Source organism: Anabrus simplex, chromosome 1, assembly GCF_040414725.1.
Source record: "Anabrus simplex isolate iqAnaSimp1 chromosome 1, ASM4041472v1, whole genome shotgun sequence".
NCBI classification, from domain to species: Eukaryota; Metazoa; Arthropoda; class Insecta; order Orthoptera; family Tettigoniidae; genus Anabrus; species Anabrus simplex.
Window position 1 is genome coordinate 221,741,876 of NC_090265.1, and position 72,089 is coordinate 221,813,964.

At 39.2% G+C, this 72,089-nt stretch overlaps 1 protein-coding gene across 1 annotated transcript; it reads left to right on the top strand.

Moving 5' to 3' along the window:
* The first annotated feature begins 7,492 nt into the window (after positions 1-7,492).
* Positions 7,493-35,482, top strand: p24-1 (p24-related-1). The gene is made up of 3 exons (XM_067158599.2): positions 7,493-7,893; positions 8,027-8,272; positions 33,311-35,482. The coding sequence occupies exons 1-3, from the start codon at positions 7,738-7,740 to the stop codon at positions 33,548-33,550; spliced, it is 642 nt and encodes a 213-aa protein (XP_067014700.1). The 5' UTR covers positions 7,493-7,737; the 3' UTR covers positions 33,551-35,482.
* Positions 35,483-72,089: the final 36,607 nt, after the last annotated feature.

Consider the following 72,089-nt stretch of genomic DNA (forward strand, 5'->3'; position numbering starts at 1 on the left):
CAGTTTTCGTTATACTTATCTTTCAATTGGAATCCTCAGTGAGTTATGTGTATTAGCACCTGATGAGAAAATAACGTTACCTCCAATTTTTATTAATTATTAGCATTATTACAACATCTTAATTTGTATATTTTATGTGGTAGAACATGTATGGTTTACAAGGAAAGGAGTATTTTGAAAAAATCACTGACCTGGCTGGGAATCGAACCCGGGGCCTCCGGGTAAGAGGCAAGCACGCTACCCCTACACCACGGGGCCGGCAATAATAGTAATAATAATTGAATAATAGTGGCCTCGGTCTCTTCTAATTTTTAAAGACATATTGTAGGGATGGCAAACTTACTTATAAAATTAGAGTAGAAGGATTATCACAGAATATTATTAAATATGTCTCAGGATATTTGGCAAGACAAAGTCACCTCCGTACAGGCCATGAAGGCCCTGGGAGGAGTGGAAGGTAAAGGCTTCCACCATTGTTATCCGCGGCACGTGATGGGGTAGAGTGGTTAGCTCTACGCCCGGCCGCCTTTGCCCCTAGGAATTAACCTGGTACTCATTTTTGGTGTAGGCTGAGTGAACCTCATTGCCATATGCACCTCCGGAAGTGGCAATCTCGTTTCTTAAATTTTACGACTTCCTGACGGGTATTTGTTGTCATAATTTCTTGTGGCGGCATCTGCCATGTGTAGGTAACTGCGTGTTATTGTCGTGGAGGATAGTGTTATGTGCGTTGCAGGGATGCTGGCTACAGCACAATCACTCAGCCCCCGAGCCACTGGAATTAGCCAATGATGGTTAAACTCTCCGACCATCCGAGAATCGAACCCGGGATCTTCTGAACCAAAGGCCAGTACGCTGATCATTCAGCCAACGAGTCGGTGAAGATGTTAGTCACTTCTCTACAATGTGACACTTGTAAGAAAGTAGTTGTACATAAAAGAGGATCCTTATCCATTGATTTCTTTCACGAAGAGAGGTAATCTGGATGTTCCTACGAAATATGTTGACCATGTGTGCAAACGTACTGAAATGTATTTCCGAGAGAATAAATGGTTTAAGCTGAGTCGTGAAAGGGAACATGCTTAATGAAGTCACAGCTGTTGTTCGAAACTTTTTAAGCTCACATACTTTAGATTTAAACCCAAGGACACGCACGTTTATCGCCCTATTAGTGTAATTTCATCACAGTGCTTGATACTGCGTGTGAATCATGCTTGCTGTAAGAGACTTGAATGGAAACTGATTGGATCATAGATTGGTTTGAAACAGGTGGCTATTTTTAAGCATTTATACCAGTGTTTCTCTTTCTTAACTGTAAAATAAAGGACCTAATAGGTCTAATTAATCAGAATTATTGCTGTTTTTCTGATTGCTTTTAATTATTTGAATTATCTCCTGTCCAGTATTCCCGTTTCGGCTCCTATTTTACACCCGTTAACGCCGTGCGTGTCCATATGATCACGGCATGCATTCTTTCATTTATATTGCTCTCAGTGCTTTGTATAGCGCTGGAATTGATTGCTGACTGTGTAGATCAATTAAAGAAGCATGTGGTAACTGTGTGCGAGCATATTATTACGTGATACATATCTACTCATTGTTTCGGCGCACTCTCGTTTCGTGTCATTGTCACAGCAGCTGAATCATGATGGTGCGCTTCAAGTAAGTTTGATATTTCACATATATTTATGTTTAGATTACATAACTCATATGCTTAACAAGTTTGGAAGTGATCTATGTTCACATTATGATGCAGTTAATTTACATTTAACAGTAAATATTACTCCCGTAGGCACTTAAATCATTGCGTGATCGTATGATCACGCTAGGCGCTTGTGTTAGCTATTCACCTTGTGCGTGTATTTGATGGTGGACATTATGCTACCTGTTACGATTACTGTTATACATCAATTTTCATTGAACAACTTTATTCGATTTACGGTCATCTATTCTGCATTTAAATAAATTGCGACTTGTTAACATATATGCAGCTACAAAACCTTGTTTCCCTTTTTACAGGGACATTACGGTCCAAGAAGTGTTAGATATTCTTGAATCGGACGAAACAATTGGAGATGTTAACAGCATTTTTATTGAATCTTCGGAAGCTAATATTCATTCCGACGAAGATTCAGGAGATGAAGATGTTGGTGGTTTGGTTGATAACCTCACAGGTCGCCAGCTTTCAAGTAAGGCAGAAATTGTACTTGCTGGCAACGATCGTATAGGAGGCGCAGACGATGATTCCGTTTCAGCAGGTATTTTAGATCAGTCATCTAGCAAGAAAACTAAACTTCAAAGAATAAATCCTGTGTGAAGTAAGAATGACAACCGAGATTCAGTTGGCATATTCCCGGAAGCCGATTTTTCCACCTTATCCGGCAAAACTCCTACAGAGTGCTTTGAACTAATGTTTGACAACGAAGTGATGGAGTTCATGATTCAAGGATCAAGCAAGTTTGCCTTGTTTAAGAATTGTGACGACCCAAAAATATCTAAGGAGGAATTAAAAGTATTTCTTGCTGTGTTAATTCTTTCCGGTTACAACATTGTGCCTAGCAAAGAATCGTATTGGGAAGCAGCGGATGATGTACTTAATACACTTGTTGTAAATGCTATGAGAAGAGACCGCTTTCTGGAAATTTGTCGCTTCATTAGTTGCGCGGATAATTCTCAGCCTGTTATGAATGATAAAATGTGGAAATTACGACCTCTTATAAACATGCTGAAGAAAAGATTCCTTGCGAATTTCCGGCCTGAAAAGGATTTAGATTTTAACGAATGCATGGTGGAATATTATGGTAGGCACAGCTGCAAGCAATTCATCCGCGGAAAGCCCATCCGCTTTGGTCATAAGGTCTGGTGTTTGAACACTCCCTCCGGCTATCTCATAAATGATGACATATATCAAGGAAAAAATCATCATGGTATTACCGAATATGAGCAACGATTCGGTAAGTGTGCTGCTCCAATGGTACTGATGCTGGAAGAACTACCTGATGATATGTTACACTTACCCTTTCAACTATATTTCGATAATCTTTTTACTGGAATGGCACTTTTGGCTCATCTAAAACATTGCGGATATGGCGCTACAGGAACCATTCGAGAGAATAGAATTCCCAAAGACTGCTCGCTCACACCTTCAAATGAAATGAAGAGACAGGTTCGTGGGACATACGACATGGCAACGAACTCGGAGGGTATAAGTATTGTTCGGTGGGTTGATAACTCCGTGGTTACCATAGCATCAACATGCCATGGTGTTGAACCAGTTTCTAAGGTAACACGATACTCATAGGCAGAGAAATGGAAAAACCGGCCGGCTGTGTTTGGAGCTTACAGCAGTGGAATGGTGGAACAGATGGGATGAACCAGAATGTGTCGTACTACAGAGTAGGCATACGTGGAATGAAGTGGTGGTGGTCGCTATTCACATGGCTTCTGGACGTATCCATTCACAATTCATGGTTACTGCTAAGTAGGTCTGGATGTGATTTGTCACATCTAGAATTTCGTCGCCACATTGTGCAAACGTATCTACATAAGTTCAAAATAACGCCAGTAGGAAGAGGCCGTCCCATCACCTCAAGATACAGTATCCAGCAGAGTAGTGTCACTGACGATGTACGACTTGACGGTATTGGGCACCCCTTAACGCCCTGCAATCGACGACGCTGTGCTGGAAAGGAATGCTCCAGTACTGTTCGCACCGAGTGCATAAAATGTAATGTTGGACTCTGTGTTCCATGCTTTGTCCTATTTCATACAGTGTGAAGCATACAGTTCTTATATTTTTTCCTATTCGGTAATTTCTGTAAATTAGATAACTTGAATGTGATATATTACGAATATTTTGAGACTTTCATTGCTTTATTTATGTATGTACATATTGTAATTACCGGTAATGTATATTCTTCATAAATTATCATCTTTAGTTTATGTTAGTGTATTTTGTTCATAATTTATCAATATCAATACATAGAATCTATAAATACTAAAGAAATGCTATACAGACTGAAATCTAACGCATCCGCCTAGCGTGATCATATGAACACGCCACCTAACGACGAAAACGTGAAAAGTATGAGCTTAATATTGTAGTTATGTTATACTATGGACCTGAAGTGATTTAGACGAATTTCAAAGAACACGGACGAAAAATATAATTTCGGCATTAAAGGGTTTGCATCGGGGATGTGTAGTGACGTAAGATGGCGTCGGCTGCACGCTTGGGACTTCAGAATCCTGCTGCTCATTGCCAGTCTGTGGCCACACTATATATTTAGCACTGCCTGCTCGATCTGCATCCGATGTCTGCTTAAACTGCCTGCTCATTCCATATTCAAAAGTGCAACACGACTTACAAACAATCTGCCGCTAGATGGCAGCACCAGACGTACCCAGTTATCGCGTGAATACAACTAGATAAGCATACCAGCAAAATTTAAAATCTGAAAGTAAGAGAAAAATTAAAGAATTTTACGTATAAAGTGGTGCTGTAGAGAGTTATAGCTTCAGCACTTTTCGAGAAAGATGTTTCGACGAGCAAGAAAACCTGGAAACTTTGTCTGTATGGTACTTCCCTACATTACTAAGTAGAGGTTTCACGAATTTTCACTTTCTGACACAAGTTCCTGGTGCTTATTGTCACTAAAAAACTTCAAAATCTTACATTGGCACAAAGAAGGTAGAACATAGTTTTTTTTATAGTCTGGAGCAGACTTGCAGAGTTCTTGCAGTACGGTAGAGCCGCCTCAACAAATTTCTGTAGCCCCATAATTAACCCTATAAATTGTTGCTTGGGATAGCGCAGGCCTCCTCTATCCGACTGTCTGATTCATTTCATCAATGGGGATGCATTAAATGAGGTGGAAACGTTATTCAAGCGCGTGCTGCATTCTGTTTTTTCTTCGATTACACACACTAAATAACCACACACTAATGCCTGGTAAGCAGTTTCCAAAGTGACACACACTGACTCAGGGGGCTCACGAAAATCTTCCAGTAAATCAAGGACATACTCAGGGAATAATTATAATAGATGACCTATTAGGCGACTTGCATGTCTGTGAAGACGAATGCCCTACCTAGGATGATTTCTAATGCTGAAGACGCCACAAACACCCAACCCCCGAGCCACTGGAATTAACCAATTAACGCTAAAATACCCGACCCGCCCGGGAATCGAACCCGGGACCCTCTGAACCGGAGGCCAGTACGCTGACCACTCAGCCAACGAGTCGGACATACCCAGTGAGCAACACTGGTTCTGTTTCGTCAAGTCCGGGAGATAACGTTAGCACCATCGGTGGAGAGAACCTGACATTACTTTAGTTATAACTGTAAAACCGAAACAACTAAATAGGTCCTACTTGCGTAAATGATAATAGTAATAAAAGAGCAGTACATTGACACGATTTTATACTGCTAGCAAACGACTCGTAATGGAATCTTAATGTGCTTACCCTCAAGGGTTGGCTTTTCCCTCGGACTCAGCGAGGGATCCCACCTCTACCGCCTCAAGGGCAGTGTCCTGAAGCTTCAGAATCTGGGTCGGAGGGATACTACTGGGGAGGATGATCAGTACCTCGCCCAGGCAGCCTCACCTGCTATGCTGAACAGGGGCCTTGTGGGGGATGGGAAGATTGGAAGGGATATACAAGGAAGAGGGAAGGAAGCGGCCGTGGCCTTTAGTTAGGTACCATCCCGGCATTTGCCTGGAGGAGAAGTGGGAAACCACGGAAAACTACTTCCAGGATGGCTGAGGTGGGAATCGAACCCACCTCTACTCAGCTGACCTCCCGAGGCTGAGTGGACCCCGTTCCAGCCCTCGTGCCAATTTTTAAATTTCGTGGCAGAGCCGGGAGTCGAACCCGGGCCTCCGGGTGTGATCACACTAACCACTACACCACAGAGGCGGACAATTGAATCTACGACAGCATATTATTTTGTTCTGTACCTTCACATTAACAGTACAATTGTCCCCAGAATTTTTTTTTTACTTAGTATGTAATACTTCAAGTCCGCCTCTGTGGTGTAGTGGTTAGCGTGATTAGCTGCCACCCCCGGAGGCCCGGGTTCGATTCCCGGCTCTGCCACGAAATTTGAAAAGTGGTACGAGGGATGGAACGGGGTCCACTCAGCCTCGGGAGGTCAACTGAGTAGAGGTGGGTTCGATTCCCACCTCAGCCATCCTGGAAGTGGTTTTCCGTGGTTTCCCACTTCTTCTCCAGGCGAATGCCGGGATGGTACCTAACTTAAGGCCACGGCCGCTTCCTTCCCTCTTCCTTGCCTATCCCTTCCAATCTTCCCATCCCTCCACAAGGCCCCTGTTCAGCATAGCAGCTGAGGCCGCCTGGGCGAGGTACTGGTCATACTCCCCAGTTGTATCCCCGACCAAGAGTCTGAAGCTCCAGGACACTGCCCTTGAGGCGGTAGAGGTGGGATCCCTCGCTAAGTCCGAGGGAAAAACCGAACCTGGAGGGTAAACAGATGATGATGATGATGACGATGATGTAATACTTCAAACCTTATATAACGCTTACCATTTTCTGCAATGATGTTTGAAGAGCTCTTGTTAGACGTCTCTGAGCTTGAATCCCTTCTCTTAATCATCGCTGAAATTGGCGGTTGTTTATAAGCTGGATAATTTTCGCGTTTTGCCGGTCACTTTGAAATCGTCATTTACGAAATGTAGACTGCAAACCACGGAATAAGCAGAAGGAAGCCATTTACTTCCCTTGCTGTTTCCTTCCCTGGATATAATACTTAGCCACTTTCGACGCAATTGTGTACTTGAAGGTATTTCATGGAAAGAAATATCATGGCATTCTGGTCTCCCTTCCTTTGATTTGCAGAAAGGCACGCAGCAGTACACCATTTTCACTGAAAACAAGTATCCTATTCCCCGCTATTTCATTCCGACAGGTCTGGAGCCGGTTGGTGCTGTTACCTGCTGTGGGTATTTGTAAACGGAGTGTTTCATTTAGTGCCATGTTAAAATGTTGTAAACCGGGCGAGTTGGGCGTGCGCGTTGAGGCGCGCGGCTGTGAGCTTGCATCCGGGAGATAGTAGGTTCGAATCCCACAATCGGCAGCCCTGAAGATGGTTTTCCGTGGTTTCCCATTTTCACACCAGGCAAATGCTTGGGCTATACCTTAATTAAGGCCACGGCCGCTTCCTTCCAACTCCTAGGCCTTTCCTCTCCCATCGTCGCCATAAGACCTATCTGTGTCGGAGCACGTGAAGCCCCTAGCAAAAAATAAAAATAAAAAAATAAAATAAATGTTGTAATGAGCAGGCAGTATATGCAGCCATAGGATGCAGATCGAGCAGGCAGTGATATTTAGTCACTGCAAGTGACGTGTGTCGAGGTAATCTCTTGGGGCTCCTGGCGACTGCAGCGGGAACTGCGTTATCGGCCTACCTGATAGTATTCTAGTTACCTTGCATAGGACGAGCTGCGCTTGGTTATCGGGATTTGGTTACGGCTGTCGGAGTTTGTGCATGCTGCCAAAGGAAGTGTCTATAGCAGGCGTTGAAAACGTTGTAATTCGTGGCATTGGTCGGTTGAGTGCAATAGATGGCTGTGTGGTGACAAATAATCTGTTTCCGGCCACGTTAGGGTCGCTGCTGGCGGAGTGAGTTTCAAAAATTACGTATTTTAGCCGACAGTGTAATAATTTTTTGTTTTATAACTTTATAAAATTAAATGTTAGTTTGACAGAGTAAAAAATGTCTCATAGGTCTGTATGGACTCTACTGTCAACAATTACTTTATGTATATATTTGGCGGACGGTGTAGAGTTAACTTTTGAGTTACCCGACAATGCTAAAGAATGCTTTTTTCAAGAGATACAAAAGAATGTTACGTCTACATTGGAGTTCCAAGTGAGTTAATTACATTTGTAGCATTAAACTGTCGTTGTCTGTGTATACTATATGTATGTTTCGTTTTGTGAAAGAGGGAGGGGTCTCTGCTATCTACTTAACCTAAATTTTGTCTTTCCTGCCGTTTCTTTAGGTTGTTACTGGAGGCCAATATGATGTTGATGTGACTTTGGAAGCACCAAATAGAGAAATTATCTACAGACAAGTGAAATCTCAGTTTGACAGCCACACGTTTACTCCACTAATAAGTGGTGTTTATAAAGCTTGTTTTAGCAATGAGTTTTCCACATTTTCCCATAAATTAGTGTATATGGATTTTCAAGTAGGTGATGAGCAGCCTCTCCCGGGTATTGGAGAACACGTGACTGTTATGACACAAGTAAGTATTGTATTGTATTGTATTTCGTCCAACTGATCATACCGTGATATGTGACACGTCAATAATCATATTTACAGTAACAAAGGATAAAACAGTAATATACATGCCATGATAAATAAAGAGATATATACAATGTGGTAAAGAGGCACGGATTAAAAAAAGTCTTATTTATTAATCTATCTGGTTCTACTACAATGCTGTGAATGTGTTTGAGAGAGTTTGACATTTCTGTAGTGCATGGTATAAATGTTATATGAAGCAGGTCATGTTGTAGGCCTATATATTTTCCATTTATTAAATGTATAGATAGAACATCTTCCAAGCAAGGTGCCTCAAGTCAGAATCAGTCCAGTTTTCAGAATTCCTGCTTAAATGGGAGAGAAGAAATAGTTACAAGTGACTGCTTGAAAGTTTAGTTTAAAACTGAATTACATATTTTCATTCATAAGTATTAGGAGTTGATGCTCTTTTAAATATGGTGCTGTATTCAAGACACAGTTTCAGCAGTGATGCACTTAGCAAATTTATAATATTCATATTATTGGCTTTACGTCCCACTAAATACTTTTATGATTTTTGGAAACGCAGAGCTGCGAAAATTAATCCTGCAGGAGTTATTTTACGTGACAGTAAATCTGCCGACATGAGGCTGATGTACTTGAGCACCTTCAAATACCACCGGACTGAGCCAGGATGAAACCTGCCAAGTTGGGGTCAGAAGGCCTACGCCTCAACAGTCTGAACAGCACAGCACAGCACTCCTCATGTTTGTCAAGAAGTTTCCTTTCTGTACCAAGCTGCTGTGAGAATCAACAACTTGTTATGATCTGATGCTGTTTTCCCAGGTTGTATGTTGAATCAAGCACCATTTCTTAAATGCTAAAAAGGGAAGGATACCTTTGTGAATTAGGTACCTGAACTCTTTTATTACATCCCTTCTTATTCAGCATGTCATTGATTATATGTTTAATTTCGTGCTCTGGTTTTTAAAAAGAGAATTGAATGGGTAGTCCCCATTAATTTACATTTTGTCCAGTGTCCAGGCCAATCTGACATGAAACGGGGCCACACTTCCAGATGCTGCCTCTGAAAACTGAAAAAGTAGTTTGTTGGACGTAAAACCAATAACTTTATTACACTTCCGGATCCCTGTACCCTTATCGCCACTCCCTAGTCCACCCCGTTTCCTAGAATGTACCTCCCTATAAATCTTCTGCTTAAACTTTCTAACCTATACGTACCATTGTGGTTCAAATGAAGGCCTTCTGAGTGCAGATCCGAATCTCCTACCCACGCGTTAGAATCTAGAAATTTAATACCCAGTTTCCCATATACCCACTTCATAGTCTTGTTTAAATCCCCGATCACCTAGTCAGTATCCCTTCACAGTATTCCACTGATAAGTCTCAGTTTCCCTTAAACTTTATCCATGCTGCATTTGCCAGATCCCACACATCACCTACTGTGTTGGTGCTTATGCCTATATCTGCTTCCTTATGCTGTTGGTACCAATGTGAAAAACTTCCCTCCTGCTTCTCTTCTACTTTCCTCAACATCTGCCTTAAGCTAATTCCTGAATAACACTTTACCTTGGTTCCCTTTCCTCCACACACACTTTCTCCACATGTCTAACAGTGGAATCCTTCATGACCAGAGCCTCAACCTGACCTACCTCATTTGATCCCTTCTCCTGGTCTCCCCTATCTTTCCTGACGACTGTAGAAACTATGTTCCTTCCTCCTCCCTTTTCTTCCTCCCATGACTCTGTTCCACCTTTTTTTTTCTATCCTCTACTTTATATTTCTCTTTCCTACATTACCCTTTCCTCCTATTTCCACACTCCTCAGCAACCGTTCCCTGTTCCTCATCGTTCTACCTGCAGTGACTCACAGTTTTCTTACCAGGTGTTCTGTATTTCTGTGCTGAGTTATTTTTACACAACTTTTCTTCATTCTACATTAAGTCCGTAAGTCAATTTCACATTCTGTCTTCTATTGGTTCCATATAATACATTAGGTCACATTTTGTACACATGTACTCTCAACTTATAAGCTGTAAATATGAAGTGAAAGGTTCTGTAGACTATCACAAGACAGCAAATGATAGCATCTGAAATAACTGGAATGTGGATCTAAAAAGGTGCATATGTAGCAACCAACTGATTTGTCAATAGTATCACTGCGTGGAAGCACTCATGGTAAACAGTTTTGTCAGTAGTGTCTCAGACAGCTAGATTAGCATCTCAAATACACTCAAACAAAAATAAAAAAGCTCAGCACTACTTATTTCATACAAAATTTAATATTAGTCTATTTGAAACTTTGTATAAATTAAATGTTATGACATTACAATTACTATTATTATTATTATTATTATTATTATTATTATTTCATGTGGCAGAAGGATACAAGTTTGAGTAGCCTAGTATTCATAATAATGTATCCTCTAACAATCAGTCACTATTGATCTGCATTTAGGGCAGTCGCCCAGGTGGCATATTCCCTATCTGTTGTTTTCCTAGCCTTTTCTTAAATGATTGTAAAGAAATTTGAAATTTATTGAACTATTCCCTTGGTAAGTTGTTACAATTTGTAACTCCCCTTCCTATAAACAAATATTTGCCCCTTCAATTCCAACTTTATATTCATATTGTGATCTTCCCTACTTTTAAAGACACCGCTCAAACTTATTCGTCTACTAATGTCATTCCACACCATCTCTCCACTGACAGCTTGGAAATATTTCAGGTTCCCTGTGGGAATCAATATCTATAACATACCACTTAGTCGAGCAGCTTGTCTCCTTTCTCCCAAGTCTTCCCAGCCCAAACTTTGCAACATTTATGTAACGCTAATCTTTTGTCTGAAATCAGCCGGAACAAATTGAGCTGCTTTTCTTTGGATTTTTTCCAGTTGAATCAATTAATCCTGGTGAGGGTCCCATACACTGGAACCATACTCTAGTTGGGGTCTTACCTGAGACTTAGGCCTATATGCCCTCCCCTTTACATCCTTACTACAATGCCTAAATACTCTCATAACCATGTGCAGAGATCTATACCCTTTATTTACAATCATATTTATGTGATTACCCCAATGAAAATCTTTCCTTATATTAATACCTAGGTACTTACAATGATCCCCAAAAGGAACTTCCATCTCCTCAACGCAGTAATTAAAACTGAGAGGACATTTCCTGTGTGTGAAACTCACAACCTGACTTTTAATCCTGTTTATCATACCATTGCCTACTGTCCATCTCACAACATTATCGTGGTCATTTTGCAGTTTCTCTCAATCTTGTAACTTATTTATTACTCTGTACAGAATATCTGCAAAAAGCCTTATCACTGATTCCACTTCTTTACTCATATCATTGATATATAATGATATATATATGATATATATGATACATAAAGGTCCAATGCTACTTCTTTGAGGAATTCCCCTCGTAATTATTACAGGGTGAGATAAAGATTCATTTACTCTAATTCTCTGATTTCTATTTTCTAGAAATATAGCCACCCATTCCCTCCATCTCTAGTCCAATTGCACTAATTTTTGCCAGTAGTCTCCCATGATTTACCCTATCAAATGCAGTAGATAGGTCAAACGCGATACAGTCCTTTTGACCTCCTGAATCCAGGATATCTGCTATATCTTGCTGGAATCCTACAAGTTGTGCTTCAGTGGAATAACCTTTCCTAAACCTGAACTGCCTTCTATCGAACCAGTTATTAATTTTGCAAACATGTCTAATATAATCAGAAAGAGTGCTTTCTCAAAGCTTACATGCAATGCATGTCAAACTGACTGGCCTGTAATTTTCAGCTTTATGTGTATCACCCTTTCCTTTTTACACAGGGGTACTATAGCAACTCTCCATTCATTTGGTATACCTCATTCATGCAAGTAATCATCAAATTAGTACTTCAGATAAGGTTTATATCCCCCCGAAACCTTATCAATTCCAGCTGCTTTTCTAGTTTTCAACTTTTCTATCTTACTGTAAAGGTCATTGTTATCATTGGTAAATTTCAATACTTCTTTAGTATTAGCAAATAGCTTAATATGATAATAGTGGAAACTCTCCTCATTTAACACGCAGAGCAGCGGCGACAGCGCGTAGTGCTGCCATCTAGTGGCTCGCAGGGAACACTAACATAACGCGCTATTCAAACACTACACGTTTCGACTTCCAACCCAACGAAATACAGATTTTAAGACGTTTGCGTTCTTTTAAAAGGGAAAAGGTGGATGTTGATCTGAATGAACCAGAGATAAGAATAAAACAAATGTATTATCTAATTAAAACATTAGATCGTCATGTTATGACTAGGGCCTACAGTCTTCAAGAGCAAATCAATTATGCAGTATCTTTTTCAACTTGGTATTTTTAGTCATTGGTTCTTTTCACATATGCCTTTATAAGGACTTTGAAAAACTTGTCAGTCAGTAATTTTACACAGCTGTTACATATGCCTACACTACATTAATTCAATGACAAAAAACCTGTCAGTTAATTTCCTTTTAATCCCATGTGTGCTTTCTGACAAAAACTATCTCAAATGTTCCTGATATTTTAGCACCTAACTTTTCCCCCACAAATATATGGAAACATCATTTTACAATTGTCATACTTTTTCATTTTTATGTGCAAGTTTCCCATGCTATAATCATTATCATAAGGTGACAATACATCCCTACACCCAGCATGGGGAAATTTGCTACATGCCCAGCCCATGACATAATGGTCTGCATTTTCCTGTATTATATCATGGTCATAATCAGTTACCTGATCACTTAACTCACACTGTTGAGTGACATTAGCCTCAAAATTGCACTTCATCACATCATTATGAGTCAGTAGAAAATCTGCAACATCAGATTCACAATTGCTGTCATCAGAAGCACAGAGCAATTGATTTATCATAACACTCCTTATGGCACTGCAAAATTTTGTTGCATCTGGGGTTACATTGTTACCTCCTCGTGCTCTGATGATGGAAAAAATGTTTTCAATGCAGTCCTGTGTGAGCCTCCTTGTTAGCAAATAATCCCATGTGTGCTTTCTGACAAAAACTATCTCAAATGTTCCTGATATTCTATTTTATTTACTCCGGGTTCCAGTTGAGCATTTTGTAACCGGCTTCTTAATGACCTGGTACTGGGCAAAGAAAAATGCTTTTGCATGAACCTGTATGACTAAGGTGAACAATAATGCAAAACTAAGGCATAATTCAGACCACAATAGTTTCAGTACAGAAATATTGTCTATCTAGTGGTGGGAAAAACTCTCGTTCGAGATACTCGAGACTGACGTCACCACTCTCGCTGCATCTTCGAGGTCTACGTAGGGATTGGCATAACTCTCGTTTGAGATACTCGAGCCTGACGTCATTATCTCGATGCATCTCGAGGCACGCTCCAATTGGGCCTCAGCCAGGACGAATATGGTAGAAACAGAAATGATTAGCAAACATTGAACTCGAGCTGTTAGTATGGCTCAGTTGGCTAAATAGCATCGTTGGGTATTATCCTCCGCTACGTTTTGTGGTGGTTCGAATCTTCTCTTCAAATAATTTTGTTTGTTTTTGTTTTGCAATCGGAGTTTCGGCTACCAAACACACGCCTGTTCGTGCAGAACAGAAGTAATTGTAACGTTACTGAACATAAAAAATAACCAATATATAATAAAATCTCTTCCACTTGAACATTTGCAATATACACCAATCATAATGTAAACAAACTTGATTACCTCGTGGCCATGTCATCAGATCAGTTAGCTTTGTATCTGTATTGCACTGAAAATAGTACTCATAATAATGTTTGTTTTACGTCCGTCCTAAATGCTAGTTCTTGACAGACGCCGGGGTGTGGGAATTATGTCCCGCAGGAGTTCTTTAACGTGCTGGAAACCAACGACATGGAATTTTCACCTTTAAAACAGTACACTGACAGAAAATATTGAACACACTGTGATAAAAGTGTACGTGTTTCTACAGTGGGTTATCGCATTACTGTATTTTGTGTTGTACATTTTGGTTATTACATATTAAGGCTTTGCTACTCTGGGTTTTGTGTTGTACGTTTTGGTTATTGAATATTGCAGGCTCTTTCTCTGTTGTGAAGATATTTCCACAGAAATAAGGTTGTTTGCGGTAATAAAACCGAATAAATCATAATTCAATTACCGGTTCTACTCTATAACGAGCCACCGGAGACCACGGGTACCTTCCACCAATATAAACAGAAGGTTTCCCTCACCAGTTTCCGAAAGTTTGTCGACGGAGTTCGGCTTCATGCTGTGTATGTGCCTTCAGGTCAGATAATATTGTGGCTGGTCTTGAATGATCCTTTTCATGGAAACCATCAATTTGTTACCATACTTATATAAAAGTATCGATGGTCCAGAATGTGACTTAACCCGAGAACGAGTCCCTTTTCAGATACTTGCACACATACACCAGTATCTTTATGCCATTACCGGTATATTTGCCTTTCTGTTCAAATTATTACATAACTCGATGCGTCGTGAAAGAAATGGTTTCAATAAAATGTTAAAAATATGTCACACTCTTCATTACTATTTATTTCACATACCCAGTCCCCGAACCATAGGAACTAATCAATGAAGAATAAAATAATTTAGCTAGCCGAGAATTGAAGCCGGAAGCCCTTGGACCAAACGCCAGCACGATAACCATTTCGCCGTGGCAGCGGACAATGCATAAGTAAAATACAGGAAGTACAGATACGTAAGTTGACTGCGAGTAGATTAAAAAGAAGTGGGCGTATCGTCATTAATTGTTATAATGATGTTATTTGCTTTACGTCCCACTAACTACTTATTAAGATTTTCGGAGACGTCATTAGTTGATCAGCAGGCGTAGTATAGTCGAGGGATAACATGCGCATGATGTCCCGATTTAAACTTCGAGATAGGATTACAGGTACGAGTCATGGACTGCATCACTTGCTCGAAATGCATCGAGAGCTCTCGATACGTTTCCCAGCACTGCCTCGAGACAAAGGACTCATGCGCCTGACGTCACTATACGGCATCGAGATAGCATCATGAGGCACGTACTGCATCGCTTGCTCAGAATGCATCGGGAGCTTTGCATCACGCGACCCATCACTATGTCTATCCAACCCTGAATACAAAGAGGGTTGCCTTTGCAGTTATTCAAAACTTTGAGTTGTTTTAGACAGTCACAAATTTCATCCAGCTTTTTCATATGCATTGAGTCATTGCTTAAAGGTCTCCTGTACTCTTTAGGGCTACTGAGACTTGCAGAATTAAAAATATTAAACAAAGTATCACACATTTCTATAAACTCTGCGGTGTTTGCAGCTCTTGATTGCAAAGAATTGAATGATACATGAACTAGCATTCCAGAAGCTACAGAATGGCTGAGGACCCTGGTGACTAAACATACTCTCATATTTGAAAAGGGGGGAAGTGTGATACATTTCTTTGTTAACTTTGGGGCTAACCTTGGAATCATTTTTGAGCCCTTGTAAAATTCTGTTATGAGAGACCAACTTCATATTTTACCACTAGAAACAGTCATACTTTTTCAGATTGCTTCACACTGACTTGATTAAGTGAGGTGGATCATGAAAAAAATAAATTTTCTCATTTACCTCAATGAATGGCTTCTCTGCAGTCACACCTAACAGTTTCTTCACATTCATATTATTACTCCCTTGATCACACACAACTGCTTTAGGGACTAACCCTATTGCCTGAAGTTGACTGACAATAAATAGCACCAGCTCTTTGATGTAGTGTCCTGTCATAGCATTGTTTGTTAGGAAGTACCCAATTATTTGTTTGTAATTGAGGTACAAACCTTTAATCATGAATACCATAGCCTGGTTACATTGTTGGTGCATAGGAGCTGTGATTGGCTGTACAGAAGTATCAACACGAAAATCTTCATAGCCCTCCAGTTGATCCTTCTGAGGATCATATGACAGTGATGACTTGATGGAAATTTCATCAAGGGTACCAGTGAAATAACCTTTTCCTCCCTTCTCATTTTCTTAGTTTTTAATTCCAGCAAGCTTAGAACAATTTTATTTACTCCGGGTTCCAGTTGAGCATTTTGTAACCGGCTTCTTAATGACCTGGTACTGGGCAAAGAAAAATGCTTTTGCATGAACCTGTATGACTAAGGTGAACAATAATGCAAAGCTAAGGCAAACCTTTTGTCAGTACTCGAATATCTTCGACCCTGAGCTTTACGGTTCTCTTGATTTAGTTGAAAATTTCTAAAGTTCTGAGCAACACTCTTATTAACAACACTTTTCTCACAGTTACACTTTGACTGATTTTTCTGCACTACACATAATTTTCTTCTCAAACTTCATATTATTACTGTTATTGCCACTGCCGTATTATTAAAATCACTAGTGTTATATTTCCTTTTTCTGTGCGATTGTAAATCTGTTTGGGTAATACCAGCAAGTAGAATTGTGGCATGTTCGAATAATGCATTTAATAACAGTCGGTGTGAAATGACAAACTCAGCATTTTATTAATTGCGGTCCTATTTTGTCCAATTCTTACATATAGAATTCGATTTGGATGTTTAGGAAGCAATAAAACTCTGCAAGAAGTCCTCGGAAAAGGAAAGCAACATTACCTCCTCTACAAAGATCAATTCTGTTTATAAGGAAGGAAATTTTGTTATCAACCTAAGGTCACAAGCCCCTCAAACGTCCCCCACATAGCAGCTGCATCACAAAATGAAAGGCTGAAACTTGAAGTTGAACATCAAAGAACTTGCCTGTTTGAAGGACCTCCCTTATTTAGTGTTGAGGTCACTAAACTGAGTAAGGGTCCCAAAAGGTAAAACCAACTGTCAGAAGTGGGGACCGTTGACTGTGGGATCAACATACCGAGTGAATGGCATACCGGTAACATCCAAAATCTGACATGTCTTGTCTTGTCTTCAGAGACTAGGTGAATCCTGCACTATTCAAGATCTGTTTGAAAATAATGATAAAGCCATTGCAGCTGTTGAATTTTGGAAGAATCTCACTTGATCTGGATATGGAATGTAAATGTTGACAGATGACAATTACATTAGATTTAAATAGACCTACCTTGGGAGCCGATTTAGAAATCATATGTAAGTGGCCTAGCAGAGAGGTTGGTAGTTTGCTAACAAACCCCATGGTGCTACAGCCCTGATGGGCCCTGGCCTACCAAACTACTGCTGCTCAGCACAAAACCCTGCAGCTTACAAGGTGATGCGTGGTTGGTGCAACAAATTTCCTTGGCCACTATTCTTGGTTTTCTGTACCGGTGCATCTATCTTACCATTAGATAGCATCTCAATTATTCTCGCATAGGCCAAGTGGATTTAAAACCGGCCCTCAGTTCTAGGTGAAAGTCCCTGACCTGGCTGGGAATTGAGCCTGGGGCCTCCTGGGTAAGAGACAGGCTCAATATCCCCAGAATTTGGAGTCAACTAAATAGCCATTACACTAAATTTAATTTAAATATGTTGTTGAAATAAATATTTTTTCATATAAAACCAGACCTGCTTTCGAAAATATTTGTTCACAGTGAATGTTGCAACTAAACATAACCGTGCCTTCCATAATGTGCATAGTGCTAGGTGTGTAACCTTCATTTCATTCTAAGTGTGAGAATTCACTGTCCTTGGCACTAGACTAGACTAGACTAAGAGAGAATCCTCTTTTATAATACTGCAGTAACTGCTGATTATTGACGCCAAAATCCTCCCTGGGAATATTTTGGTAGATAAGGGAGTGAAGACTGCTTATTTACTTATTGTAAAGTGAAATAAGAATGGCAAGAACAAAACACTGTTAAAATGGTGAAATATAAAGTGTTAATAAGAACATACAGAATGTACATCTTAAAGAAGTACTGTTTTGGGAAATTCCATTTCAGTTTAGGATGTGATTTTAGTTGAGGTATATATATATTCCTGTTTCTAAGATAGGTCTATGGTGACTAAGTGGGAACTGAACTAAGTGAAGGGAACTAAGTTATGACTGTATTTGTATCAGCGAAAGTTGGCTTAACGAAACAGTAGCCGATATTGAAATATTAACAGACAGTTACATTGTATTTTGTAAGGACAGAAATTCAATGCAAACTTCCAAACTGGATGAGGGAGGTGTTCTACTGGCTGTGAAGCCTGACCTTGGACCAGTGTCGAAGCTTGAGCTTGCTGAGAATTGGGAGTGTCAAGTAGTGAAAGTTAACTCTCAACCTGGTTGTGCTGGGTTCATTGTGTGCTGCTACCTGCCTCCGGATGAAGTGAACGATCAGCTTAAAGACCTACGTCAGACATTGGGAAACATTACATCTGTTCTCAACACACGAGACACTTGTCATTGTGTGTGGTGATTTTAACTTGTGCCAATTAGCTTGGAAAACTGATGAGTCGTCAAAAGTCCTACACATTATCAAACGGAGAAGCGAGGAGGTATTCTTATTTCTAGAAATTATTACTGAATTCGATCTGAGATTTGTGATTTCCCTACTAGGAATGATAACTTTCTAGACTTAATTTTAGTCCCAAACGAATTACAGTAAAACCTCGTTAATTCGAAGTCGTTGGGACTCAAAAATCGGACTTCGAATTACGTGATTTCGAATTAACCGCCAATTCGCAATTCAGAAGTACCAACCCTTGCCGCGTTACGAAATATTCTAAGGCCCGTTACTGCATGCAGTTAACCTTGATTCACAGTTTATACCTTTCAAATGCCATGAAAAAAGAATTATTTCCAAAATGTATCCAAGAAGGTGCATTTACAGTATTCAAATAATGCACTCGGATATCTGATTGCTAAACATAACCTCACGCAACGAAAGAAAGGAAAAAAAGCACGATTCGAAGACGAGGAGAAATCTATGCTGTCTCCCATGTGCAGGTGCTTTATTAATTGGATTACTATACTGTATGCATTTAGATGCCTTGTATTTACACAGAAAGTAACCGATGCCCTTAAAATCGAACTTTTCTATGACACTATCCTTGTACGATTTCCCGCCATGGCACTTTTCTCGTACTTCAGAAATGTAAACACTTGCCGCGTCACGAAGTATTGTAAGATCCATTAATACATGCAATCACCTAGATTCACAGTTTAAACCTTCCAAATGCCATGGAAAAAACTATTTCCGAAATATATCCAACAAGGTGCATTTACAATGTTCAAATAATGCACTTGGATAAATCACTGACAAACATAACCTCACGCAACGAAAGAAAAAATATCGCACAATTCAAAGACGAGGATAAATATGCCAGTTCCCCTGTGCAAATGCCTTATTTTTAGGATTTCTGTACTGTTTGCATTTTTATTATAGATGCTTTGTACTGGCATGGAAAGTGCCCGACGCTCTTAAAACATTGTGGCTTATCGAACTTTCCTATGACGAGGGGATAAAGTATCTCGCTTCCATGTGCATTGCAACGCACTACTATGACCCCCATACCTCACACTTGTACGATTTCCCGGCTGGCAATTTCTTCTTTAAAACCATAAGACCGTTTGGGCTCGCATTAAAATAAAGCAATGCAGTTTCACCGGCAATGACAATATTGTTCGGTGCCTACGAATTTATCATATGAGCCACGTTTTTTCGTCAACTGTCGGTATCGCCAGTGTTCGCGGATTCTTTTTTCCCGCACATTGCCTGTTGCGTGATATTACGGCGTTCCTTAAAAGGTTCAATTCCGATTTCATTCAACCATCGCCCTCTACTAGCGCAGTCATAGTAGAGGGCGATGATTCAACTTAGCAATCATGAAGCGCACTGTAGACCCACCGAAGTGAGTGTAAGTGCAGAAAGCTACCCCTCCACGTTCCGGAAAGCGCGTTCTATTATGACGCGGAGCGGATAAATTTCGAGTTGAAATTACTCTGTAAACATACTGTTGTTTTAAAATGTAAAGGCAGTTTCGAATTAAAAGTCTGAATTTCGGTAATGTGGCCGACATTGTATTTCGAATTACGAATTATCCGTATTTCGAATTAAACAATTGAAATAACATGCAAAACTGTATCTCATGTTTCCGGGAACGAGAGCTTCTTCGAATTAGGCGGGATTTTGAATTAACCGATTTCGAATTATCGAGGTTCTACTGTACTTGGGAGAGAAGAGTGTGTCAAAATTGAAAATTTAATTCACTGTGATCACCAAGCCATCGAAATCTTCCTGCCTATGCCAAGGACATGTTGCTTCAAACCGCAAAACAGTCATATTTGCATGGAAGAAAGCTGATTTTTTTTTTTTAAATGAGGGACCTTTTATCCCTGTGCCCCTGGGATATGATTAAAGAATCCCACTCTCTGGATGAAGCTATGAGCACTTTTTATGACTTACTATATGCGGTCATTAAAAGACAGTGTACCATTTCGAAAAATTAACGTCAGAAAATATCCATCTTGGTAGACTCAGAACTAATCCAGAAATTGAAGGAAAAAGAAAGAGGGAGAAGTAAATACAAAAGATCAGGTGCAGTTTTCCACATTACAATGTGAATGTAAAAAAACTGCAGTTTGCTAAGTACAGGGAAAACATTAGTTTGGTTGAAGATGTCATCACACGCCCTAAGTGCTTTTGGAATTTTTTTTAAATAATAAAACTTTCCATCTGCCTCCCACTATGCTAATAAAAGGAATGGAAATCCACAAAAAATATAAATTCTAAACACATTTGCGTAAACTTATGAAAAGTACCATTCTTCTGAGCCCTGCAATGCAACTTTTTCTCTCCCATTTTCAATAGATCCAGTGTCTGTCCAAACTTCTGTCACAGAAGTGACAGGGATCCTGTCATTGGTAGATATCTTGCTGCTTGTTGATGATGCTCGTTGTTTAAAGGGGTAGATATAAACAAATCATGTGGGCCTGACGAGATACCTGGCATCATCCTTCATGGATGTGCTTCCCAACTAGCAATTCCACTATGTGAAGTCTATATATATAGATATAAAATAAGAGTTTTGTCTGTACATTGCTCAGAATTTAAAAAGCATGGTATTTCTGTATCAGTCATGCCCACCAGTAACAAGGAAATGCCCTTTTTACTTTTCCGTAATTTCTATCCGTATGTATGTACACGCATCACGAGAAAACGGCTGAAGAGAATTTAATGAAAATTGGTATACAAAGTCAGGCAATAAGTCGCTGCAATCTAAGCCATAAATAATTTTATTCACGCTGACTGAAATGGTAGTTTAGGGGAAGCCCTATAATTTAATTCTCAAATATTTGTTATTAATGGTCGTATCTTAACGAAAATTGGTAGGGGAAGTCGAGGAATAAGTCGCTACAATCTAGGCCACAAATAACTGTATTCGTGCTGAGGAAAATGGTAGTTTATGGGAAGGCCCACAATGGAATTCTCAAATATTTGTTATTAGTGGTCCTATCTTAATGAAAATCGGTATGCAAAGTCGGGGAATAAGTCTCTGTAATCTAGGCTATTGCCTAGATAATTTGATTCACGCTGAATGAAATGGTAGTTTAGGGATAGGCCTAAAATTTAATTCCCAAATAATTGTTATTAGTGGTCGTATTGATAAATACTACATAACTAAAGTTATATAGTATTTTATTTCCGATCATTTGTCTTATACATTGTTACCATACCGGCTATGATCAGAGATATTAATGAATTTGGATTTTTGTTACCAAGTCCTTATCAGCCCCGCGTCATGAGAAAATGGGTAGACAGGATTTAATGAAAATCGGTATGTAAAGTCGGAGAATAAGGAACTACAGTCTACGCTATAAATAATTTTATAAGACGGCCTAAGATCACAGAGTCGAAAGAAAACTAAATGTGGAGGCCTACAATATAGCTCAGAAAAATTATCAACAATAACATTACATTGACCATTGTTTGTTGTGATGTGCTTTATCTTCTGTTGCCACTAATCTCCGATAGATAGGATTACTGCTGCGTACCGAGTATTTTTTAAAAATTTGCCTTACGTCGCACTGGCACAGTTAGGTCTTACAGCAACGGTGGGATAGGAAAGGGCTATGAGTGTGAAGGAAGCGGTCTTGGCCTTAATTAAGGTATAGTTCCAGCATTTTCCTGGTGTGAAAATGGGAATCCACAGAATAACATCTTCAAGACTGCCCACAGTGGGATTCAAATCCACTATCTTCCGGATGCCAGCTCACAGCTGCGCGCCCCTAACCACACGGCCAACTCGCCCTGTCGTACGAGTGTAACAGTCTGCCTAAATATTGACGGGAATTAGCTGGGGAGTTAGGTAACTTTCTTCTTTAGCATGCCATTCCTCTGTTTCACAAATTTTCCTGTACTACTGGTATGTAACACACTAGTTCATCATAGCATTCGAGCTATTCAATCCCTACTCTGAGGCACTGATTGGAATGAGAAGTGTGCATATTTAACGGAATAATGGCAGAGAAGTGTTCACGGTTGTCTGCGGCCTGGTCATTCCAGCTCTGGAACATTGTACTGTAGATTGACACCGTTGTACTGTTCATTAAAAGTGAGGAAATGTGGGGTTTTTCATTTGATCGAGTATTTTATATGATAACATTGCTTTTAATCGCTACATTTCTACTGACGTTTTTGTAATGACCTATATTGACTTCAGTTAGGAAAACCACAGTCAGTCTTTCTGAGAATCCCATAGCGAAGCACGGGTACATCAGCTAGTTATAAATAAATCATTTAAGTGTGGGTGTTTTCCAGCCGAGTGGAAAGTGTTATGTAATCCCTGTCTTCAAGAAAGATAAGGTGTTATTACAGACCAGTAGTGCTGCTTTCACTTTTAATGAAAGTGGCAGAGAAAATCATACATAATCACTTGTAGGACTCTTTTAGTCAGTACAGACCCATCACAGCATGGATTCTTTGATACCAGCAGGTTTCCTTTTTCTACTCATTTGACCAATTGCCAACATAATGATTGCGGTACTGACAGATAAAGCCAAAACAATAGAGTTGTTGCGTTTTCTGTTCAATGTAATAGCGATCAGAAGAGAACTGTTAGACTTGAACCATGAAACAATTGAATTGTTTGGTGCTGATGGAGAGATGATCACTTTTTTATTGGGCTCAGATGATATGGAACCTCGGTTAATTGAGACTCTGCTGTATGCTCAGACTAATATTACAGTGAAACAGATTTTATGCCATATATGAACAAACCTTGGACCTAGCTGTTTTTGACAAGGCTCAACTGTGAGAATCAAGAAGTGATATTTCCATTCAACAGGACTGACTGCTGCATAGCCAGCTTGGTTGAGGTGCTTTACCCTCTATGCTTAAAATTGCAGAATGAATCCCACACTATCAGTTTGCACCAAGTGCTTAAATGCATATGTAGATGTACTGGCACATAAAAGAGCAGGACAGAATTCTGTATCGTTGATATCCATTAGAATCTACAACAGTTGTAGAGGTGCTATATGCCAGTTTATAACGATTATATGAGATTCAACATGATGGGGCATTATCATTATCGGTGGGACTTATGGAAGAATATAGGCGGCTAAATTAACTAACAGAATGGAACTAGTTGTGCTAGGAATGAGCAATATTCGGGTAATACGAAGAAAAAGAGGTAGAATAGTACAAGGTGTTCTTAACAATTGTGAAAAAGGATAGGACAGAGAGTAAGAGTGAGATTGTATATCAGGGAAACTATAACATACAACTTTGTTTCTGATAGGCACAGAAAATAAAAGAGAAGACGATACATTTGTTGGTTGCAAGAATTCTCTATGTGAAGATGCAAACATGAGGTACCGTAGTGATGTTAAGGTCAACAATGAAGATTAGTATAATGCTAATGTGTGATTTTGATACAAGAGTTGGAAATAGACCTGAAAGGTGTTAGAAAGTGAGGAAGATCTAGAAACTATCAAGAAACTATCAGGAATGTGAAAAGATTACTGAATTCTCATGTTTATGTTGGATTATCTATTGCTTATTTATTCAAGCAGAAAATCTGTATGGCCGGGCTGAGTGGCTCAGATGGTTGAGGCGCTGTCTTTCTGACCCGAACTTGGCAGGTTCGATCCTGGTTCGGTCCGCTGGTATTTGAAGGTGCTCAAATACATCAGCCTTGTGTCAGTAGATTTACTGGCATGTAAAAGAACTCCTGAGGGACAAAATTCCAGTACCTCAGCATCTCTAAAAACTATTAAGTAGTTAGTGGGACGTAAAAACATAATTATTACTATTATTATTAGAAATCTGTAAGGAAAGTAGCCTATTTGTTTTCAGAGAATTTTAACTGATAGGTAGTAAACGATATTTAGGTATAAGAGAATTGTGCCCAGGAAGGTCTGTTTGCAGATGGATAGGGTGAAAAAGCTTGAGATTAAGGAAATTAGATAGTAGAAATTCTCATTGAAAATATCCAAAGAATTTAAAGGGAGAGTGGTGTGCAAGAATGCAATACTGGAAATGGCCAGGACATGTATACAGTCCAGAAGGAAATCACGGGAGAATTTGTAAAGAAACGTGGAAAACAAAACATCACTAAACATGAAAGTATTCTCATGGTTTATAGGAATCATCCCATGTCTCAGAACAATTTGGATGTAAGGAGAACAAGTTGACATTCACCAAACATTTTGATTTTTCAAAGAACAGAAAACAGTGGCAATAAGCATTACTAGCTGGATGGGTTTTCATGTAATTTATGAGTTGGGTATGTCTCATACGTACAAAAGATAGAGCAAGCATAATACTGTAAACTTCTGTAGATCATATTGAATCCTAACGATACATATGGTCTCATTAATCAAATTAGATACTGATATATTTAATCACAGTTCTCAATTAAATCTGTGATTCAGTTTTGTATCATGATTTCCTTTTATATTTATTAGGATTCCAATATATTCACTCCATTTGTCCAGCAGTTCCCCAGGATGTACAATTTCATGAATTTACTGTCTCTTATGTGTTTAGTTTCTTTTTACCTCCCTCATAAAATTCTTAATTCCAATCTAGAAAGGTAAATGACCAAATTATGAAAGGAGGTGTCAAAACTGCCCAATTTCATTCTCCACAATTTTTTGGCACCTCCCTAAGAAATTAGTCATCAATTGTAGTTACAATAATAATTATTAAATTAATGTCAATAATAACTGAGGGGGCTGATGTGGGAAAGCACTTAAGTCCAAAACTGCAATTTTAACAGGAGAAGCAAAAAACTGTTTCAGAGCTCTTGTTTGAGTGATTTATTCAAAAAACTGTTTCAGAGCTCTTGTTTGAATGATTTATTTATTAAAACAATAATACCAAAACCATTGTAAAGTTCAAGAACCCACCAAAACCATTGTAAAGTTCAAAAACATGAAAAAAAGACATCGGATTGCATAAATAATTTGAATTATAAGCAAATGTTGCGGTAAAATTCCTTGTACTTATCTACGTAATCCACCATCGAAAGTAAGTCCTTCTTCTTGGCCTCATTGATTGCTGGAGTACTCTGGATTGGTGGAAGATCTCGAAGATTAGCGGCATTAGTTTTTCTTGAAGATCCTGTATCGCTTCCACTGCTCAATTGAGTTGAAAGTTTGTCGAGTTAGGATGATAGGGAATTCATTTTCCGTAATTTTCACCCACGACAGTGTGCTTATTTTATCTTGGTAGTATCCAGAAGTTGGTCACTTACCAAAGACAAGTCACGAAAATCTTCAAGTGCCATCTCAACTACATTGAAAGGGTTGTCGAATTTGCAGTCTCAGACCACGTTTCGCAACTCGCTTGGAACCATTGCTCCGCAGATTCGTTTCCGCTTTTCACTGATTCCGAAGTCCTGGTCACAAGGCACGTAAGAATGACCCGAAACTAAATTTGAGTTCAGTAGTTTCAAAATAGTCTTTCACAACCAAATTAGAGCCATCAGGACCATGCGATTTTTGTTCTGGCCTGCGCAGTTATCGCACCAGATAATTGTGTGTCTCTTATGGGTGAACTGTGATTTCAGTACTTTCACGATGCATGATGCTACTTCATTTCTCCCCCTTCCAGCAATGCCTTTGTACCACATGCACATGTAACTGTTGCTTGTATCTCCAACATGAATACACAAGTTATAGTTGGAAAGCTGTCTACAATAGAACATGCTTGAGTGAGTGAGTATATGAGCATTACTTGCTGCATATCTACACTCACTGTTCAAGCAGCACTTGCAGGTTATTGGGACTGGGAGCAATCACTATTGAGTAGTTGTTTTGCCTTCTCAGCTTTGCGCTGATGTACTTCATGCTTTGCTGTTAAACCAAATTTTTCAGGCCCTTCAGTAGATTTTATTTTATGCTTCAAAATATCACAAGTTGCACACGTATCTGTGCGAGGACGACGAAATTTGAACTTCGGAAATTCTTTCTTGAAAACCCTGCTAATAAATCTGTAACTCATTTGACGTTCAGGATGCTTTATTTTATAAGGCCTATAGATCCTGTGGACATTAAGGTCTGGGCTCAAGTAAAGCCGAGACGACTGACGCCTAGAATAATGTCTCTCCTCCACTGGAAAAGACTGCACATGGGCTTTGATGAGATCCCTATCTTCATCAGTATATTTGAATTTATGGGTATGTGAGCATGGATTTTGCCCTCTTGTGTCCTTCCACTACCTGCCCTTCTTTGTTCTTACTTATTAGACGACCCAGGCGATTGTCTGATATCCCCAAGACACCACAGAATACCTTCCTGCAAACTTTAACGTGGCCTGCATAAGTTGGTAATCTATAAGCCACAGTTACCTGACGATTGCGAGTAGTTGGTGAGTCATCCCCTTGTTCAGTTGTTGAAACCCTCTTTCTACTTCTCTGAGTAGGGATTAAACTCATCAGTCCCATGAGAAAGTTAGAGCATGCTGCGTAATCCTCTTTCCAGAAATCGTTGTGCAGTGTCTTGGCTCCTTGAAGCAGGTCCTCATTCGTTGTACACTTGTTGCCACACCTTTTGCAATTAGGCTGAAAACACTGCTATAGCCTATCACACCAGTTGAAACGATAAAACAAGTAAACATAACCTTCAAAGCTCATAGAGTACTTTTGAAATGAACGAGGCTGATCACGACGGAAGTCGAGGGGATGATTTGGTTGCAATTTAAGTTAGGTATTTATCACAAGAAACCCTCCACTGTTACAATACAAATTCGTCACTGTTGGCTAATAAACAACTCTGCAACTCCACACATTATCATAACACGAAGCAATGAGAACCACTCCCGCCTAACACAGACAAGGTTCAACGGACATACGTGCTTCTCTATGCCAAGGCGTCTGGACTTACAACTGATGCCATCTAGCGACCTTCAGAGGAACTGAACTAAACGAGGGACAGACTTACGGATTTATCCACTCCATCGGCATTGCTTCTTACTTGCATATCCGCGAGAAAAAAGTGAAGACCACGAAAATACTGGATAGAGACTGTAAGATCAGATGTGGAGGAGAGAGGACACAAATGGGATGATGTACTGGAACAGAAGATGTAGGAAGAGGGAAGGAGATGGTGAGCGCTTGTACACCACACCTGGGAAACTGGAGTGGGGAAATGATGATTACCGCTTTGTCCAGCACAAATCTCACATGGAATTACCAAGATTTGAACCACGGAACCCAGCGGTGAGAGGCCGGCATGCTGCCGCCTGAGTCTTTTAGTGGCTCAGGCGGTTGTGGTGCTGGCCTTCTGGTCCAAACTTGGCAGGTTCGATCCTGGCTCAGTCTGGTGGTATTTGAAGGTGCTCAAGTACGTCACCCTCGTGTCGGTAGATTTACTGGTATGTAGAAGAACTCCAGCTGGACAACATTCTGACACATTGGTGTCTCCGAAAACCGTCAAAAGTAGTCGGTGGGGTGTTAAAACAAACATTATTAAATATTATTGATATTATTATTGGTTTATGCAGTAAGACAGGTCAGTTTGGCAGCAATGAAAATATGAAAATGAAAATCCACAGCCTGTTTCCAGTCATTCGACCGGGTCAGTAATGGAATGAATGACGCCCTCATCTAGCAGCGAGGATAAGAATTGTACCGGCTGCCGAAGCCTGTCGCACTCCTGGGGCAATGATTAATGAATGACGAATGAAATGATATTGGAGAGTGTTGCTGGAATGAAATATGACAGGGAAAACCGGATTACCCGGAGTAAAACCTGTCCCGCCTCCGCTTTGTCCAGCACAAATCTCATATGGAATTACCGAGATTTGAACCACGGAACCCAGCGGCGAGAGGCCGGCATGCTGCCGCCTGAGTCTTTTAGTTTGGCAGCAATATTATATAATATGTCCTTCTGGTTCAGATTCCATTTGAATAGGAGCTTCCATGGCCTTGATCATGCTATCAATGGTTGCATAAAACTACAAGATTAGTTTTATACTGATTTTGTTATTCTTTTTTTTCAATAGTAAATTACTTTATCTGCTGTGATTAATTTTATGATTATCATTACTACATGTTGGAAGCCAAAATTCAAGACTTCATTACAATTTTTGATAACACGAGAAATATGACTATCCACTACACGTGGATTTTTGAAATGGTCTCATCCCTGTGGTTTGGATTCCACATAACTAGAGGCCCCATGGCTATCATCATGTTATCAACAGACCAGTAAACCTATGCTTATATATTATTATTTATTATTTTATGCCCACATTGGAGCACTTTAATCAATCCATGTACAGGGTCTTTATTTATGCTTGGCAAGGACTTTCTTGCTTGACCTTGACCGCCGATGACAGGCCGCTGGCGTGCGCGGTTTCCGGCACTTCCTGCAGTTGCCGAGAGCTGAGCTCCGAGATAGTAGGGTGTTTAATGAAGCTACTACGTACTTTGTCATATTGTATAGTGTTTTATTGTGATTGTGTATAGTGCTGTAATGTACATGAACGTGTATATCTACACAGTACTTACATTAAGTGCAAAAAATCGTGCGCTATCACAAGACAAAAGTTTCGAGCGAAATTTCCAGGTAGACCCATTCCTATCAATCGGTCAATAAAACAACTGGCCAAGAGATTCAAACGTACAGGTTCAGTAAACAATAAAAATAGACGTAAAGGTCGTTATCTCCTTATTGAAGCGTGTTTGGTACGAGGATCATAAGTAAAAAATCTGTGGCCCCCTCGTAGCCCAGATTTAATGGCATGTGATTTTTATTTGTGGGGAATGTTAAAAAATGTATTTTATGGGAACAATCCCAACTTAAACACAATATAAGAGCTGCAATTGCATCCATCAGTGCTGAAGAACTTGGTAGAGTAACCGAAAACTTCATTAGGAGATGCCGATTATGTTTGGCAGCGCATGGGGAACATTTTCAGCATAAACTGTAAAAATTGTGAGTAAAATGCATGATAGTGATTTTGAGCATAAACTGTAAACATGTTGAGTAAAATGCATGATAATGATTTTTAGCACCGTATTCTGCCGTACATACGCACGCGTGGTAGCCGGCAACTGAACCGTCACTGGTGGCCAAGGTCGAGCGAGAAAGTCCTTGCAAAGCATAAGTAAAGACCCTGTACATTTAAGTCTTAAGAGTATTAGCTACAAATTTGGCTTATGTATCTTTTTCTGCTCCCAGACCTTCATTCTTTCCGACCTGGCTGCCCTTTCTTCATCAGTTATGGTGTACTGTTTGCGGTTAAATCAACTATTCTTGGTTTTACTTTTCCAAAAGTAGTTGAAAAAATGTTGCCGTACGCTGGTTTCTGGTAGTCTTGATACATGGCAGAAAAATGCAATCCTCCTTTTCCGCATTGTGTCTATTATTGAATCAGTTTCCTGTTATATAACTTCATTAGGTAATAATCGCCATTGTCCATCTAGTTGGTGTTTTTTTTGTTTATGATTGTTATAAGGATTCTTCTTTCTGTCTTCTGTAATTTATCTGTTGTTGATTTGGTGTTCAAATTGAATAGTGTTTCACTAGCATAGGTTGCTTCAGGTTTAATAACGGAGTTGTAGTGTTTGAATTTTGCATTTATCAAGAGATTTCTTCTTGTAGGTTGGCCAAGTGATACGTTGTACTTGTTTTAATTTAGTTCTATTTTCTACTGATACTTTCTTGTTTAAGTTCCAAGTAATAATCTCCCAAAGATACTTAATTTATTTACAATCTTAATTTTTTTGTTATTATTCAGTGTGATAGTTGGTGTTTCAACCTTGAAGGATGGCATCATTTCCATCTTTTCAAATGAGATTTGTAGTCCCTCTTTTGCTGTTATTTTTTCAAGTTCTTCGATTTGGTGTTTAGCCTTTTCCACACTATTTTTTGAGCAATTGAGTTTGATATTTTTGCCAATCTTAGTGTTTGGTTGGCATTTCTTAGTCCACTCTCGCATGATTTTCTCCAGTGTGCAGTTAAATAGTAATGGTGAGAGACCGTCATCCAGTCAAAGTCCAGTCCGGATTTCAAATGATTCAGCCAACTCCCCTCTGAATTTAACTTTTGATTTAGTGTTCTTAATGGTAATTCCAATAGGGTTAAGTTTCTGGTGTAATCCAAATTCCTTAAGGATTTTAAGTTATGACTCACGATGGATACTGTCTTATGTTCTTTTGAAGTCAACAAAAGTGATAACTTTTTGTTTCTCACTCTTTAGATGTTTCATGATCCACTTAAGACTGATGATTTCATCTGGACAACTTCTTCCAGGTCGAAATCCTGCCTGATATTCTCCAACTTCTTGGTCGAGTTGTTCCTGAATTCTTGTTAGGATAATTCTGGACAGGATCTTATGTGATATCAAGTAAAGAAATCCCCTGGTAATTATTTGGATCCAATCCATTGTTTATTTGCATCCTTCCACAGCTCTGCAACCAGTTGATTCTCTCTTGCTGCCTTGTAGTTCTTGAGCCAACCAATCGCTTTGATTACTTCATTGAACTCTGGTGGTATAACCTTTTCTAGGCGTGTTTTATTTTTTGGATAAGGCTCAAATTCTAAGTATTCTTTTGGTTCCTCAGCATTCAGTAATTCCTTGAAGTAATCGGCTAGAATTTTGGCATTCTCTTGATTATTGTGTGCTAGTTTCCCTTGTTTATTTTTCATCATGTGTGTGTGGAGTATACTTTGATATTGTCTAAATGTCCTGTAATAGTCCCTTGTCTTATGTTGTTTGAATGACTCATCTATGATGCTTAGGTTTTACTTTTGATGGTCTCCTTTGATTTTTCTAATTTCTTCGATCGCTTGTCTTCTAGCAATGGTTAGTTCTTCTCGAGATTTTTCTTTTGTTGGTCATTTATCCAAGCTTTGTGCCTTTTCTGTATTACGATATCGCATTCCTCATTCCACCAGGCGTTTCCTTCTCCTTCTAATAGGAGCAATTTCTTCGCCACTGTTTTTCAGTTTATCAATAATCGTTTCCAGTTTGTCGCTTAGATTTGTTTTGGATCTCTCTGAATACAATGCATTATTTATTAAGTAGCTGGGGTCACATTTCCTCCTCCTAGTGGATTTCGGTGGTTTGTATTTCTTTCTTGGGGTTCACTTGATTTTTATCTTTGAAATATGGTGGTCTGAATCGATGTCCACCCCATGAAGGACTTTGTCATTATAGGTTTCTTTGTGGTACTTGTTATCCATTTGTACAGGGTCTATTTGAAACTCACCCATTTTAACATTAGGGCATTTCCAGGTCATTAACTTGTGCGGTTTTCTCTTATAATTCTTATAATAATTGAATAATATGACATGTTATATTGCTTTCCCTCTGGATACAGTGCTGAAGATCCTTGAAGTGAGTCTCTGGCTGTCCATTCTGACTATGTGACCATAGAACAGTAGTCTTAGTTCGGAAAGACCTACAATGCATAAACATTGATCACTGTGACATTTACAACTGAGATAAGTTCAGAAAGTTAATCTAGACATCTGACTCTCCAGTCACTAACAGTTAAATCAGTGTGTCCAGGAGTTGGAGTGAAATGGACTCAAGAAGGAAAATACATCCATAGTGCTAGAATGAAGGAATACTGGGCTAAGAAGAAGAAAACTCACCAGAGTTAAGAACCACCTGGTCCATTGCAGAAGAAGAATAACATGTTATGTATGGTACCTAATTGCTTTTTTGGATGATTAGAAAAAACTAGGAAGTTGTTAAGTACATTTCTATAATGCTATACTGCAAGCGTGTGTCTGTATGTTAGAATGACTAGTAATAATCATTCATTGGGTTTTCTGGGTTAATTTTTTCCCCATATGGAGACATTGTAAGGAATTCAAGCTCAGTTATTTGTTGGTTCTTTCCTTTTGTCCTTATTCAGCATATTATCAAATGTCAGGAATGCAGATAAGTTGTGCAACTGCTCAAATTCCTGATGCACTTGCATCATATCCATTGTACACAGTACTGTATTGACTGACAACAGCTGACATTAATCTAAGGGTAGGTGAGTAGTACTATCTTGACAGTAGAATTGTATTAATAACAATAACAGTATAACTTCTCCCATGAGGAGGCTGCCACAAGGACAAAGTATGTCGATTATACAATATTTTGTTTTAAGTTATTGATGAGTTTGCTATTGTGCTAGACAGAAATAACCATCACAGGACTCACGAATAAATTTGGAATGTGGCAGGATGTACAGCTCGTTAAATGCTATATAGATGATTGCAGAGTATGGTTATTGAACCTCGTATTGCGGCGATGGTGATATCGTGAAGTAGTGTCCAAAGTAAAGTTCTGTATAATACAAGAATTTCACCTTATTTTCTTGACATGGCACAAGCCCAAAAAGCCTATATCATGACTATTGATGGATATTAATTGTAATCTCTGTTTAACATTTGATGATTTAATTTCGATGAATATTAACATAAAGGTAATTTGCAATAAATTTGGTATTATTGTATTTCACACCTGCTTGTGGGATACAGAGGTTCAGTTTACTCAGTGTCAGATGTTCACTGGAAGATCACTCACTGTGATATCAATAGCAATATGTTATTATCTGAGGTTTTATTCCTCCTGCTTTAAGATGCCCATTTTATTATTTTTCAGATTGAATCATCAACTCAGGAGATTCACAAGAGCCTTAACAGCATCATTGATTACCAAACTCACCACCGTCTACAAGAAGCTCAGGGACGGAAGCGTGCTGAAGATCTCAATGAGCGTGTTATGTGGTGGTCAATAATGGAAACTCTGGCTATTCTTATGATAGCAGTGGGACAAGTATTTGTATTGAAAAATTTTTTTGCTGAGAAAAAACCCTCACAAATGATGATGAATTCAAAATAGACAACGTTCTATGTTTATTTTTCTAAACATCCCTGTTTATATCCTCTGTGTCATGTTGGAAGCAGCTCAGAAAAGGCTGGTTGATCTGCTTCATTGAAGACCTGTGACAAGCTGTTTTGGTTGTGAGACATGTTAATAGAGATGTGTAGATGGGAGAATCGTACTGAGTGAATGATCTTTATAAATATAATTGCAGTGATGTTGATGGATTCTTGGTAACCAAAGTACTTGAAGTATTGATGTCTGGCTAGGGAAATTAAAAGCATGTCAGACATGCTGGAACTGCAGAGAACTGTGGGGTTGTAACTCAAAATGATTCATGTATGGTTCTCATACTTGATGCTGGTGTGCTTCAGCTTTGGTCTCTTTGTTACCATACATAGAGACTACTAAGAAATTACATGGGAAGATGTTTGGCAAATATTGAAGATTCAAATTAGGCTATAATCACTTTTTGTTAATGTTGTATATTCTTTCTGTTTCTCAGAGTTTTATTGCATTGAGGCAAAGCAGTAGTCTTCTTTTAATTTTTTGAGTTTGATATATTCAAGTTACTTCTTAAAAGCGGAGGGAGAAGAATTAGTTTTTGATCAAGTACAAAGCTGAATTTAATGAGATTTATGTTAGGAACTATATTGTCTTCTTGTCTAGTTCATTTTGTAAACAGTATCTCGCACAGTACATTGGCTCCAAGCATAAAATGTTACAGGAAAATGTATGTAAATATGAAGAATTTTTCAGTATTCTAAAATGTCCTGAAGTGTCTCATAATGGTGTAGAAATGTTTTATTGTAATGTTTGGTATTTTCATTTGTCTCATTTTATTTTATTTTACTTTACTGTACTTTACGTTTCCTGGTGGTATTTACTTACTGTTCAAAATTTAACATTCCCTTTGTCTTATTTGTTTCCATTCAAATTTTATTTCTGTTATGAGCCTGTGGAATGTGACTTGCTGTATGCTTGCTGCATTGTAAGTGTGGGGAGGATACCATGAGATGTTCTTTCTGCATTGTGTGATAAACATTGGTGCAACACTTGTGTTAGTTTGTAGCTGTGCACGTATGGATTTTGCTGTTGACTAGTAATGGATAACATAATGCTGTACAATGAGTGGACATGCTGTGCAGTGATCAGCTATTACTGAACAGTACACTTAAGCCTACTCATTCATCAGTATTCTTACCTTCTTCTTGTATAAAGAAATTTTAAATTATTTTATTTCAGAGTTATTTTTCATTCCGTCCTTAAACCACATTAGGTGACAAAAACCACTATAGTATTTTAAACTGACTTTCTCTGACTGGACTTTATTGATTTATAATATGAGAGTAATACATGTCTTGTGAAGGAAACCATGTAATATATCATTTGAAGGACTCAGTGGATACTTCCTTATGTGTATCATCAGTTCCACATGAAGGTTTTTATAAACAACTTCAGGAAAGATCACTATGGCTTCATTAATCTAAGATATCTTAGGTTATAAAGTATTCTGATCCTGTGGCACAAATGCTAATTAGGAAGACTGGAGTAGATAGACTGATCAAACAATGAAAAGTTTAACAAATAAATGGAGGGGAATTGTACTTAACTTTCAATGACCGTATAAATTCCCTAAATTGAGATGCTTAAGTTTAATGTCCAGTTTGTAATGCTGGTGTGTAAGACTTGAAAGATGGCAGTTGTATGGAGGGTATTCAATGTTAGTTTGCAGACTGATATCTGTTTTTAGTGGAAATTCATCTGCATGTATGTAGGTAATGACTGCTGGCATGGCTGTAAGGAACACCCAGTATTGCAGTTGCTGCTGTTCCTAGACCCAGTCCAATTCATTAAACTGTTTTGGAAATTTTAGCAGAAATGAGTGGAAAATCACTTTGTTTCAGTTATAATATTTTTTTCTCAAATAAAGGTAAACATGTACCTACCTTCATTTTGTTTTTATTTTAATATGAGACTAACATGGAGCTTACCAATTAATCTCTGTTTTCTTTATTACAAGTTTGTACTCTTTGCTGGCTTGTTTTAGCCAAGTCTGCATACATGTAGCATGAATGGAGACCCATTTGACATTCTGGTGGAGACCATTCCAGATCTACTCTAAGCAACATATTTGTTTCCTCCCTTTCATAAAATAATCATTATGTCTTCACAATATCAGAGTGATTCACAAGAGGTTCTGAAACTCCACATATCCCACAAATAGATTCATTCACTGAGCTAAATCATATGAAATAGTGTAATTCCTGAAATAGGCTATTGTAGGATATTATTACACTTACAAAATATACGCAATCTGCAGATAACTGTAAAACACTAAAAAGTGAAAGAAAATTGTTTGCATTCAGTTAGTTAACATGTCTGTATTCCATGCTCACAGTGTGCCAGTGTTTTGGACACAGAATAAAGTAACTTGTGAGTATTTTGTAATTTCAAATTCAATGAATATTTTATCTTGATCACAGATTTCTGTAACTACCTAGGTTGCCTAGTTGCTTGCCTGTACATTGGAAGGGAGTGAGGCTTCCAAACGGGTCAATATTTTGTCATTTCAAGCGAACATTTAGCCTAAGGATCTGATCTCTGTAACTGTCTAGGTCACAAATTGCTTACCTGTACTTTGGAGGTATACTGTTGGTTGCTATGTAACTGGCAGGAAGGATACGTGTAGGCTTGCATAAAATAAGAGAATTAAAAACAAAGTTATGTCTTTACAGTGATCACTCTAATATAAACTCAAGTATTAAGTACCCAATATATTAAAGTGACTGCGAAATCGTCGTCATCCTTTAGTCCGCCTCCGTAGCATAACGGTTAGTGTTATTAGCTGCCGTCCTCGTGGGCCCAGGTTTGATTCCTGGTACTGCCAGAAATTTAAGAATTGTAGGAGGGCTGGTATGTGGTTAAAATTGTACGCACCGAATTCGATAGCTGCAGTCGCTTAAGTGCAGCCAGTATTCAGGAGATAGTGGGTTCGAACCCCACTGTCGGCAGCCCTGAAGTTGGTTTTCCATGGTTTCCTATTTTCACACCAGGCAAATGCTGGGGCTGTACCTTAAGGCCACGGCCACTTCCTTCCCACTTCTAGTTCCTCCCTGTCCCATCGTTGCCAGAAGACGTATCTGAGTCGATGCGAAGTAAAGCAACTTTAAAAAAAAAATTTTACATGCTGCTCACCTCCATTGGTGGTGTGCCTGAAAAAAGCTGCACCACGTCGGGATGAGGACACGAGTTCACTTTATCATGCTTTCTATCGTAATGTAAATATAGGGTGTCCCAGAAGGAATGGTCCAATTCAGGGATATGACAGGAAAGATCATTTGAAGCAAAATACTTCATATGGACATAAGCCCTATTGCAGATGGTTTTCGAGATACGATATAATAGAACATATTTATTGTACAGGGTGACCCAGAAGTCCATTGACATTTGACAAGGCAATACTTCACCGAATATTGAAAGTAGAGAAGTAATAATTGACTCACATGATTGATATGGCATGGGGTTTTATTGAAACCAAAATAAAGTACACAAAATGACAACAAATGGTGCTGGACAGCAACACGCCAGGTACAAATGGCTACACATGCTTGACATGACATGGGGTTTTATTGACACCAACAACGAGCGCACAATCATGCCAACAGATGGTGCTGGATAGCACATGTCAGTGATGCCGCATGAAATCCGTGTGTGGTATTGCGGTATAATGGGCTGTTGTGAGAGAGAGCATCATATGCACCTGCAATCGCGGCATGTTGATGTTACCAGAAGAGGCACTGTTAGTGAAGCTTTACCATCAGAATGGAGAATCTGCTACTGCAGTGTTATGAGCCTATCGCCATAAGAAGGGTATTTGAATGGGTAAAGGTCCTGTAACAAGTGTCGCTGTGACGGAAATGATCACGAAGTTCTAAGCCACGGGTTGTCTAGATGATTGGCCCTGTAGTGGGCAACCAGCCACACATGCTACCGCTGCTCGTACAGTTTAGGAAGAAATGGGGACATTAGCGGATTCAACTCTGCATCGTGAAGCCAGTGCTTGTGACATCACATCAGCATTCCATGCATAACTGTGTGGAGAGCACTATGGTGTACCCTCCAGCGCTATCGTGCGCTGTTAACTACCGATTTTGTGACACGGAGAGCATTTGCGGTGTGGGCACTTCAAAAAAAGGGGGAAGATGACTATTGGATGTCTAACGTGTTGTGGACTGTAAAAGCCCATTTCTCACTCCAAGGGTCTGTCGACACCCACAGCTGCAGAATTTGGGCTGTCGAAAATCCTAGAACTCTCGTGGAAATCATATTGCATGACGGGAAAGTCACAGTGTGGTGTGGCTTTACCACATCCATTGTGATCGGATTCCTAGAAATACTTGGTGCTGCTCTTCAAACCGTCAGTGTGATGGATGCGAGGTATGCTGATATGTTACCGAATCGCATCCTTAGCCTGGTCAAGAAACACCTGCTGGAAGGCAGAGTGTTTATGCAGTATGGCGCTCCACCCCTATATTGCTGCACATGTGGAAGATCTCTTGCGCACATTGCTCGGTGAGGATCGCATGCTGAGCTGCCACTTCCATTCTGCTTGGCCTCCCCGGTCCCCCGACCGCAGTCCGTGTGATTATTGGCTGTAGGCTTACTTGAAGTCACAAGTCTATTGCAAACGTCCAACCTCATTAGGGATGCTAAAAGACAACATTCGACGGCAATTTCTCACCATACCTGCGGATATGCTGTACAGTGCTGTTCAGAACATTGTCCCTCAAATGCAGGTATTGTTGATGAATGATGGCCAACATGTTGAGCATGTGTTATAAGGAACATCGTTTTGCTAAACCTCGATTGTTATGCTAATTATTGCTTGTGTATCATATATTTTGGTGTCAATAAAACACCATGCCAATGCAATCGTGTGTCAATTATTACCTGTCTACCTCCAGTATGATATACTAACAATTTGTTGGTTATTTTGATCCACCTTTTCAATACAAATTACAGTTTGTGTTGCTAAGTTGTAATGTTACAACACTAATTTACCGGGACATGTTTCGCTTTTATTCACAAGCATCATCGGCCTATACAGTTGCCTCAAAGTTTGTCATATTTGGGTTGTTGTTACAAATTTCAGTACATTGAATGTAAATCTAATTTCAGTGATAACAATATTTAAAACAAGAAAAATATACACATTAAAAATTATGACAATATGATTTACAATGTTAAAATGGATTAACTCTTAATTCTGAAACACATTGACGTCCAAAACACAGTTTTTACAGTTTAAAAATTTGGCTAAAAATTGTTTGCAATGTTAAAATAAAATTGATTCAACTATAATTTGGCATTAAAATTTGAGTCATAAATATAAATATTGGATATTAATGTATAGGAGCCATAGTTTCTGAAGTGCGTTGGTTTCTAGAATACAGTAACATTTCAGTATTGCGAATTTTAGTTAAAAATTGTGCTCTCTAAATAATGTTATTTAAAAAGACTGTAATTATGCGTGATTAGTCATGATGATAATCTAGGATTGAAGTCTTGAGTTCGTTGGAAAATGGCTTCTAGATTTGATGAGGCTTGCTGCTGCAGTTTGGCAATTTGATCAGAGGAAATATTGACATATTTAATTCTTGTTTGTAGCGACCAGACTCTCCGTTGGAAGTCGTTTTGATGTAAGTTATGGTTAAAAGGGGCTTCAATCCAAATTTTGAGTATCTGATTATGTTTCTTTCGATTTATGGAATGGAAGAAGCATCCCTTTGTCTGCTGCTACAGAATCTTGTGGGCCTTATTGCGTTACTGTGACTATTGTCTGTTGTGGCTCTACTCCTTTAAGGATTCCTGATCGTAGAGTGTTTACCAGAGTTTTCAGCACATTCTGTGAAACAGGCAAGTTCCCATTTTCCTACTGAACTTGTAGTTTAACAACCTGTGCAGGAAGAGCAACACATTGTTGAAATAGTGCAGCGTAGTTATACTACCAGCACCACATCGCGTCACATTACGCAGATACGTTCAGCTCTAGGAGATACGACTCTGCATTTCTTCCAATTAAGCACGAAGCAGAGGCACACCATCTCTCTTTCATCTCTAGTGCTTCGCATCCCTACAACGTGCATTTCACGGAATGGGAGTTGCGGAGTGCACTCGTGCTATGCAGAGACACGGCTCCTGGACCGGACAAAATCCACAATCAGATGCTGAAGCATTTGAGTGACAGATGTCTCAAGGATATCCTCACACTATTCAACAGAATATGGAGTGAGGGTGTGTTTCCATCTCAATGGTGCGGGGGAATTGTAATACCGGTCCCCAAGCCAGGTAAAGATCCAAAACTTCTGGACAGTTATAGGCCAATATGCCTTTCAAATGGCCTCTGTAAGCTATTTCAAAGGATGGTTAACTGGCGTCTTGCGTGGGTCATGGAAAAGGAGGGTCTCTTGTCTAACTACCAGTGTGGTTTTCGCTCTCATCGGTCTGCCACTGATCATCTGGTCAGACTGGAGAGCGCCATTCAGGAGATCTTTCTCTGGAAGGAACACCTAGTTGCAGTGTTTTTTGACCTGGAGAAAGCTTACGATACTACCTGGCAATATGGGATTCTCTCCACACTACACCAGTGGGGATTTCGGGGAAATTTGCCAACGTTTATTGAGAACTTCATATCCCTCCGGCTCTTTCGAGTCCGAGTAGGGAATGCATTTTCTCAATATTACGTTCAGGAAAATGGAGTACCTCAGGGATTGGTACCGAGTGTCACGCTGTTTGCAATCGCCATCAACGGCATAGTTGCCGCTGCTGGGCCCGCAGTCGTTCCATCGCTATATGTAGATGACTTAGCTCTACATTACAGCTCTGGAAGGGTGGCGTTTTCTGAGACAGCTACAGCAAGCTATTAACAGAGTCGACAGATGGGCCCTGCAACATGGTTTTCGATTTTCAGCGGCAAAAACCTCAGTTGTACACTTCTTTCGACATCCGCTGGTACATCCCGAACCAGAACTTTGCTTGCGAAACAGTGTCCTACCAGTGGTAAACACCTGCAGATTCCTGGGTCTCCATTTTGATAAGAGACTTACATGGCAGCCCCACATCCTTCAGTTGAAGGTTGCCTGCATTAAGAGACTTAACATGCTTAAATTTCTCAGCGGCACTTCGTGGGGGGCTAACCGCGCGGTACTGCTACGATTTTACACGGCAATGGTCCTCTCCCAAATTGACTATGGAAGTGCGGCTTATGGATCGGCATCAAAATCTACGCTGAGCCTTTTAGACAGTATTCACCATAGTGGAGTTAGGCTGGCAACGGCAGCTTTCCGTACTAGCCCCATTCCCAGCCTGCTCGCTGAAGCGGGGCCCCACCTGTACGGATAAGAAGGCAGCAGTTACTACTCGCGTATGCTGCCAAAATTCATGAAATGCCGCTACGTCCAGGCTATCAGTGCATCTATCATACCAAATACCACCAGAGGTACCAAAACCGGCCGAATGACACATGGCCTATAGATAAGAAATGTATTTTTCCACCTATCAATACACAACTAGTACCGGTTTCGGCTCTTTAACGGCCATCATCAGCTAGTACATAATTTGTTTTTGCCATTAGACAATTCACAAGTTATTGTATTAGGCATCCGGATGTCTAATGGGGGATGGAAATGTATACAATAGCATATAATTAAAATATCAGTAGTCAGAGTAAAAAGTTACAAATTAAAACATGAGTATGTAAAACATATTAAAACACACAGGCCACAATATATAACACTTAAAAAGTTTCAACACATTAAAATGGTACGTATAGGTAGACACTTGTTAAAATTTCTTTTTAATTCATGCTACATAGATTCCATTCTTCTATCCTCTGTGCAGTTCCTTTGCTTCTAAGTTATGTTGAGTTTAGCTGCGTAAGGTAATCTTCGAGAACATTCTGAAACTGGTGTACGTCATATTGATATGGGCCTTTGTCATGAAGAAATTTTGTTGTGTTATATATCCCAACTTGTGATATACTATGGCAAGTTTCAATATAGCAAACAGCAGGTCTCGAGCTTGTATTTAGAAGTAGTTGGTGGCAACACCTCTCTCGTCTACGTTTGTTGTTGTAGTCTGTAAAGATAAGGTGATATTGGGGCTCATATTAGCTGTGGAGGGGGATGTAGGTTTAGGGGAAGAAGGAGTGGCCGTTGGAGAAGTAGGGGCGGGGTCAGGCTTGTGATTCGTTGGTTTGTTAGAGCGTGTGTTTACTATTTTGAGGTAATCATTCTTTAATTCTTTAATGTCCCCTCCACAGCTAATATGAGCCCCAGACGCATTCGCAGTAGAACACAACAAGCCTTCAAACACATCGGCACAAGACTTCCACAACAACTATAGTAAGTACACTTTCCATACACACACCAGGCATTCCTTCATACACACACTACCGGCATACTTATATCACCTTATCTTTACAGACTACAACAACAAACGTAGACGAGAGAGGTGTTGCCACCAACTACTTCTAAATACAAGCTCGAGACCTGCTGTTTGCTATATTGAAACTTGCCATAGTATATCACAAGTTGGGATATATAACACAACAAAATTTCTTCATGACAAAGGCCCATATCAATATGACGTACACCAGTTTCAGAATGTTCTCGAAGATTACCTTACGCAGCTAAAATCAACATAACTTAGAAGCAAAGGAACTGCACAGAGGACAGAAGAATGGAATCTATGCAGCATGAATTAAAAAAAAATTAACAAGTGTCTACCTATACGTACCATTTTAATGTGTTGAAACTTTTTAAGTGTTATATATTGTGGCCTGTGTGTTTTAATATGTTTTACATACTCATGTTTTAATTTGTAACATTTTACCCTGACTACTGATATTTTAATTATATGCTATTGTATACATTTCCATCCCCTATTAGACAACCGGATGCCTAATACAATAACAAATTGTGAATTGTCTAATGGCAAAAACAAATTATGTACTAGCTGATGATGGCCGTTAAAGAGCCGAAACCGGTACTAGTTTAATCTATTAAAATAAATTGTGTATTGATTGGTGGAAAAACACATTTCTTATCTATACTTTGAATCTGTCAATACGGAAAATGAAATTTATAAATAATGACACATGGCCGGTTGGGTTTCGAATTGATAGCCTGTGTCGTGATTTGAATATCGATATCGGTGGTTGTCTCGAACAAACTTCTAGTGAGGTACCTCCGTGGTTGGTTCCGCGACCGGATATATGTCTAAATCTACTCCGTGGACCCAAGGTGAACACGGATTCCTCTGTTTATCGGAGGTATTTCCAGGACTTCGTTCACCAATATCCGGCCGCGAGACATATCTTCATGGATGGCTCTAAAATCGGAGATAATGTTGGTTGCTTTTTTGTCGTCGATGATATGAGCACGAAGATCTCGCTTCATAGTATATGTAGCCTGTGTACCGCAGAGCTTTACGCCATCTTAAAAGCTCTACGGTTTGCACTGGGTGACGAAGGAAGGTACTTTCTTATGTGTATCGATACGTTAAGCTCTCTGCAGTCTGTTGAAACCTGCTTCTCGCATCTCCCACTGGTACAGTAGATTCATGACCTTCTAGCCAGGTTAAGTGATGCTGGCACCAGAATCACTTTCGCGTGGCTTCCAAACCACGTTGGGACTGCGGGAAACGAACTTGCGGATGAAGTTGCAAAGGAAGTGGTATTTTTACCTCCAAGACCCGTCGATGTACCCGCTAAGGATATTTGTTCTCAGCTATGTCGAACCATCTTGGCGTCCTGGGAATCGGAGTGGCTAGCTATCCGAACTCGCAACAAGCTGAGATCAATTAAGAAGACAACTACTGTGTGGCGGTCCTCTTTCCGACCTTCACGGAGAGAGGCCACAGTAATGTGTAGGCTGAGGATAGGTCATTTACGATCTACGCTCTCTTATCTCCTAACGAGGGAAGACCCCCTCAGTGTGTTCTTGTGGTGCCGATTTCACCGTAGCCCATATCCTCGCAGAGTGCGCCGATCTCTCTGACCTAAGACTGAGTCTCGGCCTACAGGAAACACTCGAACGCATACTAGCTGATGACGCGACTACTGCTGATCTCTAAAGATAAAAATTTCATGGTGTTCCGTATTGAACTGTATCGCAATTAAATTGAAATAACAAATAACGTAGTTCAACCTGTTCAATACAAATAAGAAATGTAGTGTTACATTTCTATTTAATTCTTAGCGGAAACGGTACCAGTTTCGACCCCAGTCTGGGTCAACATCAGCCGAATAAAATGCAAAAACAATTCATAGGTAAATAAGAAATTAAAGAATGAGTTTTTCTAAAAACAGTTAAAGAGGCAACATATAATGGGGATTGGCACTGCGATTTTAAATCGTAAAATCTAGAAGGAGGAGGTCAGTCACTTGTATGAAGTAAGGCGCAATCTTCTGAATAGTAGCACAACACACGCAAAGTTCGGCATTGTCTCAAAATGTTTTCGAGAAGAGGTGAACAGTTAATTGTGTATTAAATTGTATTATATATATATATATTGTGGCCGTTCGCATCTCGTAGACCATTTACAAAATGGCGGCGTAGGAAGGTATGGCCCATGCGATCTATTGAAGGCAATGAACTTCTCATTAATACGGTATATAGAAGACCATGCACGTCACGGAACAGACCAAGTTGGAAGACACTACAGGACAGTAGAGGCTCAATTGGATTGTTTTATAAAAAATACAGCAGCGGAGTAATTGTTATAAAAAAAACTACTCACTCTAAAAAATTCAACGGCAGAGGAAGGACACAAGAACAAGCAAAGCTTACATCTGAAGATTATCCTAAACCTTTGAAGAAGATATTGAATATTTTATAATTGACATTCAAATCAGACAAAATAATTCACCGGCGTACATTATAAAAGAGACGAGATATTACAAAAATAAATAAATTACGGTGAGATATATCTAACTTGGATCCGGTGAGCAACCATTCTGCGATCGGCGGAGAAGGACTCACTACATTAGAGGACCGATAATTTCGTACGGCAAAAAAATTACCCTTGTTGTTATAAATTAATACACATATAAGGAGAATTTATTTCCTATTGAAGAAAATTTCGTCGTTAAGAAGAAGCAATAAAACAATGGAATATATTATGACTGATGTCTCCGCAGAAGGAATTTTCTATGTTGTCTGCAGATTTGGAATGATGACTGCTTGCTAAATCTACATGATGGACTGAACTGAAGATAGGCACCGGCAAACCAGATGACCAGCTGATGAGAAATGGACCGGCAGACCAGATGACCAGCCGAGGAGGAATGGACCGGCAAACCAGACGACCAGCTGATGAGGAAGAAGGCAGCGGCCAATCTGATGACCGGGAAGACGATGTCCAACATGAGATCCAGATCCTAACAGAGAGTCGAACCACAACCAAGGAATGGAGCGACAACCAGACCAAACATAACATCTAACGAGCTAAGTCTTTACATTTTCTAGTAGAGTAGTTTCTTACAATCTACACCCTCACTCTAACTTCGGCATGTGCTGATTAATTGGTGATATTTATGAATTAATTAAGAGCGTGTGTGAACCATAAAGTGAAGTGTGAGATATTTAAGGCTATAAGATAAGATGGCAGTGTAGAATTAGAGTTGTAATATATCATATACATGCTACCGCACTTGCATACATACAGTAGAAACTAGCATGTGTAAATGAAAGAAGTGTTACTTGTGAAGATCTAATAGCAATGAGTCTATACAACTAGTGAAACTTCGATTAATCTCGTATTAATTGTACAATGATTACGTCACGATTTTACCTGCGCGACAGAGATGAATATAGTTAAGTTACGTATTCCTTTCTTTATAGAAAGAGGGCGTTGAACTCCAATTGCTTTTAAAAAATGAGAGGTTATAAAAATGCGTTTATAATAAGGCGATTCTAAAATGTTGGCACATACTTTAAGAGTAATCGGCGATATGCGTACGGTAATAAGTGTGCCAGTGGTGTGATAATATATATATTGGAATGGTATTAAAATATGGTTATTTCTAGGAGTATATTATGGAATATTTGAAATGCAGATGTTTGTTTATGTGCTGCGGTATGAGAAAGAATTGCTTTTTGCTGAGGAAACGTTGCGTTAGATTTACATGAGGTGAGTTCTGTGTCACATGGAAGAGTAAGTCAAATGAGTGCACATTGCGCAGATGACACATTTTAAGGTAAGATCGACATGTATTATGGTAGAATTGTGAATCGTGACAGTTTTATCTGACTTTGGTAAATGATATGTAGCGAATACGAGAGAGTTCTTTAACATACGATTTAACGAGGCTCATGACTAAGTACACATGTGATATTCTTTGGTGCGATGACATTTCAATATAATACGTATTAATTTCATTCTGTACTGACCATATGAGTTGAGTAGCTCGTACACATGGGAGATATTGAATAATATGAGATAGCTAAAGCACATTGAGCCGTTGGTGGAGGAGTGTGTGGATCGGAAACTACCTAAACAGTTAGATAGATGTTTTATTTCTTTTTAATGCAGAGATCATATGAGTTGAAGTGTTTAAATAACATAATGAATAGGAAAATGGTTAGTTAGGAGTCATATGTCGTAGGCTCTAGGGAAGTATTGTCTTGGCCCGTGAGTTGTTATTTATGCGTATTCAAGATGAAGGACCAAATAATCAGAGTTCAGATTTATGAGTGAAAAATTTGGAGAGCAGTTTTACGATTTCACATTCACGCAAGAGTTCAATTGGGAGACATATAAGCAAAGACATGATCAGGTTGATATTCGCAATCTGACTTTATCCCATTTAATTTCTATTACGCTCCAATTTAGCAAACCATCTGTTCTTATTACAGTGAATTGACTTAAATGTGGTGAGAATAATTAATATAATTATCGTGACTGTATATACATCAAGTATTTATACGGAGACCGTGATTGCTCAGTGATCTGTCAAACATAATTAGGATAAATTAAAATCACTTCGGAACATGGTTACGAATATAGAAGTAAATAACCGATATGAACTTGAGCATTGAATGAGAATGAGTGTAAATAATTTAAAGATCATAATTATTTTACTTTTATTTGAGCCAGCGCTGACTCTTACCCATTATACATAAATGTTATTAACATTATACTACCCAGAATTCACATTAACTTTCATTGAACATTATTTATTCCAATAAATTTTGTTATATTATTCTTTTAGGATGTGTCTGTGTTATGAATTCGTTTTGGTAACACCTAGATTGTAAGTTATCTAGTAAGCTAGTAGATATAAGTAACTAATGAATCTGATGGAAGATAGAGATTCTTTTTGAGGTTTCCGGCCATTGGTCCATACTCGAGCGGTTAGGTTTCCCCATGATACGTGTCTCAGCGGTTCGAGTCTCTTCCGAAACCACGTAAAGAAAGAAACACATATAAAATCTCAGATTTTATGAGCGGTAGACAGAATACCCTGAGAAGAAAGCGAGTTACCGGGAGGACATTGCGCTGACCGCACGACAGCGGGTGCAATATATATATACATTTTTGCAGCTGAAACATTTACAGACTGGATCATTAAGCTATTCACAGAGTTCCGTCAGCATTTGAAAGCACAGTGCCGGACATTGAGTATGTTGCGCTGATCTTCAGGAGCTAGCAATTTGCTTCAATCAAGCGACTCGTCTTCGACTGCTACACAATTTTGGGACTTCATATTTATTAAATTGTGTTGTGACTTTGCGCCTGATAATATATGCAGGCTGGCTCACTTAACTGTTCACCGCTTCTCGTAAACATTTTGAGACAGTGCTGAACTTTGCGTGTGTTGTGCTACTATTCAGAAGATTGCGCCTTACTGACATTCTTCTTCTTCTTCTAGATTTTACGATTTAAAATCCCACAGTACCAATCCCCATTATCTTATATTGCCTCTTTAACTGTTTTTGTGAAAGACTCATTCTTTAATTTCTCATTTACCTATGCATTGTTTTTGCATTTTATTCGGCTGATGATGAACCAGATTGGGGTCGAAACCGGTACCACTTCCGCTAATAATTAAATAGAAATGTAACAGTGCATTTCTGATTTATTTGTATTGAATAGGTTGAACTACGTTATTTGTTATTTCAATTTAATTGCTGTACTGCTGATCTCGTCATCCGCTTTATGTGCGACAGTGGACTAATCAAGGGTATATAAATTACAAGTGTACTTTTACTCATGGAATGCAGGTTCCTTTTTGATTCGTTAGTAATATTTTCGGCCTAATTCAATAAATTTTTGTTTTATTTTATACTGCATTTCCAAATTCCTTTATTGAATAAATAATTATTTAATTTTAAATTTCTTTCCCACTAATTTGTCCAGAGAGGATGATTACCACGTTGTACTTCCTCTTAAAACAAAAATCATCACCACCACCTTCTACTACCAGCACACTGCAACTTTCTGCACATATCAACGTCCCACAAGTATATGTATGGTGAACATTGCATGCAGAAAACTTGTACCCATTTCAAAACGTCAAGGAGGTCGAGTGGGTAAGACACTTACATTAAATGTGTTCTATTTCAGAAACCATTCAGAATAGGGCATACACTGATCAGCCAGAACATTATGACCACCTACCTAATAGCTGGTATGTCCACCTTTGGCAAAGATAACAGCGGCGACGTGTCTTGGCATGGAAGCAATGAGCTTTGACGCCACGTTCAATCACATCTCAGATGTGTTTGATCGGGTTAAGATCTGGAGAATTGGGAGTCCAGCACATCAATTGCAACTCATCACTTCATCACACTCCTGGCTTTGTGACACGGAACATTATCTTGTTGAAAAATGCCACTGCCGTTGGGAAATATGATCGCCATGAAGGGGTGTACGTGGTCTGCAACCAGTGTACGATACTTGTCGGCTGTCATGATGCCTTGCACGAGCTCGAATGGACCCATGGATGCCCACGTGAATATTCCCCAGAGCATAACCGAGACGCTGCCAGCTTGTCTCCGTCCCGCAGTACAGGTGTCAAGGAGCTGTTCACCTGGAAGACGACTGATTCTCACCCTCCCATCAGCATGATGAAGGTGGTATCGGGATTCATCAGACCATGCAACGCTCTGCTACTGCGCCAATGTCCAAGCATGATGGTCACGTGCCCATTTCAGTCGTAGTTGCTGATGTCATTGTGTTACTATTGGCACATGCATGGGTCGTCGGCTGCGGATGTTCATCCTTAGGAGTCTTTGATGCACTGTGTTCAGACACACTTGTACCCTGCCCAGCATTAAAATCTGATGTTAGTTCCGCCACAGTTTGCCGCCTGTCCTGTTTTACCAGTCTGCCCAGCCTACGATGTCCGATGTCTGTAATGAGGTGTGGCCGCCCAACCCCTCGACGTTTGGACATGGTTTCGCCACTTGTTGAAGACACTTGCCACCGCACTCCTTGAGCACCTGACAAGTCGTGCAGTTTCCGAAATGCTTGTGTGGAGCCTCCGGGCCATCACAATCTGCCCTTGGTCAAACTCAGATCGTACGCCTTCCCCATTCTACACACGGACAGCATGCTCACTGATACTACATGCACCGTGTGTGTCTGACTAGCAGTCATTCCTCGTCAGGTGATGCTGCTGTCGCCTGGACGGGTTTATATCGATAGTAGGTAGGTGGTCATAATGTTCTGGCTGATCAGTATATGTCCATATGAAGTTTTTGCTTCAAATGATTGTTCTTGTCATCATCATCATCATCCTTTCATGTATTAGTCCTATAGAAGAACTGTTACGGTCTATACAAAAGATTTGCATTTTCACGCCATCTCTTCCTGGGGCGTCCCAGAGATCTCTTCCCACAGGGGCAGTAGTTTTGACTGATTTGGGGATCCTGCTTCTGTCCATCCTGTTTAGGTGTTCTAGCCAATTTCTCTGGTATTCATGGATATATTCCAACATAGGTCTACTTTTAAGGTCATTCACACTTCTGTATTTCTTTTGTGTTCTTACTTAGTGACCCCTGCTGTTCGCCGCATGTATTTCATTTCAGCTGTAGTTATTCTTCTCTCATCGCATTTTCTCAGGGTCCACGCTTTACTTCATAGCAAAGTACAGGTCTTGCCAAGGCTTTGTAGATTCTTGTACAGGCGTGTTTTTCAACTAATGATGGTATAAAAACTTATTGATGATTCCCAAACATCTGTTGAATTTGGAGATTTTCTTGGGTATGTCCAGTTCTTCAAAGAAGGACGGTTTGTAGCCGAGGTATTTGAAATCATTTACTCTTCCCAAAATTTTATTTAAGCATATCTTGCTCCTTACTGGTTCCTTGTCACAGAAATCCATTATCTTAGTTTTCTCAGGGGGTATTTCCATTGAGTACTTTTCTGAGACTAGATTTAGGTTATACATTGAACTTTGTAAATCATCTTCTAAGGTGGCGACCAGCACTAAGTCATCTGCAAGTAATATTGTGTCCAGCTGTAGATTTCTGTTAATGCAGATGGAAGCATGTCTTGTTTTCCTAAATTCTCGTATGAGAGCATTCATATAGATTATGAACAGGAGGGGGAAGACCGCAACCCTGTCTTACTCCTGTGTTTATTGTTTTCCACTCGGGTAATTTATTGTTGACCTTTATGGAAATCAGGTTGTTTGTAAAGGTTACTTATGTTCTGTACCATCTGTTGTGGGGTGTGTTCAGATATTAAAATATTAAGTAAAGTATTGCGGTTTACTTTGTCAAAAGCTTTTTTGAAGTCCACAAGGGCAATATGTGTTTCTACATTAAATTCCCTGTGTTTTTCTAGAAGGATTTTCATTGTGAAATATCCATCGCAGCAAGATCTTCCCTTTCTGAAGCCGAATTGTTCCTCTCCCAGAATGTTCTCATAGTGTTTGTACAGTTTATTTTTAATGATGTTGGCGTATATTTTATATAACCAGAATTTAATAAGCATATGACCGAGCTTGATATATGCAGTTGCTTAAGTGCGGCCAGTATCCAGTATTCGGGAGATAGTGGGTAGTGATGGGCAACGCTCTCGCTCGAGACTCTCGAGACTGACGTCGCAGATCTCGAGACTCTCGCGAGAATCCCGAGACCGATCCTCCTGTAGCGCAAGCTGTGCGACGTACCAGTAACTACGACTGTAAACTTGATAGTATATCATTGGCAGTTATTGCGTGAAATAACGTTCTCTTATGAAAACGTGTGAGCCAATACATTTTGCAAGCTGTCCACTTCATGGCCGTATCGATGAGTTTAATCAACAAATTAATCTAAAAAGCCACCTAATCGATACTTTATTTCTTTTGCCTTTGGCAAACTTAAAAATACATTAACAAACACAGTACATGTTTCGACCACTTAGTGGTCATCTTCAGCTGTATATAAAAAATCTTAGATGAAAACATTTAAAAGCAAGCACATTGGATCTTAAAACTATATCCCATGGGAATCCAAAAACTATTGTTCTAGATGCTTTAAATGAATTGGAAGATTGGGGGGGGGGGGGTTGGGGGTAAGGAGATTTATGTGAATGATACTTAAATTACAGTATCGTTTACAATTGTGTTTAAAAAACTGAAATGATGAAAAACATATTTAAAATATTTAAAAGCGTCTATGGTAAAATTCTTTTTGATAAAATTAGGTGGCGTGAATAAAAAGTTCGTGTTTGTAATAATCTTCAGGCATTTGTGAGAAAATAATAACTTAATTAAAATTTGCGTCTGTGGTGCTGTTAAACACTTTGTTTTTAATAAACACACTTTAAAATATTCTAAAGTGTCTATGGTAAGGCACTTATTCAAAAACACTTGTGCTTGAATGAAAGTTTATGTCAGATGCACCAGTCTTCAGGTATTTATTGTTTATATTTAATAACTTCCTTGAGTGATATTCTTGTGGTTAAAAGGCCGTGTTGATTGTTTAACTTCCGAGAATTGCTCTTCGGAATGTGATAAAGGAAATTGTGTTAGTCGTTTAAGTTGTTAAAACCCTGTGGTGGCTTCTGTTATACAAAATGGCGATCTGATTCGGACAGCTTGCTTCGCGATCTTATCTGGCAAATGTTTAATCCGCGTTGCCTTGGAGAACTGCCTTCGTGCATGACCAAGCATCTAGAACAATAGTTTTTGGATTCCCATGGGATATAGATTTAAGATCCAATGTGCTTGCTTTTAAATGTTATCATCTAAGATTTTTTATATACAGCTGAAGATGACCACTAAGTGGTCGAAACATGTACTGTGTTTGTTAATGTATTTTTAAGTTTGCCAAAGGAAAAAGAAATAAAGTATCGATTAGGTGGCTTTTTAGATTAATTTGTTGACCAATACATTTTGTCAAAAGCCTGGAAAAGTACTGCATGTTCAACTATGAACCCCTTAATACCATTAACTAAAGTGGAAACAGAATGTCAGTATCTTAAACTGTTCACGACTTATTTGGGGTGGACATCTTAGGTGAATAACAATGCATAATTTGTGAATAACTGTAGATAGGATATACACCTACTTGGATAGTAGAGGCGTGCATTATTCGAACCTGAGACGGGAAAGATGTGATTTGCTACATACGCAACCCCCATTACACATGAGTGGAACGTGTAACAGGGGTGATGGGCAACGCTCTCGAGACCGATTCTCGTGTGCTGCGAGCTGTGAGACGTCCCAGTAACTACGAATGTAAGCTTGATAGTTATCATCAGCAGTTTTCACATGGAAACGTGTGCGACGATAAATTTTGTCAAAATCCTATGAAAGCACTGCATGTTGAACTATGAGCTCCTTACCATTAACGAAAGTGAATACAGAATGCCAGTATCTTAAACTGTTCACGAGTTATGTCAGGTGGACTTCTTAGCTGAATAACCCGTATAATTTGTTAATAATTGTTATTAGGATGTAATCCTACCTGGACGCCTCACAATCGTTGTCGGCAGGGTAGTTTCTTGTGTTTCAGACCGGGCCGGAGGTGTTCTGTGACGATTCCTCTTCATTGATATTATGCGTTTGCTAGTGCCGGATCATCCCAGAAGTATTTCTGCCGATGTCTTTTACTTATTTTGAATAAGTAACACAGTGGGCTGTGCTATGTGACATCTCTTAAAAATAACCGACATCCACGACTTACGTTGCGTTTCGGACATTGTCTTCAAGTTGTCGCGTACAATTCGACACAGTTCACATTGCACCGTCATATACGAAGTACGGTACCTACCTGATTATGACGCGAATACTCTATAGCAATTTAGATTCCACATTCCACTCATGCGTAATGGCGGTTGCATATGCTCAAGGGGCATCTTGCCTCGTCTCGAGTTCAAATAATGCACGCTTCTAGTATCCAGTTACGAGTACCTACAGTAGCCGTCAGGTTCTGTACTTAAACCACTCATTCGTGTACCTACCAGTGCATACAATGCCCGAATGCGTTTCCTTTATAATTATGTTATACTTCGTCAAAATAGACCTCGGTATAAATGAACGCCCTAGTCGCTTATTGACACGTATTTACGAAAATGAGAAGGCCCGTGGTTGGCTATTCGCATATTCGGAACAAACAACAGCCAGCTCCGACTACCTGCAGGCCTACGACACGCTGGTAGCCGCACATTGTGGGGACAACGCTCTCGAGATTTCTCGAAATTTCTCACGAGAAATAATGCCTCCGCTAGTCTCGAGAAATCTCGAGACCTCGTCTCAAACTTCCCATCATTACTCCGTAGTGTTCATATGGATGGTATTTCATCCATTGGACTGGGACGTTAAAGCCTTGAGCAACCTCTGGGGTTATTCGACTAGAGTAGGCTATGTGCTGAAACCGTTCTTCGCCTCCTCCCTTCCTACTATCATACATCACATCATTCATTTCATCTTAGTAACTCCTCTGATGCGGTTGACATCAGGAAGTGAATCCGGTTGTAAGAAAACTTACTACAAACATTCATTTCATACCTTACCCCGTAGAGAAACAGGACAAGGGTTGGACATACATACTGCGAGTAGCTGATCGTAATGTACTGTTTATAATTTATTTATTTAATTGGAGGATCATTTTACACTAATAATGCAACAAATAATCAGTATAAACAACAGTATTAAGTATCACCACTAATTAACAACAATAACAATGTGGCACGGGTCGGTTACAGAGTTAGCAAGAAGAAAGGTCATGGGTTGGAAGGACAGCAGACCGAGCTCGATAGCTGCAGTCGCTTAAGTGCGGCCAGTATCCAGTATTCGGGAGATAGTGGGTTCGAACACCACTGTCGGCAGCCCTGAAGATGGTTTTCCGTGGTTTCCCATTTTCACACCAGGCAAATGCTGTGCTGTACCTTAATTAAGGCCACGGCCGCTTCCCTCCCACTCATAGCCCTTTCCTGTCCCATCGTCGCCATGAGACCTACCTGTGTCGGTGCGCCGTAAAGCAACTAGCAAAAAAAAAAGAAAGAAAAAGGACAGCAGAAAATGGAAACCTGGAGAGGAGGTTAGTGAGTTACCAAGTGTAGGAAGATAGTGGCGTTGTAAGGTTAGGCGTGGATGGGATACATGAAGAGTATGCTGATTGCGTGTTGGGCTGGGTAAACGTGTATTGGGAAGTACGTTGGAAAAGTATTGTATTTGGTATAGCTATTGATTATTTTATGTAGGTAACAAAGATTGGAGAACTGTAAACGGCTTCTCAGGTCAAGTATACCCAGGTAGTTCACGATTTGGTTGTGTTCTTAAAGACAGGATTGCGAGTCTTAGCAATGAAAGTGAAAAGTTAAAGAATACTATTTAGTTGAGATATGTTTGTGATGACAGATGATGACCAAATAGGGGAACAAAAGTCAAAAACGAAGAGAACATAGGAGACGGGGTATAATTTTAAGGCATTGATATCATTCATTGCAGTGAACTTGTAAAACATGCCCAGTCTATGCATAGCTCGGGATTTTGACTCGATATGAGCAGAGAATGTCAGTTTACAGTCAATTATAACACCTAGGTCTCTTACCTGAGAAGCCGATTGCAGTGTATTTTCCTGGATGGTATAGGCATGTGTTCATTCCTTGTTTTAGCAATGAAACATATATTGTGTTACACTTCTTAACATTGGGAGACAAATTCCATTTCTTAAACCAGTCACTACATGAATTGAGAACTGTCTGCATTTCATGACAATCATCAGGCATAGATACTTGCCTTAGGATTTTCAGGTTGTCAGTGTACATGAGCTACATAACACTGCTTAGGTGAAATTGAAGATGTTCCTAAGGAATGAGACATGTTCTACAAATCATTAATTTGCTAAAAGCAAATATATAGTATCAAACAGGTGGAAGTTTACTTTTATTGATTTAATGTACATGAGGAGGGAACACAGAGTATTTTGGTCTCAAAGGATTGATATAGAAAACAAAGAGTAGGGGTCAAAGTATACTGCCCTGAGATACACCTGATGACACAAACGTACTCTGTTTTCTGCCAGAGAGGAAACTAGTTTCTTTTTTTTCATACCACCAACAGAGATGTTTCTTCAATTACAGGTGGCTTGGTCACTATACATTAATTATTAAAAATAACAAATGTCAGAAAGAAATTAATATCTAAAACAAAAATATACAACATTATTAATAAGTAAAGTAGCAAATGGAATTTACAGCACATTAATACTTTTTCAAGTTTGAAGTGGACTTATGACCTAAAATACTTAATAATCTAAAAACGAATAAAATAAAAGTAGGAATACAGAAACATAAAATAAATTAAGAATTAGTATCTATAAAAGAAATAACTCTAATCATAAACCAGTTAAAGCAGCTGACATATAAAAAGAATATCATGGAAAGTAAGGCATGAAATGTATGTTTGGTAAGAGATGAGTTGTGGCAATCAATATGAACAGCACATTAAGTCTTAAGTACAAATAGACACTAGTAATGACAATTTGTTTGCAGTTTTCTCTACATTTAGTTTATCTATACTTAAATTATATACATTTTTAAAAAATGAAACACCAACTAACCAAGAAATAAGTATAAATGTAGTGCATATATACACCTATAGGGCCTTCAGATATAGTGCTTTAACAGAACTCAAAGTGCCCAGCATAGTGCGACAATTACTTTAACTGTGTGCCTTCTTCAATAATTTTACATAATTGTATCTAACAGCAAAGTCTAAATCAAGATCAGGAGATTTATGAACTGTGATGTTATATGTAGTGCACATTCTGAACACGGTGAGCTTCTATAAAATCGGAAGAAACAAGAGATGTCTGTGTCTTAAACTTCCTTTCCGGGTATTGAACAAGAATTGTTGTAGAAAGTAACTGTTATCTACCACATTATTGATAACTCTATGCAGGTATTTTTGATCATTTATTATACGTCTATTTAATAATGAAGTGAAGTTAAATTATTTCAGGCCGGGCTGAGTGGCTCAGACGGTTAAAGGCGCTGGCCTTCTAACCCCAACTTGGCAGGTTCGATCCTGGCTCAGTCCGGTGGTATTTGAAGGTGCTCAAATACGACAGCCCCGTGTCGGTAGATTTACTGGCACGTAAAAAGAACTCCTGCGGGACTAAATTCCGGCACCTCGGCATCTCCGAAGACCGTAAAAGTAGTTAGTGGGACGTAAAGCAAATAACATTAAATTATTTCAGGAGATCTTTATAGTGAATTATGCCGCTAGGGACAAACCTGTTATATTTTTTAAAGTAAAGATAACGTAAGATGTTCTTGAACTTTCTCCACACGGTTTTGATAAGATTTATAAAGGGGAGACCAAATTACTGACGTATACTCAAGTTTGGACCTCACAAGTGTGTTGAAAAAAAGTGTGAGGGCTTGGATATTATTCAGGTCTTTGGTGTGTCGAATTAAGAAGCCTAGTTTTTGTAAGCGTCAATAATTGTGTCATAAATGTGTGGGTTAAACGACAAATTGTTTGTGATGCGTACTCGTAGATCATTAATTGAATTAACCAGTGTCAGCAATTCATTGTTGGTAGAGAAGGTACACGTGTATCAATGACAAGATGGGACCATGGATATTAAATCTGTTAGCAAGCTTATGAAGAAGTAGCAACTTTTATTATAATTTGGGTCCACCTTTTTCAATACATAAAATTTGTTGCTTAGATGTAATATATTTCAATCAGAACTAGTTTCGACGCCCCCCTGCGTCATCATCAGCTGATATAAGTTTGTGGAAAAATTGACAATCATGTAAGTTTATCTACGTCAAATTGATCACATTTTAAAACCATATAACAATATAAAACTGTGTTAAAATTATACTGTCTCTAAGTCCATATTTTCTACAAGTCCAAGACTTGTGAGTCTGATGGCATAAACTGCTAAAAACATATGCAAACTGGTTTGCTCACTTATTAAATAATGTGGATTTAAAAGAACAACAACAACTTGATAAAATAGTCTTGAAGTACTATGTGCCGAATTTATCGCACTTCTTAAAACTTGGCGTAGTAGTAGAAATAATTCGATAAAAAAATTCAGTGTCGCTTTAATGAAGCAATCCTAGTGAAGAAGTACTGTAGTGCGTGTTCCACAGAGTCGAATGCTTTAGCCAGACCTATATAGATTACATCTGAGATTTATTTTCTATTGTTGAAGTGATGTGGTGATTGAGAACTGTGAGGTTAGTGAGGCGTGATTTTCCAGGAGTGAATCTGTGTTGTTCTTCAGGGAGGTACGGCTGTGAAAAAGAAGAGCCAATGGTCGATTATTCTGTCAAGGACGGAGGATAGATATTGGGCGGTATGATGAAATATCACGTTTGTTGACAGATATGAAAATGGGTGTTATTTCAGCATGTTTCCAACTGTCGGAGAATGTACCAGAAGCCATGCATAATTTTTAAAATTATAGATAACGGTGCACAGAGAGTGTATTTTTGAGGAATATAGGGTTAATATGATTGGGCACAGTGGAGCGATTTGTTGGGAGACTATTGAGAATAGTTTGGACTTTGTTAAGGATCGTTGACATTTGTGACACTGAGCCATTGCAAAAACTATTGGTCTGTGGTAGTTCTGCGATAAGTGCGAGAGGGGAAAAGGTAGGGTGTAAGTACTCATTGAATTTTTGAGACCTTAATTTAGTTGGGACATCATCACTATGTAGTTTTAGATTCAGTAGTGACTTTCCACGGGATGATGAAATGAGGTTCCACAACTTTTTAGGGTTATTTTTGAGATTTCCAATTATAGAATTGATGTGCTGCTTGTAGTCATTCTTAAGATGTGATTTGGAAATTTTCCTTAGGTGTTTTAAAGTATTGTACATGTGTGGATTGGAAATAGACTTCCAGAGTGACCACGCACGGGTTTTGTTCTTAAGTAGCAATTTACTTTTGGGACTCAGTCAGGGGGAATATTTAATAGAGAGTTCATTTTCCTTGTAAACGTATAATAATGTTACAGGTTTTATGTCCCACTAACTGCTCACCATATTAAACATTTAAATGCACAAGTTTGTTACTGTTCTTTAGAGAAGCACCACTCTTTCACAAGTATTAAGATCGGAAGGATTGTTTGTCATAAGAACATTTCCATACATTGAAAAACTTCTCTCCACTTCACGTAACACCTGCTGCAGATGGCATTGTATGAAGATGGAGATTATATATAATTTAATTAACAAAGTTTTTAATCCACCTACTCAATACTATACAATAATTGTAATGCCTATGTATTGAAACGGGAATGCCCTGCGAGCATTCGTGTTCATGTATTTCATGAGAAGAACTCGCTAACACCCGGCTGTATGAATTCAAAACGAGCGCCGAGCGCGCAGGCATTGTGGGGGACAGCATGCAAGCCAGCGCTGTTACAGCGTGCCAGCCAAGGCTAAGTGACGTCACACCGAAAATTCTTTTCGATTCTATGGCATTCATCATGAACGAAAGGTTAAATCATAATTTCGAGAACGTCACCTTATAGGCCTGGACAATAAATGCTACTACCCAAAATTTCATTAAAATCGGTGGAAGGATGGCCGAGATATGAATTTTTAAGGTGCTCACATTTACAGTCTCGCCGTCCGACCATGGGCAATAAAAGGAGGTCGCCAGCCTTGAGTAAGTCAGCGTGTCACTGAATGTGTTAGTGTGTGTTCGAGCGAACATCGTCGTGAACCAGTCGCCTCGCTATGTGATACGATTCGTTACTTAGTCCGGCTTGGGACCGGGGTTCGAGAGTACGTAATACTTGTGTTGAAAGCCTTCTCTGTGGACTCTAACTTCGCATGTAAGCGAAGGCTTATTCTTGTTAATATCAGTCTGTCGAGATGTGTAACATCGTTTCGTTTGTGGATTGTTTAATTGAAGAGACTGTACATTTTGAAACTGTGCTTAAAGGACTTAGGGCATAAAAACTGTGCTTTAGTTGTTCCCTCTACAAGAGACTGTGTTAGGCTATTTCGTAAGAATTGTGCCCTAGCGACAGAACAATTATTTTATGGACAGTTTCACTTTATTTCGTAAAGAACAGTGCCTACTTTCTTTCAAAGACTGTGTCAATCACTCCGTAAGAAAAACAGTGTCGACATTGTATTTTGATAAAACTGTGCCAATGTTCATTTTTAAAATACTGTGTCAATCCATTTCACAGAACTGTGCTAGTATTTACTTTCATAAAACTGCGCCGATATTTCCTTTCAAGGACGGTGCTGACTCGTGGAATACGGTACCTTTATTTCTTTTCGAGGGACTATGTCAATTCCCCTCATAAAGACTATGTCTAAATTTACGTGTACCATTGTGCCTCAGTGATAATTTTACCTCTGAAAAGTTACGTGATTTTTGTTAGTACTGAGTCGTAACAGAACTTGGTTCCCTTTCACAAGACTGTCATACACTGTTTTTTCTGTCTTCGCAGAGACTTTTATTTATTTCTACGAGTGTGTGTGTGCTAGGACATGTACTCATTGCAAACAGTGCAGAGATTGTGTCCGAAGGACTCAGTTTATTTTCTTTCGAGATTGAGTGAAGTGGTAAACCATCGTATATCAGAAAGTTCCCGATTATTTTCATTGCTTATCACTTCACGTTCGATAGTGACCACTGCATTATTCTCACAGGACTGTGACTTTGAATTCATCTTTTCTTTAAAAAGTGCGTCCAACACCATTTATAGTAGAACCTATTCGACCAGTAAACAGTGTCTCGCCTTAATTCGCAGTGCAGTGCAGTAGAGAAGTGTCGTATCAGATTCTATTCACATTCTGTCCGAGAGTTCTACATTTCTCTACTCCTTTCATAAGACTTTATGGAATACAAACTCAACAACTATTCCACGCTGCACTATCATCAGACGACCGCCCCAGGTTCGAGTCTCCGTCAACATCAAGGGCTGACAACAGCCGTGGGTCAACACCGACAACGCGGGACGACTTCGACGGGAGATGACGCCGACGCCTCTTCCACCTCTTCAAGGGCATTCAAACTATTCGTCTGTAAAAGGTGATATAATTTCTATGTGTTTCTTTTGAATAAACTGCAAGTTCCACTTTAAATATAAACTTATTTCACTACCCTTCTCTCGTACTCTCTAAAGCATGAACCGTACACGCCTTGGCGTTATCCATGCTCTCCGCAAAACTGAAGTACTGGCGTTCCTGTTTCAGTACACAGTATTCAGAGGTGGATTAAAATTTTGTTAATAAAATTATATGTACTCTTAATTGAATACGGAACCAATAATAAAGTTCATAACCTTAGAAGATGGAGATTGTCCTTGTCCTTTCCTGTTTTCTTGTTTTGTCCTTGACACCTCTGTTTCTTTCCAGCAGATAATTTTAAAAAAAATTTCTAAAATGTTCACAATTTTACAGTTTAAATTTCTAAACATGTCAGCTATTGCTAAATTATTTATCACTTGTCATCACAATCCTTGAGTCTCGCTGAGTACTGTCAGTCTCTTACTTTCTTTGAAAGACACAAATTCTTCACAAACTGTACACTACACACTGCTAGAATCAATGAGCAAGCCATCTCTGTTTTGTGCAGCGATGCCAACTACAAATTTCCCATCATAATTATGTCTTTACGAGTGACACACCACAAATTACGATTCTTTTCTTGATTTTTGTATGTAAGTGTATGAAATGATCAAAATGATACACAAGGAATGCCATTATAACTTGAATTCTCAGAATATTTATTTTCAGATTTCTCAGGAATCATTTATATTCTGAAATGTTCCTAACCCGCTGACTATCTTTTGAAACATATATCAATCTGAATTTATATTGAAAAAATGAAATTTAATATTCATTAAATAAAATACACAATCGTCGGCCTTGTACTTACACTTACTTCTTACCTGCTTACTTACACATATGTTATTTGATGGGCGCCAGCTACAACTCAGTGCAGCAATAATAGAATGAGAATCTTGACTATCTCTAGGGTGTGGGGTAATAAGCTTACTTTTGACAACATACCATATAAGTTCTGGGAAAAGGAGATTGGCGTTCGGTTTCCCCATTAAATTTAAGGTTAAGAAATTTTACTGTTTAAATGAAACGAAAGATTAATTTGATAGAACAAAATATATTCTTGAAATTGTATAAAAAAAATAGTTAGTCTTGTTGCGATAAAACAGATGAGAATATGAAATTATGACATTGCAACTGAAAGAAACTAGGAATGAATTTGAATTCTTCTTGACCGCACATTTAACAATTTTCTACGAAATATATCCCTCACTGGTTCATTTGACTGTACCTTCAACACTTTGAGTGTAATTACGACGTATTCCTTTGATCTGGTGTTTACTGTAAATGTATCAAGCCTAACTTGGTGATGTATCCATGTGACTGCTTCTTCTCCATATCATATGATTTCTTGGTAAGTCTGTATGGTATGACTTCATTGCAAGTGTGTCCTTCTATGACTCCATGGTGAGCCTTTGCGTCCGTATCTTCAACTTAGAGACCGACCAACTGTAGCCTCACTCTCTCAATGATCAATGATTAATGACCGACTGAGGCCTCTCCATCTCGTTCAGTTAATGGCCAACTGTGGCCGCTCCTTCCAGTAGAATAATGACTGATGCTACAATATGCAGCCACCTTTTATAGACGTTGGTTGACACACCTACGTACTCTCCAGAAATAACTATGATCTACTCCCACCTCGCGACAAATATTACACCCCACGGTGAAATCCCCCGTGGCTCCCTGGGTTACTCAAAGAAAGTGAGCTCATCGTTAAATGCTCACGATGACGTACCAATGACTTGGCAGTAACGCCAGCAGTATTGCACAATGTAGCAATGTCATATCCACATCTGATATACAGCAACTCCTACTGTACATATTTTTAGTGTTAATCTACACACACGTAGATATTCATACATTTAACTACAATCACGCAAGCGACAAGCATTGTAGAATTGAACTGAATAATAATTATAATACAATAATAGTAATCTCACAGATAAAATAATAATAGTACGGACATAATAATAATAATAATAATAATAATAATAATAATAATAATAATAATAATAATAATAATAATAATAATAATAATAATAATAATAATAATAATACGAAGTGATTGGAAAAATGCACTCATTCATCCTTTGCACAAAAAAGGGGACCAAACTAACTAACGTCAACAACTACAGAGGTATCTCTCTTCTTCCTATAGCATACAAAATTCTATCCAATGCATTGCAGCGGAGGCTTGAAACACATCTAGATAAACAAATTGGTGAATACCAGGCAGGGTTTAGGAAAGGGCATTCACGTGCTGAGCAGATTTATATTCTAAAATCACTTATAAAAATAAGATCAATGAGAAATCAGAAGAGGACAATCATAACCTTCGTTGATTTCAAAAAGGCATATGATTCCATAGATCGTGGAGTGCTCATGAACGTTCTGCAGGAGTTTGGAGCGGATGAGAAATCTCTGGCCATAATTCGGCAATCTCTTACAAACACCTTTTCTCAAGTCAAATTTATGGGTGAACTCTCAAATCCATTTGAGATAAAAATGGGTTTGAGGCAAGGAGACAGCCTTTCTCCACTACTTTTTAATTGCATTTTAGAAAAATTTATTGGGGAGTGGAGGCTGAGAATGACTGAAAATGGAATGAAGAATGGGGTAAAGATAGGTTGTGGAAAAAATGCGGTGATGTTGGATTGCCTTGCCTTCGCAGACGATGTCGTTCTTATTACAGACAACCGTCAAACAGCCAAGAAACAAGTCAAAGAACTACAAAATGTTGCAGTCAAAACAGGGTTAAGAATCTCCTTCGAAAAAACAGCATTCATGGATTCTATAAAAAAAGACGACACGGACAGACTTGTTACATTGTATGGGGATATCCAGCGTGTGCAAAAATTTAAATACCTGGGAGAAATACTCACCCCCAATGGAGATGAAATGGAGGGATTAAAGGAGAGGGTGAGAAGGATGGAGATGGCATTCAGACTATGTCATGACACCTATAAGTCCAAGTCTCTCTCAATTCAGGCCAAGTTAAAACATAACTGCACAGTGGTTAGAACAGAGTGCCTTTATGGAGCAGAAACCTTGACGAGGATGGCTGACCCACTCCTTGAAAAAAGAGAAAGAAGATTCTTGCGAAAAATCTTAGGCCCTAGAAAGTCGATGAGTGACCCAAACACATTCCGGTTAAGATCGAATTTGGAGCTCTACAAGACACTAGAAAGAATCACGACTGTGATGAGAAAAAGGAGACTGACGTTTTATGGACATATCAAAAGAATGAACCCTGAGAGATTGGCCAACAGGATACTTCTTCTGCAGGAAAGGTGAAAAAAAACAACCAGGATGGCTTACACAGGTGCACAATGACTTGGCAGAAATAGGTATCAAGGAGGAGGATATAAAAGAAAGGACACCATTTAGGAAGAAGGTTGCGGGATTGGGGGATGCGCCTGAAGAGCAACATGCGAAGCCACGGAACATCTCGGTGGAAGAACGAGCAAGAAAAATCAAAGACTCAAGAATCTTTGGCGAGGGTGTAAAGAGAAGGGTATCAGTCTGCGTGACAGGAGGAAGATTGTGTAAACGTGGCCCACAGGTGGCCGTATCGATAAATGAATAATAAATAAAAATTAAAAATACAGATATCATCTTGTATCAGGATTTGAACCGTTACAATTGCTGCCTTTTCCTGTCCCTCGTTTAAGAATATTTCGAGTTTTCATGTACTGAACGAAGTGTGTGCTTCCCTTACCCAAAAATTAACCACCTATGAAGGGGTATATCTTGCGGAGTTGTTATCTTAATTCATCACATGATCAGTCTTCCATGCAGGTATTTGAGTTCTTTTATTTTTGTTTCAGTGGCAAAGTGGCAGCAAGCTCAATTTCATTGTGAATACTGTGTGAAATGACTGATTAAGGAGTATTTATTGCATTTTTGTTGCCAGATTTACATATATTGCTGTTCTGCAGTATGTATCATGGGTCCTAGGACAGTGGAACCCTTTAGAAATGCTCTTCAGTAAATCAGATTCTTGCAAGGCCAACTCAAAATTTCTAAAAGTTAAGGAACAATTTGAAAATTCATCTACTAAGCTTTACCTTTTGTTTCTTAGCTCTGTTCCTCCACGTTTCAACTCCTTAAATCTATTCTTCCAACAAGAGACACCACATACAAACTTCATTCAAAGTTAAATAATTTTTTCAGTGACCTCATTGTTCACTTTGTGAGAGCATCCTCAGTTCCAGAGTCCCATAGTAATTTGCTTCATGTGAAATTTGAATCTGCTAAGTGAAAGAAGAGTGACAGTGAAATGGTCATTGGGGCAAGCACAAGGGTTTACATAAGCGCAGTTTCTCTAGTTGAAGCGACATTGAAATTTTTAAATTCTGATCTCAGACTGTTCTCTACAAACACATAAGTACATTATCAACAAATGGCTAATTAGGGATAAGTTTCTCGAGCATGCTGAAGTTGATGTTTTCCAGAGGAAATCCCAGAATTTTTTATCTATAGAATTTGATTGACCGATTTCCTAAAATTATGTTCTGAGAAGAAATTGAATTTTTGGAAACAGAGTTAAGTCGTTTCCAATTTGATGGATTTGCTTTTGACAAGGATAAAAGGCGCCGACAGAATTTGGTTTCAAATCAAAGATCACTGATGCTTCAGGATTAATAATGTTCCTTTCACTGAGTAAGCTGATGATGGCTATTCCTCTGGTACCCCTAACAATTCTCTGATGCAAAGAGTTTTTAGTTTGGTGTCGAAGAACAAGATTTAATTTTGTGCTAATATGACCACACGACTATTAAGTGCTCTGTTAGTGCAGAGGATGCACATGATTTCAAAAGAAAAAGCATGTCACTGGTGTGCTTTTACTAAACTGGAACTACAAGTTGTTAAGGGGGCAACTATAGCACTCAGCTCTAAAAGTGCAGGTCATCTATCAGGTAAGAATCATACACTGTGTATATGCCAGTCTTTGAATTTGTTACATCTGGTTAAATTGTGTGTTGTTCATTTATTTTTCAATGATGTTGAATTTAGTGAGATCTCGGAAAAAAAATCTGCCGCGTGAGGCTGCCTCCCACCAGTTTCCTATCGGCCGCATTACTAATTGCCCTTCTTGGAAGTTGGTATCTCTGATTTTGATGTGGATAATCTTACTGTACCAAGGTAGCAGGTTTGATACAGCAGTGTTTGAAGGTGCTCAAATACATCAGCCCCTTATTGGTAGGTTTACTGGCACATAAAGAAACTCCTTTCCAGCACTTTGGCTTCTCAGAGAAAAGAAAAGCAACTTATTAATGGGACATTAAAATCACTCACTTGATTGTTAACCTCACTGGTTGTAAAACGGCACACTGTGAGTTCAATAATTGTCTAGGCTCAGGTTTAGCTCTGACTGCATGAACCTTTTGGAAACTATTCATCTCATCAGATGCTGCTTATTATGTAGTGTTGCAGTTTTGGAACTACCGAGCTCGATAGCTACAGTCGCTTAAGTGCGGCCAGTAATCGGGGGATGGTGGGTTTGAACCCCACTGTCGACAGCCCTGAAGATGGTTTTCCGTGGTTTCCCATTTTCACACCAGGCAAATGATGGGGATATACCTTAATTAAAGCCACGGCCGCTTCCTTCCCATTCTTAGGCCTTTCCCATCCCATCATTGCCATAAGACCTATCTGTGTCAGTGCGACGTAAAGCAAATAGCAAAAAAAGAAGTTTTGAAGCTTGCTACTGCCTGTCTCATACTACATGTGCTGCAGTGAAAGGCTCTGAAATCATAGTTTGTTGGCCTCTTACCTGCAAGTTGAGGTCCACTTTAAACAAAGTCATGCTTGTGGCATTTTCTCCTGCTACTCCTACAAAGTCCAACGGCGATGGGATAAGGATGGTGGAAGCAGATTTAGTGTGAAATCGGGAGCTTCTAGTCTGGACCTGCAAGTTGGCGGCAGATGTGTGAATATGCACTAGCAATGTGTCTTAGTGGGTGTGCTAAGTACCAACTGATGAGCCCAACTTAGCACACGGGGGCGAAACGCTGGCAACCAGGAATGAGTTAGGTAGAAAATTTATAATGTCCAATAACGGACCATTTATATTGGCATTATAAATTTACTCATTCGGGATAAATATTTCTGGTTCCCTATGGGAATCAACATCTATATCAGATGTGTGACGGTCGCCTTCTTGGGACTTAGTGGCTACTCAAGGATCCGTTCGTGCATCTGTGCCTGGGCAGGCCTATTGAGGATAACCGCTGTCCACCACGATGGGGAAGGCCCTAGAAAATGTGGGCTAAACATCAGCAACACTCAGATCCTGGCTAGGAAACCGCAGCCAGAGGGATACACAAATTTTGCGGTCGTAAACATGAGAAAACTTTGCTTGTAGGATCGTGGAATGTCAGAACTTTACTAGACAGTAATACCAGACCTGAAAGTCGAACGGCTCTTGTCACACATGAGCTAGCAAGGCTAAACATCAACGTTGCCGCATTAAGTGAAACTTAGATTGCTGAATGAGGGAAAACTTACTGAATCTAGTTCAGGCTATATCATCTTCTGGAAAGGGAAAAATGATGGTGAACATCAAATTCATGGTGTTGGATTTATGGTGAAAACTAAACTGGTAAATATGCTTAGATTTAGTCCTACTGCAGTTAGTGAAACTCATGACCCTCTACAGACCACACACTGGAGATAAATACATCACTCTCATCTCTGGACAGCTCTGAAAATTCTAAGAATCAATTCTACCATCAACTGAATACAATACTTTCCAAAATTCCCACCATGGATAAATTATATCTACTTGGTGACTTCAGTGCTAGAGTGGGTAAAGATAATCGGCTATGGGGTAATGTTAATGACAATCAAGACGTAGGAAACTGTAATGAAAATGGATTACTTCTTCTTGGCCTCTGTGCTGAGTATGAACTTGCCACCAACACACACTTCCGTTTATCAACCAGATACAAGACTACATAGATGCACACATGTTCAAAACACTGGCACCTCATTGATTATGTCATAACTCCAGAACGTGACAAGAAAGACATACTCATCACAAAGACAGCTAGAAATATTGATGACTGATGGACGAAAGTTCATATATCCCAGTAATTGCAGTTCAAGTCCTGAGTGGTAGTAGTAGTTTTGATAGTAATATTTGAGAAATTATTGTAGACAACCTCGTATTTTTCAGTAGGCCTAATTAAGGACACTTTTATTCTCCGTCCCGTGGAGTAGTGAAATAATAGTAATCCACCAGCTGTAATAATCACATAACCACATTTCAGTAGAATTGTAGTGAAGATAAGGTATAATATATTAGATAGTATCTTGCCAGTTATATTCGTGTTTTCCTTCGTGTACGCCAATCCTTTCGATACTTAAGCATTTAACCAAACGCAGTGTAGTATAGTGTAGATACATTGTAGTATAGATACAGTACATTTAGATAGTGCCGTATCTTGCCTGTGTGCCTTCGTGTGTATCTATTAGACCGTAATACTAATAATAATTTGTCTAAGCATTTAGCTTCGTTGGTAATCTTTGAGTACAGAAGTTCTTGCAAATTTCATTTCTGTTGTGCTTAGTAGTGACATACGGTACCGGTATCGTAATTAGGATACATCTGGAAGTAGTTTAAAAATTACTGTAGTGTACTGTACAGTAGTATACGAGTAATATCCTATTAGAATTTAGTGTGCTTATTTTATTATTGTAAAATATTTGTGTAGTACTCGTGTAGTAGAGGTATCCATAGAAACTCTTACTAAAATACTGTTGTTGTAATTAGGATAGGCTTAATTGCAGTTTGGAATTGCGTAGTTCTTGTGTATTACTTTCGATATTCAGTAATTAACAGCAGTTTTTATCCTGTTAGGGGTTGTAGGATTTTAAAAAATAGAGCACGACTCAGTAGTATTGTAGTGTAGTCGTATATTAATTATCTTATTGTTGTGTAGTATCCCAGACAATATATCCCTCCGTTCATTTATTTTTTGCAAATAAGTTATATTTAATTTCATTTTTCCCCCGTAAAGAATGGCTAAGGAGCGCGAGTGTACTTACTGTGGGTGTGGCGAAGCATTGAGGGGTATGAGGGAGGAGTTGGAAAGTTTGAGGGAGATAATTAGGATTCTCACAGAAGACAGGAAGGAAGATATGACTCCCTCAAACAATGTACAGGTTACAGTAGGTGTACAAGAGGGAGGGGAAGGAAAGGAAGGAGTTGTAGAAGACAGGTGGTCTAATGTTCTAAGGGGAAGGAGATTGCAGGCTAAGGGCTCTATTCAGGATCAGAATACAGGACAGGTGTCCGTGCGAAATCGGTACGAATCACTCCAGGTAGAACAACAGAGGGAAGATGAGGGACAGGGAAGTGTTGCTGAGATGTATGGAAGTAGGAGGAAGGGAAAAGGTAGGAAAGGGAAATGTAGAGTAGAGGATAGGAAAAGACAGGTGGAACAGGGTCATGGGAAGGAGAAAAGGGAGGAGGAAGTAGCTTCTGCAGCTATCAGGAAAGATAGGTTTGACCAGGAGGGGAGGGGATCAAATGAGATGGGTAGGGTTGAGGCTCTGGTCATGGGGGAAAGTGTGTGGAGGAAAGGGAACCAGGGTAGAATGTTATCCAGGAATTAGGTTGAGGCAGATGTTGAGGAAAGTAGAAGAGAGGGAGGAGGGGAAGGAGAAGGTGGTAGTGTTTCACGTTGGTACCAACAACGTAAGGCAAGCTGATATAAGTACCAACATAGTTGGAGATGTGTGGGATCTGGTAAATGCAGCACGGGTGAAGTTTAAGAAAGCAGAGATTGTTATTAGTGGAATACTGTGTAGGAGGGATACTGACTGGAGGGTGATTGGGGATTTAAATGAGACTATGGAGTGGGTATGTGGGAAACTGGGAGTGAAATTTCTAGATCCTAATGGGTGGGTAGGAGATAGGGATCTGCGCTCGGATGGCCTTCATTTAAACCACAGTGGTACGTATAAGTTAGGAAATTTGTTTCGAAGGGTAATAGGGAGGTACATTAAGGGAAACGGGATGGCCTAGGGAGCGGTGATAAGGGAACAGGGAACTGGAAATCAAGTAGGGATGACATAAAATTGTTAGTGCTGAACTGTAGAAGTATTATAAAGAAAGGAATAGAATTAATTTAATAGATATATATTTACCAGATATTGTAATAGGAGTTGAATAATGACTGAGATGATATAATGGATGCAGAAATTTTCTCACGGCACTGGAGTGTGTATCGTAGAGATAGGATAGGAATGGTGGGAGGGGGAGTGTTCATTCTAGTGAAAGAAGAATTTGTAAGCTACGAAAAAGTTAAAGATGAGACACATAAAATTCTAGGTGTAAGGCTCATTTCTAAAGATAATAGGAAACTTGATATATTTGGAGTGTACAGATCGGGAAAGAGTAGCACTGGCGCGGATTCGGAATTATTTGATAGGATAGTCAGCTATGTGGGAAACGACATGGAAAGAAATGTGATTGTAGCGGGAGATCTGAATTTGCCACATGTCAATTGGGAAGGAAATGCGAACGACAGGAAGCATGGCCAACAAATGGCAAATAAATTAATATGGGAAGGACAGCTGATTCAGAAAGTATGGAACCAACCAGAGGGAAAAATATCCTGGATGTCATGCTGATAAAACCAGATGAGCTCTATAGGGAAACTGAAGTAATAGATGGTATTAGTGATCATGAAGTTGTTTTTGTGGTAGTTAAAAATAAATGTAATAGAAAGGAAGGTCTCAAAAGTAGGACTGTTAGGCAGTACCATATGGCTGATAAAGCAGGCATGAGGCAGTTTCTAAAAAGTAACTATGATCGGTGGAAAACGGTAAATAAAAATGTAAACAGACTCTGGGATGGGTTTAAAGAAATTGTTGAGGAATGCGAAAATAGGTTTGTACCTTTAAGGGTGGTAAGGAATGGCAAAGACCCACCTTATCATAATAGAGAAATAAAGAGACTAAGAAGGAGGTGCAGACTGGAAAGAAATAGAGTTAGAAATGGCTGTGGAAGTAAGGAGAAATTGAAGGAACTTACTAGAAAATTGAATCTAGCAAAGAAGGCAGCTAAGGATAACATGATGGCAAGCATAATTGGCAGTCATACAAATTTTAGTGAAAAATGGAAGAGTATGTATAGGTATTTTAAGGCAAAAACAGGTTCCAAGAAGGACATTCCAGGAATAATTAATGAACAAGGGGAGTGTGTATGTGAGGATCTTCAAAAGGCAGAAGTATTCAGTCAGCAGTATGTAAAGATTGTTGGTTACAAGGATAATGTCGAGATAGAGGAGGAGACTAAGGCCAAAGAAGTAATAAAATTTACATATGATAACAATGACATTTACAATAAGATCCAAAAGTTGAAAACTAGTTAAAAGTGGCTGGAATTGATCAGATTTCTGGGGATATACTAAAGACAATGGGTTGGGATATAGTACCATATCTGAAGTACTTATTTGATTATTTTTTGGTCGGAGGAGCTATACCAGATGAATGGAGAGTTGCTATCGTCGCCCCTGTGTATAAAGGAAAGGGTAATAGACATAAAGCTGAAAATTACAGGCCAGTAAGTTTGACATGCATTGTATGTAAGCTTTGGGAAGGCATTCTTTCCGATTATGTTAGACATGTTTGTGAAATTAATAACTGGTTCGATAGAAGGCAATTCGGTTTTAGGAAAGGTTATTGCACTGAAGCTCAACTTGTAGGATTCCAACAAGATATAGCAGATATCTTGGATTCTGGAGGTCAAATGTACTGTATCGCAATTGACCTGTCTAAAGCATTTGATAGGGTAAATCATGGGAGACTACTGGCAGAAGTGAGTGCAATTAGACTAGACAAAAGAGTGACTGAATGGGTTGCTATATTTCTAGAAAATAGATCTCGGAGAATTTGAGTAGGTGAAGCTTTATCTGACCCTGTAATAATTAAGAGGGGAATTCCTCAAGGCAGTATTATCGGACCTTTATGTTTTCATATATATGTAAATGATATGAGTAAAGGAGTGGAATCAGAGGTAAGGCTTTTTGCGGATGATGTTATTCTCTATAGAGTGATAAATAAGTTACAAGATTGTGAGCAACTGCAACGTGACCTCGAAAATGTTGTGAGATGGATAGCAGGCAATGGTATGTTGATAAACGGGGTTAAAAGTCAGGTTGTGAGTTTCACAAATAGGAAAAGTCCTCTCAGTTTTAATTACTGCGTTGATGGGGTGAAAGTTCCTTTTGGGGATCACTGTAAGTATCTAGGTGTCAATATATAAGGAATGATCTTCATTGGGGTAATCACATAAATGGGATTGTAAATAAAGGGTACCAATCTCTGCACATGGTTATGAGGGTGTTTAGGGGTTGTAGTAAGGATGTAAAGGAGAGTGCATTTAAGTCTCTGGTAAGACCCCAACTAGAGTATGGTTTCAGTGTATGGGACCCTCACCAGGATTACCTGATTCAAGAACTGGAAAAAATCCAAAGAAAAGCAGCTCGATTTGTTCTGGGTGATTTCCGACAAAAGAGTAGCATTAAAAAATGTTGCAATGTTTGGGTTCGGAAGAATTGAGAGAAAGAAGAAGAGCTGCTTGACTAAGTGGTATGTTCCGAGCTGTCAGCGGAGAGATGGCGTGGAATGACATTAGTAGACGAATAAGTTTGAATGGCGTTTATAAAAGTAGGAAAGATCACAATATGAAGATAAAGTTGGAATTCAAGGGGACAAACTGGGGAAAATATTCATTTATAGGAAGGGGAGTTAGGGATTGGAATAACTTACCAAGGGAGATGTTCAATAAGTTTCCAATTTCTTTGAAATAATTTAGGAAAAGGCTAGGAAAGCAACAGATAGGGAATCTGCCACCTGGGCGACTGCCCGAAATGCAGATCAGTATTGATTGATTGATTGATCGATTGATTGATTGATTGATTGATTGATTGATTGATTGATTGATTGATTGATTGATTGATTGATTGATTGATTGATTG

Coding starts and splice junctions, on each gene's coding strand:
- p24-1 (XM_067158599.2), top strand. CDS start 7,738: ATGTCTCATAGGTCTGTATGGACTCTACTGTCAACAATTACTTTATGT. Junction 7,894..8,026: donor CGTCTACATTGGAGTTCCAA/GTGAGTTAATTA, acceptor CCGTTTCTTTAG/GTTGTTACTGGAGGCCAATA. Junction 8,273..33,310: donor ACGTGACTGTTATGACACAA/GTAAGTATTGTA, acceptor ATTATTTTTCAG/ATTGAATCATCAACTCAGGA.